Here is a 50,884-nt window from a genome sequence, read left to right as displayed (position 1 = left end):
AAATATTTAAATTACTACTTAATTAAATGCGACTTATGTGCTGAACTTGTGTGTCTCGCTTAGTTATGTAATTTATTCTGGGTCAGGGCTTCTGTGTTTCTGTGGGACCTTTGAGTTAAGCGACATTAAATTATAGATGAGTGAGAGCTGCATTCTTATATCCTCCAGAAATCATCTCCAGTCTGAACTGTGATGACTGTCTTTCCATTCAGCTGTGAAGTCTAAATAAGCTGCTGCAGGAACCCTTCAGTAAAGTCTCCACTAGTATATGGTCACACAGATACTGACAGAGCCTGCAATTTCCTCCAGGGGGTGCTACAGTAACAAAATTAAGGACACAGAGAGAAGATTTGGTTACCTGCGTATGTGGGAGGTTCAAACCATCAGTATCACGAAAACACAAACAGATGAAACTTCATCAAGGATTTTATCTTTGATTTTGTTGATGCAGAGTTACAATTTACCTGACCTCCCTGCTGGGTAGAAACAAATGTAATTAATGACAAATATGATTAAATGCTTTTTTTATATTAGCTTTAAAAACACACAATTACAAAATCCTTGTAGGATAAAATGTACATATTGCATACACATCCCAACCTTATGATGCATGACTGTAAAACAAGTAGAAGATGTAAAAGGTATGTATGTTAAATTTAACTAAAGCTCTTAACAGAAGAAAACTAACCACCCTGGCTTCATGTTGGAAACATTTATGTACTGTTTTTAAGTGATCTCAGCTGAAGTCAAAAATCAGGGCTGGGCTGTAATTTCATGTAATACAAATTTGTAACACAAGATGGCGAAACAAGTCAATCTAACATTTATTGCCCAGGTAAGTCACTGAGAATTCATTCATTCTTCCTAAAACAGCAGCAGCACACATCAGGAAACATTTCAACACACCAGTGTGGTAAAACAGCGCCCCCGTTGGTGACATGTTTAGAGTTATATTTGTGGAGGGCAGTTAAATTAAATACCTTTAAGAAAATGGCAGCTTATTAGAGAAACATTATTGATGAGTGTAGAAACAGAGATATTGATCTATCTATCCATATATATATATATATATATATATATATATATATATATATATATATATATATATATATATATATATATATATATATATATATATATATATATATATATATATATGGTTATGGCGTTCTATGTATGCCTTGCCTGCTAGCATCTTGCACCCTGCTGTTATGTGCTGGATTGTCTCTGGAGCATCTTTACACAGCACCTGGGGTCTTGCCTGGTGTGATAGACCCCAGCCTCTATGGATCTTGTGCTCAGAGCTTGTTCCTGTGCTGCCATGATTAGTGCTTCCGTGCTGTCTTTCAGTCCAGCTTTGTCCAGCCACTGGTAGGATTTCTGGATATCAGCCACCTTCTCTATCTGCCGGTGGTACATACCGTGCAGGGCCTGTCCTTCCATGATGGTTCCTCAACTTCCTCCTCTTTCTTGGGTTTCTTCTGCCTGAGGTGTTCACTGAGCACGCTGTCAGTTGGGGCCATCTTCGTGATGTATTTGTGGATGTTTTTTGTCTCATCCTGGGCTGTGGTGCTGACACTCACCAGTCCCCGGCCTCCTTCCTTCCGCTTAGCGTACAGCCTCAGGGTGCTGGACTTGGGGTGAAATCCTCCATGCATGGTAAGGAGCTTTCTTGTCTTGATGTCAGTGGCTTCTATCTCCTCCTTTGGCCAGCCTATTACCCCAGCAGGGTACCTGATCACGGGCAGGGCGTAGGTGTTGATGGCCCGGATCTTGTTCTTACCATTCAGCTGACTCCTCAGGACTTGCCTGACCCTCTGCAGGTACTTGGTGGTTGCAGCTTTCCTAGCGGCCTCTTCATGGTTCCCATTCGCCTGCAGGATCCCCAGGTACTTGTAACTGTCCTCTATGTCTGCAATGTTGATTGCTGGTAGTTCGATCCTCTCAGTTCTGACTACCTTCCCTCTCTGTCTTACCATCCGACTACATTTCTCCAGTCCGAACGACATTCCAATGTCATTGCTGTATAGCCTGGTAGTGTGGATCAGTGAATCGATGTCTCGTTCACTCTTGGCATACAGCTTGATGTCATCCATGTACAGGAGGTGGCTGACAACTGCTCCGTTCCGTAGTCGGTATCCGTAGCCATTCTTGTTAATGATCTCACTGAGGGGGTTAAGGCCAATGCAGAACAGCAGTGGGGACAGAGCATCTCCTTGGTAGATCCCGCACTTGATGGTGACTTTGCTATGGGCTTGAGGTTGGCCTCCAGTGTTGTCCGCCACATCCCCATTGAGTTCCTGATGAAGGCTCTCAGGGTCCTGTTGATCTTATATAGTTCTAGGCATTCCAGGATCCAGGTGTGGGGCATTGAGTCATAGGCCTTCTTGTAATCAATCCAGGCAGTGCACAGGTTGGTCAGTCTGGTCTTGCAGTCTCAGCTGACTGCTCGGTCTACCAGTAGCTGGTGTTCTGATATTCTTGCCCGTACCTTTCTGTGCCCTGCTCATGTATTGACCCATGTGCATGTTCATCTTAGCCGCTATGATGCCTGACAGGAGCTTTCACGTGGTGCTGAGGCAGGTTATTGGTCGGTAGTTGGAGGGGACCGGTCCCTTCTATAAGTTTTTCTGTAAGTTTTTCTTCGAGTGCCTGAATATTAATGTTTCTTAGCTAATAATAATTATAATGCATCAGGCTGTTTTTAGTGTCACTTTATTAGGCTCACTTATAAATGTGAACAGCCCAAAACTTTTGCATTATCCATTACATAAAACTCAGAACTAGGCATCAGTTATGTTACACATTTGTGCAGTTATATATGATCTTGGTTTTATATATATATATATATAAAAAAACACCCAGCACGCCCCTGCGGGCGGTTTATCCTTCAAGCTCAGGTCCTCTACCAGAGGCCTGGGAGCTTGAGGGTCCTGTGCATATATATATATATACTAGAGCTGGGCGATATAAGATTTTTTTGATATCACGATATGTTTTTTTCATTTCAGGCGATAACGATATATATCACGATATAAGCCAAATAACTATATTTGTAAGATTTAAATGTGCCGTTGCTCACAAGTAAAATGTGAAATAATCAGCAGCTTGTTTTGATTTAAATATTTATTTCCCATAATAAGTTCAACAGGGTAGATGTACTTAAGGAACATGAGACTTTTTCAGATAAATAAATACAAATATTGCAAACTACACAAAAGGCAGCCGCTAAAGCGTTTAAATTTCAAAATAGAACAAACGAAACAGACTAAATAGTCAATTCCACTTAGAAACAAAATATTAATTCTAAAAATAAATCTTTGTTTTACAGAAGAACAGACAAAACTGACTAACTTTTGTCAATATCAAATAAACTGAGAACTAAAAGGAAATTCTCAATCTCTCCTTGTTGTATAGCTGAGCTTTTCAAACAGTTTTAACAGTTACTTTAGTCTGACAAAAGCCGAATGACGAATTAGCGCTTTCAGTCAGGGATTGAGCATGCACTGGTTTATTGTATTTCCAGACTTGCTTTCGGCACAATTTACAGTGCGCGCTACTCTGTTTTTTGTCGGACTTGAAACAGCCGAAATACCTTCACACTACGGAGCTTCTATGGCTCTTCTGTTCGACAATCTCTCCGGCATTGGAACCATCATCGGTTTTCTCTTCGGTAACCTTCGGTCACGCTCTCGGTTGATTTTTCTGTAGTCGGCACACTCATTTCCTCCATTACCCGGGCGGCACGGCGGCTGGCTGCTTCCCAAACAAACACACGTGCGGCTTGGCACTTGTGCTGTACGTAACAAGTCACGTGACGTGACGCTGCGGTTGTGATTGGTTCGGCTCTGCGCTACTTCATTTGGATTGGCTGTTCTTCTTTTTTTTTTAAGAGGACAAGAGAGATGAGGCCTATCGCAATAGTTGAACTTTTCTATCGAGAAAAAGTTATTTCGCAATACATATCGTTATCGTTCTATCGCCCAGCTATATACACACACACACACACATATATATATATATATATATATATATATATATATATATATATATATACATATATACATATATACATATATATATATATATATACATATATATATATATATATAATAAAGGAAGTAAATGAAATATTTAAACCAAACCACTGACTCAAATGACCTGGGTCCACATTACAGCCTCATTTATGGATTGGATGATTGAGGTTTGAGCCTTTGTGGTTGTGTCGGTCACTCTGGCACCAGCACCATGCCCAAACTGTTCATTGGATTCAAATTCAGGGGAGAGTCTTTGATAAAAAACTTCTTTGTGTGGGTGGGCGTTGGAGGACAGAGAACAGAGAAACAGCAAATAGCATAGTGTTCTTCACTACTTCTCCTCACTTGGACCCTGAGGTCAACTCTCATAGGCAGAACCTGGACTTCTTGCTAAACATTCCTCGACATTTTCAGTGCACATGTTGCTGACACTATAAGTGCAAGTAGTCTGACTGTAAAGGGCAATCATGGCAGTCCTCCTGGCAGCTCTGTGAGACCGGAGATTGACTGTTGGTTTCCATATTGTTCAGGTAAGGAGCTATCAGTCATATAGTATAAAACTCGTGATCCAAAGTTATCGGTTAGAAAAAACATGAATGGTTTTTGGTCACTGCCACATTCTCTACACAGCACTTAATATAGAAGAGGACAGACTGAGTGAAGGTCTCTAGGTCCTGCTTTTTAAAGATGGACCAGTCCAAGTAAATTCAGGAACTAATGAGAAACAAATAAATTAAATCTCTCCCTCTCTGAAAAGGGTTATAAAGCCATTTCTAAAGCTGTGGGAGTCCAGTGAACCACAATGAGAGCCATTATCCACAAATGGCAAAAACAGAACAGAGCTTAAACTTACCAGGAGTGGCCGCCGAACCAAAATTACCTCAAGAGCATAGCGACGACTCATCTAAGAAGTCATTAAAAAAAAAAAAAAAAACAGAACAGCATCCGAAGAACTGCAGGCCTCACTTGCCTCAGTCAAGGTCATTGTTCATGACTCCACCATAAGAAAGAGATTGGGTCAAAATGGCAGGAGCAGGAGTTCAGCGAGCTGGAGGGGCTCGTGCTGCCCGAGCAGGAGCCCAGCGAGCCGGAGGAGCTCAGCGAGCTGCAGGAGCCCAGTGAGCTGGAGGGGCCCGTGCTGCCTGCAGAGGAGCTTGGCGAGCCGGAGGAGCTCAGCGAGCTGAAGGAGCCCATGCTGCCCGTGGAGGAGCCCGTGCTGCCTGTGGAGGAGCTCATTGAGTGGGAGGGCCTCAGCACACCAGAGGGGCCCGCGCTGCCCAAGCAGGGGGTCAGCACACTGGAGGAACAAAGTCCATGTCCAGCACAGCCTGCACGGCCACGTCTACGTTCTGCTTGGCTGGCACGTCATGGATTTGTTGCAGTGCTACGCCGGTAGCCGCCGGAGCTGCCACGACTGTGGCCGCCGGAGCTGCCACCCATGCCGGGTGACATGACACGGGAGTCTAGAGAGCTAACGGGATTTATTGTGTTCTTGTTATTACATTTTTCTAGTTACAGAAATTTTAGAGGGATATCCCTCAATACTGTAAATGCACAAGAGTGTCCTGCTAATTTCATTTTTGACATACACTAATTCTTATATTATTGTGCACAATTTGCAAAAAACAGCATGTGCATTAAAATACACTATGTCCTAGGAGCCATACAGAAAGGCAAACATGAATTTCAATAGCAGCAGTGAACCTTCGATAGGTTCTATAAGGAAAAAAATACGACATCATTTTTGGTTTCTGCAGGTAATGGCGGCCATATGACAGTTCCTGTTGACAACATGATGATGTTTATTCCAATGTAGAAAGTGCTATGAACACCTGATGTTTTTGTTGCTGCGTGCACAAAGGAAACCACAACCAGAGACATGTTGAATGCATATGTAATTACATTTTCATATGCAATAAAGTTATTCCTCTAGCTTATTTGGTTGCAATTCTATCCGGACTTAAAATTACTTACCCAAGGGCACCATTTTTGCTCACTGCGTTGAGTCCAACCCGCAGCCCTTTACTGCCCAACTTTCCAGTCAAACATACAAAAAAATAGGAAATCTGGGAGGGGGCAAACACTTTTTCACATCATTGTACACATCAAAAGCACTAGCATTGAAACCAAATAGAAACCAAAAACAAAAAGCAACACAAAACCCAGGACCAGAGAGTGGTGACGAGTGATAACAGCGCTGAGAGGATGCTTAAATAAAACCTGTTTGAAGGTTTTAAGGTTAGCCACTGGGAGACTTCTTTTTTCTGACTAGAAAATTAAAATGAGGTCTGATTTTTAGATTTAGTTTCACCATACACAGTTCAAAAATGTCAAAAAATTAAAAGTCCCATCAATAAGGACCCTTGAAGCAACAAGGATGCTAATAGACTGATAGAAAGTTAAGCATTTGTTATTCTTGGGAGCACACTTCACAACCCTCTGTTGGACCTTTGGTGCACCCCTGAAGGACCCCTGGGAGGCCCTCAGACCCCAGTTTTAGAGCCCTGAGGTGGTGAAACCTAAGGTGCCGTGGTCTGTCAGTGATGCATCTCGCCTCAGCTCGCCTTGCTGTCACAACTACGCTGCTGTCACTGAGCAGCTCGCAGGGCTCAGGATTTATTTTTGGATTATCATGGCGCCTGTTCCTTCCATTTGCAGAAGGGGGGTCGAGTTGGGCTCAACATGAACCTGCCGCTCTGACACTCCGGGCTGGGACAAGCAGGCAGCAGCCGGCCGGCCGCCCCCCAAGCAGCAGTCGCACAGGTAAACACACCATAATTACGCCTTTTGTTCTCCAAATAGAGCGTAGGGACACTGTTCGCAGGGTTAGTGAGGCAGAATCAACCCCCCCCAACTCGGCACCAAGGTGTCTGATGTGATTGGGGAGCTCAGGGTGCTTTTTCTTGTCCTCAGTGCAACATTAAAGCACCAGCAGGGATGAGCTAGGTGCTAATCACGCACTGTTTTGGCTTCAAAAACACACTCTGTCCTCTCGGTTATTTGTCCTCTTCTGCAATGAGGTCAATGAGATTGACTGTACTCTTATCTTCTTTTGTGTAGTTCTTGAGAATAAAGCTGCTCACTGTTTTACAATGAGCTTGAACCTGTGCTCTGTTCTGTTAAGGGGAACCTGCCTGGAGTGCTTTTGAACATCAGCAACAAGTTTTTACCTGGTAAGCTCTCCCATTTTTCATCAAAAACCACTGTTTGCTGTGATTGATCGTCATAACTTCAGGTTAATGACTTTTTGGGGTGGATTCATTTGCTTAAGCAGGGCATTGTGGAGCAGCTTGGCCTTTATTACACAGCTATTATTACTCTTTCCTCTTTTGAACTAGCATCCTGAAGGCACTCCAAATACCAAAACTACCAAAGCCTTAAAAGGAGCAGTGAGCATCTCATGTGTCAGGCAGGCAGCAGGTTCAGACAGGGAGATGTGTGCATGCAAGGGTGGGTGGGAGGTCTAAAACACAACCAGCACTGGCCTACATTTCACTGAGGTGACACACATAGTAAACTGAGGGTATCAAACACTCGTTTTTGCAGACTTCATGATGTCAGCGTTGCTTTATTTGTAACACGAACCTTCTTATTACTTCTTATCAAAAACATTTCTGCATCTTATTTTAAGCTGACCTCGACTCTGCTGTCTCATTTTCCATTAATTAAAAAAGAACTACAGAACAGTCCATTAGAAAATATATCTCCTAGTCTGAGGTTCATGATCCATTTCTGTTAAGTGGTGCTGTCATGTGATTGGACATTCTCAGTGACAACATATTTCCCAGGCCCTATCAGGCGTCTGGGAGCTGTGATGTCATAAGGTCAGATGCTTTGCATTCACTTTCACCCTTCAGCAGAACTGCACATACACGTCTATATGTGTGCTTTTATTTATGTGGGGTGAGACATGAGAGGATATGTGATGGAGCTGCCCTCCATTTCTGTCTGGTATTAAATATCAAACTATGATTTATGGCCTGACTGGGAAAGCAAATCTAACCTTTTTTTTTTTTCAAAATAATAACACCAACACAAGGTAAATATGTTGAATTCTTAAATTTAAAGAAAGAAAGAAAAGTCTACGTGCAAAGTAAATCATCTCACTAAATAATAGGGAGATACCCAAAAATCAGCCATTTATTGATTCTACTGGTTTTGACATTGGAGAATGTACAGGATTATTGTGACTCCATGACATGTTCTCTAGCATCACTATTACCAAGAAATATCTATGCATGAAGCTATATGACACAAGTCAATTAGTTAGACTACAATAAAATAAAGGCCTGGATGTAATAACTTTTTCTATATTCAGACAAAATTGTTCTTAAAAATCTAAAAAAAAAATCACAGAAACATGTTGTCTAAATACACTGGACGGTATTACCTTAGTCGCCGGCAACACTATGGAACCTGGGAGCAATTTTTGATCAGGATATCTCCTTGAGTGCACATATTCAGCTAATATGTAGATCTGCTTTCTTTCTTTCTTTGGAGTATCTATAAAATTAGAAACATCTTGTCTGAGTATTGCTGAAAAACAGGGGCTAAAAATTAGGGATCACATTTCTCCCACATTGGCTTCTCTTTGGTGGCTGAACAATTGGATTTAAAATTCTTTTAAAATTCTTTTTCTCAAATACAAAATTCTCAATAATCAGTCCCACCTGATCTTAAAGACCTTCTAGTACCATAGTATCCTAACAGAGCTCTTTGAGGTTTCTTGAGTTTCTGAGAGTAGAATGGGAGGAAAAGCCTTCAGCCATCGGGTCCCTTTCCTCTCCTGTGGAACCAGCTCCCAGTTTACCTTTCAGCTTTTGTTCAGACCGCTGCGATACATCATGTGAATCACTGTAAGCTTTTCTTTTGCACTCACCTCTTTTCAGTCCCCATGTTTATATCTCACTTAAGCATGTCAATCGTCTTCATCTCCCTTGGTCTGTGTTTTGTCCTTGTCACCTCATTATTTTGTTCATCCGCTTTCACTTCCACCCCCCAACTGGTCGTGGCAGATGGTTGCCCATCCCTGAGACTGGTTCTGCTGGAGTTTTTTTCCTATTAAAAGAGAGTTTTTCCTTCTCACTACGTGTTTGCTCATAGGGGGTTATTTGATTGTTGGGGTTTTCTCTGTAGCGTCTTAATACTGTAGCGTCTTTACCTTACAGTATTAAGCCCATTTATGTGGCTGTTGTTGTAATTTGGCACTACATAACTGAACGTGAGGTGAATTAAAACTAATACACATTATCCTCCATCTATGAAAATTATCATATTGCAACTCCCCACATTTTATAACCTTAAATCTTGAACATGTAGAATGAAAGCCATAATAAACTTGACATTATTAGCTCTGATATTGATGTATAGCAAACTGTAAATAATGTATTGTCTATTGGGAATCTACAGATTCAGTTATAAGATTTTAAGGTCACAAATTGACAGTTTCTTCCCGTTTCTTTGACTTTCTGTTGAACTCTGAAAATACTTATACTAAAGATACTAAATACTAAAAAATACTAAAGTGACAATTCTTTAAGACAAAGATATAATTTTGTGAAAAGATTTCTGTGTAAGTCAGTAAGTTTACTAAGAATAGACTACGCGGCTGCAGTCAATGGAGAAATATAGCTTGCATTTATATACATTCATCTTACTCACTTCTCCTGTTACACCAAGTTTGTATCTGATGGCTTTAAGGCAGCTGGTCCTGCAGAGACTCCATCTGAGAATCCGCATCACAGCTCTCTGATTTATTGTATTTAGGAAAGTGATGCGGCCTGTAAAAAACCAGGAGTCTTAAAAAAAGAAAGCAGGTGATTGGCCAGCGTCCGCTTTGCCTTCAAACTAAAATTAGGCTGTGAAACAGGCTTCCAGCATCAGCTGTGAAGGGGTATCATAGAGCAGGAGGAGTTCAGCTTGATTCTTTGGGTGGGTGTTTCAGCCTGAATTGCCAATATCCGTCTTCCATCAGGACATCAGTGTTTGAGGCACAGGAAAAACTTTTCGAGAGAAGTTGATGTATTTTAACTCTTGCCAGACTAACGCCTTGTTCATATGCTAAGAATGCACATCTTTTCCATCTGTCTCCAATGGAATACCTTTGTATTGCTAAAATTGGGAATAAAATATTTCTGAAACAGACTGAAACCTTAGTAGTCTATAGTAACCCAATATCATTTTACCATACTTTGTACACTATAGGTGCCTGGTTAGTGGCTAGTAAAAGCATGCTAGCTCTCTGGTTAAAGGGGTTATTTTTTGCTGTTCATTGCCTTTAATGAAAAATGTAAATAATAATAATATATTTGTGGTAATAAGTAATGGATCAGTATACTGCTGCCTGTCCAACTGGTTGCTCATCCCATGGATTCCATTTCTACCAAGACTGGAAACAGTCCCTCCCCTGCATTATAGCCGTGTTGAGTTTGGCACAAGTGGGACGTGAACCAATTATATGGTAGTGTTATTACCAATTATAGACTTTACTGAGCAACGTTGGAGAAGCTTCCAAGTCTGAACAATAAAGAACAATTAAAAACTGAATACTACATATTTGTTCAGAAGGCTAACGGAGGGTGACTGCTGTGGTTGCAAAAAGAGTCACATTTGCATTCTTACTAAACACTTTCCAGATGAATTCACGGTCTCAGGTGATAGTTCCAAATTTAACTGCAATAAACAGCAAACTAAGCTAAAGTGAAGACACAACTCAAGTAAAAAAAGAAAGAGATTTTAATTTAATCAAGAAAATGACTTAAAAACACATACAGGTAAACATTGCAGGACATTAAAGGTGAAAAATGTCATTTAGTTTGGATGTTATTAGTCTTCTGAATTGCAGTATCAGTCCCATACACACCAACTTTAACTGCCCCCCTTTATCTTCCTGCAAGCAGAACAAGCTGCTGCATTGTAATCAAAGTTAAACAGTGGAACAGATTATGTAGACATCTAGTGGTTTTGTGAAGAAGTGTATACTGAGGCAGTAAATGTGAAATTAAGATAGCAAATGTCAGCTGTGTTTCAAATCTCTCCCAAGTCCAGCTTCTTTTCAAGATTGTTCTTTAGCAAAGGTTTAAGTTCAGAACATGTAACACGTCAAAGGGTGAACCAACACTTCTATGCAATTTCTAAAATGTAGATGATTTCTATAGGACCCCTCCCCCATACATTTAATATTTCACAAAACATCACCATTCAGTGATCAACTAGACTTGAATTATGATTTACCAAAAACTGCAGAGGAGAAGAAAAACAAATAGCAAAGTTTACAGTCAGATATATACACAATACTAGAAATGCAATGCAAGAAAACATGGAAAGAAAGAGAAAATCGGTTAAATATAAACATTAAATGATCAAATGGTTTTGGGCTTGAGCTGATGCTTTCTTGTATAATTGTACAACCTCCACAATCTTGAGAAACCTCTATTTAACAGTTTCCCTGTAGGTATTAACAAAGTTTTTCTGGTTCTGGTTACTTGTGTTAGATGTCTGTATCACCAGCACATTGTTGTGAGATCAAGATGGAAACCACTTGAAGAGCAGCGCCATTTCAGTAATCACTGTGACATAAATCTGCAAAAAACAACAAGAAAATTGTTGCAAAACAGTCAAACTCCCATTTGTGCAATTTTCAGAAACATTTTCAGGACCAACTTACTAAATCCTTCATTAATTTAAGTTAAGTTAAGATAAAATGCTGTGAGTCTGGTTACATTTCTGAAAGAAAAAGCTCAATGACCAATGTTAAAGACAGAATTTGAATCAATGATTGACTTACAGTCAGAACTAAAGACGAGGAACCAACCATTATTATAATCTTATTTATTTATTGGCATCTGGACCAGTTTGGTATTGTACAGGTCCAGAGCTGTAATCTTTGTTAGTTTTTGACAGCTTGTGACTTTTTTCTCCTTAGGGTGCTGAAGCACTCATGGCTGTCGCTTATGGTAGTGTCACCCAGCCAGGCCTGCTTTCCCAGCAGTACCCCCCACCCCTGCTTCCCAAGCCTGGAAAGGACAACGTTCGGCTTCAGAAACTCCTCAAAAGGACTGCAAAGAAAAAAGCTTCTGCTCAAGCATCACAGTCTACCGCACTTTTCCGCTCCAGCCTCTCCCCTGTAAATGAAGCAAGCCCTGACCTCGAGCACAGTGACCACTCCACCCCACCTCGCACTCCAGACACACCACAGAGCATCTACAGCAACCAACAGCCACCAAGGTTCATCATCAGGCTTCCGTATCAGCATGTGGCATCGCCATACCCACAGCGTGCAGCTTATGGCAGAGGAGCTAGGATGTCACCTCCAACAGTGGCAATGCCTTCATACTCTTACTCTCAACATGTCACCACAGTTTCTTACCCAGTTTACCCTGAAGGAGTCTCAGCAGCCCTGGGACAAGTCACTCAGCCAGGGCCACCCAAAGTGCTGCTGTTGGCTTCTGAGGTGACAGTATCTGCTGCTGAATTGGACACAGCTGTAGCAACCGCACCTTCAAAACCTCGAAGTCCAGGTCCAACTCCATTTACAATAGCTGGGGGTCAGCCAGTGATTAGACCTCTCACTGTGTTGACCCCACTGGTCAAACCCAGAAGTCCACGTCCAACATTTAAAGCAACCGAACCCTCAAAATCACCCAAACCCATGTTTGATGTCCCTCAAATTAGGATGTACACTGCAAGCACATCCTTTTACGAGAATTCCAGGATGCCACCAGTGTATGACACAGCTGGATTAACTGCTATTGGTAGTACATTACCTCAAAGTAAGACACCAGTTGAGACAAAACAAGCTACTCAGAGAACAACACCAACTTCAGATATTAAGAGAGGCATTACACCAACAGCAGAGATTAATGCCACCATTGTTCCTGCTTTGGAGATCAACACAGCCACATCAATATCTGAAATCAAAAGAGTCACGCCAACTGCCGAAATCAAAAGAGTCACCCCATCTGCTGAAATCAAAAGAGCCCCACCAACAACAACTGAAATCAAGAAAGTCACCCCAACAGCTGAAATCAGAGTTAAAACACCAACTTATGAGTTCCAAACATCAAGAACTGCAGCAGGAAGGCCTAAAACACCAGCGCACCATGTAAACCGCGCTGCAACACCAGTATTTGAGATCTCAAGACCCAATCCTCTCTTATTTGCAGTGTCACCAGTCACAGTAGAGTCAGAGTGGTCGAGGGCACCTCAAACAGTGGTAAGCAGTTCATCTGCTTCCCAAAGTGTGAAGACTACAGTGCCTCTTGAACAAACATTAAATAGGGACATCCACTCAGACATGATGCCTTCAGCAAAACCAATACAACCAAGTATTAGAAAGTCAAAGTCGGAACCCATGCTGTCAAGCAGAAAGAGTTCAACTGGGTCTGAAGAGCCCAAAACTTCAATAACACCAGCAGTGACTGGGTATCAGAGGGCTAAGACTCCAACATATGAGGCATCCCGACTTATTACCACATCACCTGGCTATAAAAGACCAAAGACACCCACCTATGGGACATCACCTTTAAGTGGGTCACCTATAGGCTTTCAGAGACCTAAAACACCAACTCAAGTGTCTCAAAAGTCAAAGTCTGGTTATCGTGGACTCACACCGGCTGAATACGCTGCTTATGGAGGAATCAGAACTTACTCTCCAGCATTTGATATTTCAGTTTCAACTACGCTGACTAAAGAGGATGATAAAGCTAAAAGAGAGATCTCTGAAGAATCAAAAGCCCCCAGCCAAGAACCCTCTGAGCCATCTACAGTCAAAGAAACACCAAAAAATGTTGCTCACTACCACCAGAGAGATGAGAAGGTTGCTGCCACACCTCCAGTCCCTTTTATTGTTGTTACACAAGCATCTGACTCACCTGGAGCGATGTTAACACAAGAGAAGAGCACTGTATCTGGTCTGGTTGCAGCAAAAGGAGATACAACAATCATTCAAGAAATGCCAAAAACTATACTTTCAACAGCAGAGAATGAGAAAGTGGAAACACTTATTCAAGAAACTAAACCAAAGACTCCTGAAACCAAACATCCTTTGCCTAAAGGTGGAGACCAAGATCCCCTGAAGGCAGTAAAGAAGCTTCTAGGTAAAGAAAAAGTCCCGACTGCTGAGCAGAAATCTATACCTGAGAAAAATGCTGATGTCGCAGAAATAAAGGAACAAGGAAAACCTGTAAATGTCACTAATATCACACCTAAAGGCTCAAAGCCAAGTACTGCAGCATTTCCTCTGCTTAAGGTTTCTGCTGCTGTAGCAGACAAAGAACAGGACAGGAAAACAGAATCACCTTCAGGAGATCAATTGGCACCTGAGAAAAAGGACAGTGATGAGAGCCTACCAGCAGGCGAGTCTCTTCTTAAAGCCATATTAAAGCCGAAGGGATTGAAATCTAAAGCGAGCGGTTGGTCAAGGCTCAAGACACACATGGTGGTGGAGCAGGCGGAGCCCAAATTCCCAGATACAGGCTCTGAGAAGGTGGTCACGGGGCAGGACCAGAAGGAGACAAAAACAGTGGAGAAGGCTGGAGACGAGCCCAGCACCCAAAATGAAAACCAAACCAAAGACTCTCCCAAGGCGACACAAATGTGGGACGCTGTCCTCTTCCAAATGTTTTCTTCCAAGGAGAACATCATGCACCAGATTGAGTTAAATAAAAGTGAGGAGGAGAAGAAAGAAGAGGGAAAAGATGAGCTGAAAGAAATACCGTCATTCGCGTACAGGTTGCCTGTGCTGCTTTTCAGTCCAAAATTTGATGCTAAAAAGCTCAAAGAGGCAGCATCGAGGCCGGTCACAAAAATTTCCACTGTATTTGAAATGGGCCTGATTGGGCGAAAAGGTAAAGATGAGGAACCAAAAGACTTTAATAGAACAGCAAGGGGGTTCACCACTTCTTAAGCTACACCCAAGATGAAGTGCCAAGACAAAAGTGTAAAAAACAAAACAAAAAAACAAAACAGGATTCTATGTTTAATGTACAGATGCAGAAAATCTTAGCCACAGAAACAATGTAAAAGTCTGGAGTCTTAGTCCCTTGTTGCTGCAGTGCTGAAGAAAACTTCGGTCAGAACTTTATACTTGACAAATGCTTTGTGTGACTGGCTGTCAGGGTGTTAGCATACATGTCTGTATTTGTGGATTAGCTTGAAAGAGAGCTCTCTTTGTCTTAAAGTCATTGAGACATCACACCAAGTGTTGTAAGAGCTTCTCGTTTGTTCTTTTCTTCAAAGTGTTCACAATAAACAGACACTGTTAGATTATGAATTAGCGAGATTTTAAAAGTGCCCTGTGGAGTTTTCTATTAAGAAACATACATAGGGGAGACCGGGGATAGTTGTAACATTTTTGACATTTCTGTCTGTAAATTGGAGCTCTTTTAAGGTAGTGGATTCAAAATGTGATGCAAAGTATTTACATGTCTCGGCTATTAAATAGTGCAACTATTTTCTCTGCAGCACAATTACCCATTGCATGGTATGGTCTCAAACACAAAGAGTGAAATGTTACAATTAACCCCATAGTCTGGGTTAGTTGTAACATATCCTGGGGTAAAATGTAACACAATGAAATAAGGGTACTAACAAAACATTAACATGTAATCTTTGTTTATTCAACACATGAATGCACTTAGAGCCATTTATGTAGTTATGTGTGTGTGTGTGTGTGTGTGTGTGACAGAATGCAGAAATCTAGCTTTTGAACATATTCCAACCCCCCAAAAAAGACAAATTATGGAATTTTCTGCAACTGAATATTTCATTCATTTTGGTTTGTCTTCCTTGAGTTTGGCCTCATTGGCTCAGTGGGCATTATAACCTACAACTCTTGCACCAATTTTGAACATAACAATGAAGCTGAAAAAATGTAGTTGTTCACCAGCATCGCAATTCCATTACTTTTTATCATGGCTTACCTTGGTGTGGTTTGCAAAGTGCTTCAGAAAGATGAGGAAATCTGTTTCTTGCACCCATCCTGATTTATTTCCACTACCAGTACTTCCTACTGGTCCATCTCTGACACAGTGGTCTGCATAATGTATGTGTGGGAACACAAACAGTGGAGGAATTGTGTTGCCAATGGCATTAACCGCATATACAAATGCGACCAGTGAACCTCTCTCTGCTGATGTCGTTGCCCCAACTTGTTTAATATAAGTTAAAGTAATAGTGTGGTAAGTTGTAACATCTGCATTATTGTTACAACTGACCCAGACTGTTGCTGTTACAACTGACCCAGACTCCTATAGCCATGAACTAGCTAACATTACAGCCAACGGCTAAAACATTAGCACTAAAGACTTACACAGAATATATCCCCATAGACATACAAATAACATAATTTAAGTTTGATGAGTTTAACTGCAAAGCAGATAATGCTACTAGAAATTGAAATAAAGTAGAAAAACTTACTTTTTGGCATACAAATTACTTTTTTTCGTGTTAAATTGTTTGTGTTTGACAAAATGTGCTGATTTTTCACATGTGATAGCAGAACTGAGTTGGGCATGCACAGGATGAGTCACATCATTTGAAACTTAGCCCTGATTGGAGAAATTGGAAGTGTTACAACTGACCCACGTTACAACTATCCCCGGTCTCCCCTACTGTTAGGTGTTTAAAAGGTCAGGGTGTTGAGTGTAATTTTCATTTGCAAAGCATTTTGAAAATATGGTTCTTATATTTCTGGTTCTTAGCTTTCATCTTTTCTGCTTTGTTGGTGCATTGCTACAAATTTAGGCTTTGGCTTCACTCTACCAACTGTATTGAAAAGGACAAAACCTAAGAGAGATTAAAATTGAGATATTCTAACTGCATGAAACAGGTCTTATAGTGTATGTAAAAACCACAACATACTGCTAATAGTGATCAGAAAACTCCATAGGGTACTTTTATTACAGAAATGTGGATGCTTAGAAAAATAAATTAACTTTTAGTGAATAAAAATATGTTTTTATGGCTAATAAATAAAATGTAAGTGATTTTATGATACATAATTTGTTCAATTATTATTCAAATATGCAGTTTTATTCAAACTGGTGCTACTTACCTTAGGGTAAGACTTCTCGTTATGATTTTGTTTTTCAGGCTGTAGATGGTTGTGTTTTGCGAATAAACCCTCTTAAAACCACACTGCATGAACATTTTTGAGATAATTTAAAATCACTATGATCTAACAAAAAAAAAGGGCAAATTGGAGGGAGTTTATTTAAATCTGACTAATATTATAATTTTCATGTTTACAGGTTACATATTGAGCCGCAGTACATTTTTACACATGCTTACTGGTAGCTGTATACGGTGGTAAATGCTGCATAAATAAAGCACTGGGCTTTGCTATGAAAAATATAATTCCCATATAAAGTTCAAATTACTATAAAATAATTTTAGTGATTTTCAGCTCAACATGTTAAATTTTACTGTGACTTAAAGACGGTTGATGAGCTAAAAGCGTGTGAAAGTTGTTTGAAGAACAATGAAGAGCAGCCTCCACTGTGATGGAGGTCAGTGGGATAGTGATCTGTGAGGTCAAAGGTAAAGATGCACAGAAGGGATTTGACTGTAATGCATGGTAGGCACTCCAAACTTTATTTTAAAAGCTTTGTTTGTTTTTTGTCCAGCCCGAGTCAGGAGAAGTCTTTCACTAGTGATCTTTTTAACGTGTGTGTTGGAGCTACTGATTATTCTAGGTACAGCTCATAAAAGTCATCTTTAGTTGCTGACACTGTCAAAATAAATCTTAAGCAGAGTTACCCTCATGTTCAGTTTATTTACAGTAACACAGGAAATAAAAACTGCTCTGATTTTTTACTTTCCTACAGTTGGAAAATGTAAAAGAAATCTTTCTCTACCAAATTCAGTTCTTTTCATTTTCATATCTCTATCTAGGTTACTCTGTTTGAACATAGCTTAGCATTTCATAATAAAACCAAATTGTGACTTCTGTCTCTGTTGCTGTATTTTCGTTATCACTGCTGTTTTATTTAAAGTGAAGCACTTTGAACTGTTTTCTTTTTCTTACGTGAAGCTTGCTGTACTGCCGCCCTGCACAAAAGGTAATGAAAAATAAACAGTCTGACTTAAATGTTTCTCAACATGTACATTTTTCTTGCCCATAGGTTCAATTCAGCGTGGAACATCAGGGGCAGAGATAGCTCAGTAGGTAGAGTGGTGGCCCCATGAAGGTTGGGGGTTCGATTCCCCTGAGGTACCCCTGAGCAAGGTACCGTCCCTACACACTGCTCCCCGGGCACCCAGTGGCTGCCCACTGCTTCACTGAGTGAATGGGTTAAATGCAGAGAGGAATTTCCCCACGGGGATCAATAAAGTATACATTATTATTACATCAGTATATTTTTAAGTCATGCAATGAATTGAATGAAGAAAAGAGACAAGCTGAAACAGCTTCCTGCTGATCACAAGCTGAAAGACACTTCTGAACATCACAACAGATCAGCAGTTTACCCTTTACCCTGATTCACACGCTTACATGCATCAGCCAGCTCGTCAGATGGTTCAGGCATCATAGTGGAATCAATGCTTAGAGTTTAATGATGCTTTGATGTAGAATAAACTTTAAACTGCCAGGGCTGCACACTGCACATATATTAAATACAAAAATGCTACTAATTTTGTTCTGCCAGCAAATTCTCTAATGAAAGTCACTGAACCAAGCAATCCAATCTGAAAACAGGCTCCCTTTGTGCTCTGTAGTCAAGATGGTGACCACTGAGAGTAAGAACAGAGTGCTTACCATCTTGCTACTCAGAGGACTTTGTGTCATCATATCTGTAGGAACGGTGGTACACAGTTTAAGAGACAGCTAGCTCTTAGTCTTTTACTTCCTTGTCTGTGATCTTACCCGACTCTCCATTGGTGAACGTCCCTTCGTTCTCGTCGTCCACAGGAATCTTCTCATATTTGCCGTGTCCAGTGACGACAAATTTGTACTTTTTATTAGCCGCTGAGCTCTGAGGAGATAAGCAAGAGCTCATTTTGAATATTTTTTACAGATTAGAAATCTGAAGATGAAAATCCAGGTCAAGATTTTCATATCACCATCACTGATGACATTTTTAAAAAATGATTCCTCCACCAGGTGAGAGTGGTGGAGGCCTCTGAAGTGTTCTTCCCTTATAAAAAGCACACTAGATGAGGAATGATGTGCCAGTTTCTCTAAAATGAGAAAACTGACTAACTCAGGCATCAGATAACTGTACCGTGAAGTTGTGAAAGGGACTTTTTTAAATTAAATATCCTTTTCCAGTGTTATATAGACCAAACAATGAACACTTCTGATGTACACAATAACAAAAGAAGCGAGGTAAATGCAAAGAAATGATTCTTAATTGAGCTTTACTTTACATTTAAGACTCTTCTGTGCTTGTATTCTATGTTTATACCTTCATGTTTTGTCCGGGCCTCCCCGACGAGTCTCCGATGACCTCCCACATGTTCTTCTTCTGCATCACATCTCCGGGTCTCAGATCCTGTTTTGTTTTTTAAAAAACATGGCTCAGGAGTCTTCCATGAAATCTGGTGCATAGACTGAATAAATCTAGCTGTTCTTGATTTGCATTCCACTTACATAAAAAAGGAAAAGACATACTTTTATTGCTTTTTTTCTTAGTCGTTTCTAAATATTGAATTGTTTATGTAATTTCCTGATTTATTTTACATTTTTAGGATAAAGGAAATGGAGAAATCCTGTTATATAGAGTTATCTCTGACGTTGCCACTAGAGGGAAACCTCACATCGCAAACTGCACCTGAACGCATCACTGTGAGCTCAGCTATTACACAGGAGAGGCGAGTTTAGTGCAGCTGCTCTTTTCCTTAAAACCGCACACACACACAGATTTCCTTTGAATACATAAAAAACAGCTTAAAGGACAATCACGCAGCCTGTGAATGCCAAACAAAACTGCAGAAGCATCATTAACATCTGAAACCACTCTTGTTAGAGTGAATGTGACTTACAGCGGGTCTGCTGCTCAGCTGTCTGCTGCCGTCTGAGGGGCCTTTCACCCACTGATTGATCAGATTGGCCACGCCCACCTTCAGACCCTCAGTGTCCTGATTGATGAAGCACAAACAGGATGAAACGCTTCACTTTCATCTTCAGCTAAACTCAGATGTTTAGTTGAGTATTTAACTTTGTTTATTCAGTTGTTCCGCACTTTCATTAAAGCAAACTAGGTTCATTTAGCTGGATAACAGCATCCTGCTCTGTGGAGGCAAAACATGCCTCAAAGGGAGAGGCATAATAAACCTTCAATACAGCAATATATTTAAATAATAATGATGATGATAAGAAAATATGAAGAAAAGATAGATGAAAAATTAAGTAAAATACAAAAGTTTTAAATTATGGCCTGTTTACATTTTTTAAAGTATTATTTTTAATAGATTACATTTTTTATGTAATGTATCTTTAAAAATACATTAATTTTCTTTCATTTATGAAATTGTTAATGTATTAGACTTTTTAAATATAAAATTAAAGTAAAAAATATTTTTTTTTAATTTCCTTGGGTGGATAAAATTAAATGTGATTATTATACATATTAAAAATATAGTATAAAAAATTAAAAATGACAATTCAATTCACTTTAGCAGTAATTTTGCTTCTTTTTAAGATATAAAATGTTTAATTGGTGTAATTAAATTGCAGTCAGTGCTGGACCTGCAGAATAAATTCGATGAAAACTCCTTTGTAATATCCATAATATGTGTTTGATAAATAAATATATTTCCCTTAATTTGGTTCTTCGCTTTTCTCTTCATGACCTGCTGAGAAAAATCAAAGCTTGGACAAATTATTTTTAGCCCATAATAACCGCTCTCTGTTTCACTAACAAGCGCCTGTTTGACCGTTCACATCAAAGAATTCCCGTAAAACAGAACATATGAAACAGGTGAGGATGGATCTGTTTGCCAGACTTTAAATAAACACGTGAGGTTTTAGCCGTTAGGTCAGACAAACATGACGATCAAAGAGGCTTTAAATGGGTAAAAATTTCAATAATCCTCCACAAGCACATGCAGAAAAACAGCATGATCGGGTGAAGCAAAAGGGATTTGGTTCTAAAGTGCAGTGTTTTAATGTGATGCTAGCAACTTTATGGTCATCCTTAAACCCCCTAAAAAGCTTGTGATTACCTATTAAAATGACCAAGAGAAGTTCCTTTTAGGTCAAACTGGCTCTGCTTTAACTACATACCACAGATCATAGCTTTACATGCATTTACATGAATGTAAAACAAAGCAGAAATCTAAAGGTACCCCGTTAGATTGTTTCCTCTCACCTTGCAGGTGGCTCCCTTGCTGGGACTCTGGCTCCAGGCCTCTCCAGCCTCAAACAGGTTCTTCTTGGAAGCGACAACCTCAGGTGATTGGGGCAGGTCATTCAGTGATGCCTTCACTGCCCGAGCCTCCTGAGAGTTCTGCACAAAGACAAACCTCACAGTTAGCAACAAGTGGCAGCATCCAAGGCTGAAAGATGAACATCATCTTATTGACATCTTATCTTATTATCATGTCCTGATATTTAAAACCTTAGAATTTATTTCAGAGAGGGTGTATTTGTTAAAAACGTTTGCTAGAATAAGCTGGAATGCTATGTTTCTTTGCAATATACATCTAACCGCATTCAAATTGTGGTTTATATAAATGACATAGTTTAGGCAGATTTATGTGAATCACAGGTGTAATCTCAATCTAAAAGATTTATGGTGAGAATATTCTCTCTCCTGCAAACCTTTAATTTATGTTCTTTTGTTAAACCTGTTCTTGTGCTGCAGTCTATAAATCAGCATGGGAACCACCTGAGGTGAAAAGGAAAACGAGGAATGGAAAGATAAAAATAAAAAGCTGGGATCACCACGTTTTCCTGTCATGCATCCGTTTTACACGCACAATTGAAAATATGTGCGGGTGATGTAATCGCCCAGGTGCTGCCGAGGTTTGTGGCCGCTGCACAAAAAGGGTCAGAGCAGCTGCTGCTGCCCCCAGCTGAGTCCAAACAATGTGAGTGCAAAGTTTCAAACCTGCAGCAGAGCAACCATCATGCGCTTCTCGCTGCGGAAAACACCCGAGGGTTTGCAGAAAATTCAAATCAGAGGAAGGAAGCAACTAGTGCACAAACATTATCCTGACGAGTCAATGCTTTCCGCATATTGTACCGAAATTATCTCAATGACTTTTTATTTTTGTGCCATCCTCACGCTTAACCAACAGAAAGGATAATTGTCAGTCTGTTGTGAGGCCGTGCCTGTAATGAACACTGCAGCGAGGCAGATATGAATGAGACCAACAGGCTGTGATAGATATCTGTGGGCAGGAGGGGGGGTTGTGGTTCGGGGGCTGATGAAAACATTCATTAGCTTCATCAATGCTCCCTCTGTCTGCATGCGTCTTTGTACAAGTCATGACTGAATATGGTTACGTCATGTCTCCCAGAAACATGAGTGGAGGTTTCATGTGAACACGAGGAGAGTCTGTGGGGTCTTAACAAGCAAGTGAAAAAAGACGGTAAACCTTGAAAATCAATAAAATATTAATGCTAAGTGACCTGCCAGTGAATACTGGTATCATTAAGCTGTTTGAGGAGCGGCTGGTGACAGTGAGGGATGGACCTGGAGAGCTGAGAAATTATTTGAGGTTACAAGTAGAGTCACGGACGTGTGTGTGTGTGTGTGTGTGTGTGTGTGTGTGTGTGTGTGTGTGTGTGTGTGTGTGTGTGTGTGTGTGTGTGTGTGTGTGTGTGTGTGTGTGTGTGTGTTGACCTCCACAGCGTGGGCGTACTGCTCCAGCTTGTCGTCGATCTTGGATGTCAGGAGGAGAGGCTGCGTCTTCTTGAAGCTGTTACTGAGTCACACAAAGCAGCAGGAAATTAAAACCAGAGACACGGAGTCTGCGTCACATTAATTTTAATAGATTGCTCCCTTAAATTTAAAATAAACATTTTCTATGTTAGAGAGCATTACTACCGTAAACTAATTAAAATGTTTCAACTCTAAACTTTATTTTTATGATCCTGTCATTCATGTATCGTCTGCTGCTGATTATCCGGGTCACAGGGGGGCACAGTCTCCATGGCCAACTCTTCCAGCTCGTCTGGGCCACACCAAGATTTTCCCAAGCAATAGGAGAGATATAATCTGCAGGTTTAACTGGAGGTCTCCAGATCTCTCATTTGAACAGATCTTACCTAGGAGGAGTTTCCTCAATTGTGAACAAGTCCCTGAAAAACTTGAACTCTTTTATTTGATTAGGAAGGGCAGAAACTTCTTCCCATTCCGGAGTCGCCATGCCATTGTTTCCGGACTCGGACCACGTCCTAACACTTGGTGGTGCTAATTTTTTATGTATGTTTAGATCAAAGCGCTCCCGGGCATCAATATAATCAATATATTGAAAAATGGGATATTGGGGGTGTCAATAATGCAGTTAATATGATTTTTTTTAAAAAATAAATAAATAAATAAATAAAATAAAAAAACGTGACAACTCTTCCTGTAGGCTACTCTCTCAGCGCACACACTTGTACGTTGATTTGAATAAATTGGCCAAAAAAGACAACGCACACTTAAACCAAAGTTATGGTCTGTGAAAATCTATTATTGTGACAGCTCTAGTCCAGTCTGAGAATGTATGGCAGCAGGATTTCATTAAGCTGAAATATGACCTTTATATTTAAACCTTAAAATTTGATTGCTTTATATTGTCAGTTCAAAACGTGTGGCTCTCAGGTTTGGCCTCATGGTTCACCTGATGATTTTAGAACCTCCGAGGCATTTGCAAAATAAAGTTTGTGTCTGTCTGTGTCTACATTTTTACAACTTCCCAGTTTTCCATGTTCACACTATAATCAAGATCAAAAACGTTGGGTCAGACCAACTCACGTTGGCTCCAGAAACTGAGTCAAAGCTGGATTTGCGGTTGAATAAATTAAAGTCTGTCTTGTGGTCTTTGCAGATCCAGCAGATCCTCCTCCCTATTTTTTGGCTTTCCCCGGCTTCAGATAAGAGCTCTGACATTATTCTTTCATGGCAGGAGGGAAAAACTCATTTATCATCTGAATCTTTGACTTTGACATGTCTGAGGCGCCATCATGGGGCAACACCCGCTTTTAAAAGGAGGTTTGACCTGATGATGTCATGCAGCTGAGCAAACATCAGAGGCTGCTGCTGAGGTTGTCATAGCTGGAAGCCGTCACTTAGTTTTAACTTCTGCAATAAATTTTAAGGAGGGAAAGTTTCTACCTGTCAATAAGTCTAGATGTTAAATTCAAACTTTCAGCTATGTAGTAAACCACATGTCCGTAGCACTAAAACCACTACACAAACGTAGTAATAAATAAGTACAAATCCTTTACAGAGGTTTTTATGAACTTATGCACCTCTGGCCATGACACAAGATGTACCAGACTTAATTTATGAGGATGATCAAAAAAATGTATGGCTACCTCCAGGAATCCTCCCTCCTGACAATACTGCAGTCATCACACATGAGCAAAGCTCCTGCTTAGAAAAAGCCCCTCTGGCATTCATCCATCCAGACCAGACATGTTTCATTAAAGGCAGACACTTATCAGCACGGTTGGATATGAGCAGGGCTGCACATAAGTGGTCCGCATATGCGCATTCGCTGTCAAAATAAAAGACGCGCACCAGATAAGAAGTTGCAATGCGCGTTTGTGTCCATAAGATTTTCTGGAGGAGGACAGACATTTGTTTAGAACTCTTAAAGATGTTGAAGAAGCTCCTTTAAGCAATTACTTTGGTGTTCCTCCACCTCCAAAGAAATGTCAGAAGGAGTCCGAACCACAAAAGAAGCGCGTATTCTCACGTAAAATGGGTTAAATTCACAAAACTTCACTCTTCATAATTGGTGCCAGGCAAGGATGTCCTCTCTCTCCATTTCTCTATGCACTATTCATAAAACTGCTATGTGCAATCATAAAGATAGTAAACTTCTAATACCAAACATAATATTCTCCTTTATGCAGATGATGTGCTCTTATTTCATCGGGACTCCCATTCTTTGCTGCCACAACCGTTTAAGTCCAGCTGCTCTGTAAACTGGTCAAAATCCATCATTTTACTTCTTTGTATGAATGAGAGGGTGTGGAAGACCTTTCAACTCCTCCAATTGCTTTAATCGCAGACTAAATTCAAATGAGCACCCACACACTCACACTTACACCTCTCATTTTCTGTACCACCTCTGCCCAGCCTGTAAGTTTCTTGCTTCATGTAATTAACTATGTATTTTAACTTCAGCAATTTACAGTTCACGAGTACTCTGCAGGCATTAACACTGTGGGAGTCAAAGGTTGAGCTGCCTGATGCCATCACACCTCTTCTGAACACACAGTTGTCTGTAAATTAAAGCATCCTCATAGAAACGTTCCTCCTGCTCAGAGCTGATAATATCCTGCTGCAGACTGCCTGGAGCCACCATACCTCACTAACCACGAGAGAAAACACAGCCGCCTGCATCTGGACAGAGTTAAGAGGAGCCATAAATCACAGCTTAGGAAAGGCGATGCACTGAGAGAGGTGGAGAGGTCACCTCCAACCCTTTTCATCAGGGTTTACGTTCAGACGGTGGAGAGTTAACCAGCAGCCAGAAAACTGAAAAAAGAAGCGGGTCACTTACGTCAAAAGGATTAGCTACTTCTTCAAGTTTATCAGTGGAAATACTTGCTTAGCTTTAGCATAGCTAGTCAGAAAAAATAACTCCATTAAAATATGTAGACACGTATTTTATCTGATAACATCTGAATTTGACTCTCTGTGGATAAAGTTGAATATCACATGCTCCTCCACTATTCAGATGCTTGGATAAAAAATTCTGCATTTTTCTTTGATCTGGAAGATTCTGAACAACATTCAAACTGAAGCTACACTCAAGATTAGCTCATTTGTACATAAAGGCCACAGTTCTTTGACTTGTATCCTTCCATTAAGGTAGCATTCAGATAACACTCAGTTGACCTGATTGACTCAGTAGAAACTTTGAAATCAAGCTGCGCTCTTTGTCTACCTGTCAGACTGTGTCTCAGGCTTCTAGCAGGACATTGCTGACTATGCAGCACTGTGATAGCATGAAAATCAGAGTGTGTTGGGAATGCCAAAAACAACTAAGGTACAAAGGATTATATAAAGATGCAACCATTGCAGATGTAAACTTCCCTAAAGTGCAATCCCTTGGGTGAACAGGCTAAAATGTGTAGATTGGTGTAACTGTGGCATTTTTTGTTTCTACCCACAAAAAACAAACAAAAAGGAGCCAAAGAACTGACATTGCAGAGTCCAGAGTGTTATATCACACTCACTACTTCCATCCTTTATATACAGTTTTATAGGAGGCGGAAAAAAATAAATTAATAAAAAATAAATAAAAAAATTTAAAAAAAGGCTGCCTGCATGCTGTCAGGATAATGAGCCCAAACACCATTTATTAGGTTGAATTATTTAAGAGATTTTAATAGTTTTAATATTTCTATTTGGTGAAATAATGCATATGTAAATCTGATCAGGATACTGATAAAGATCCTCACCTTTTCTTCAGTGAGCGGTTCAGGGACTCTGTTCTCTCTGTGATCTGAAACAGAAGAAGAAGTATGACGCCTTTTGTTTTTCCTTTCGGATGAACACGTTTCTCTCTGTGTCACTGCTGCAGTTCATGAATGTGTTAATTAAAGCTCAGCTCTGGGTTTGGCCTTGGACCTCCCAGTCCCAGACAAACAGCGCTGAGGTGGCTGGCCTTCATCAAACCGCACGAGTCGTCAGAGAGTCAGAGGATGATGGAAAAATGTGGCTTTTTAGAACATAAATTTATAGAGTGTTACATTACCTTAAGGACATACACCTACAATAAAATTGACAGAGTCACTGGGTTAAAGATGAAGAGCAACAACTGAGAAAATGTATTATACTCTGAAGAAAACTTGAATTCAAGGGCAAAATCATCTTTCTGCATTACTCTGTATTGATTTTCAGTCCATGTTCTTTTTATTTATCCCCAAACTTTTCCATCAAAATGCCCACACAGAGTAAAAGATCTGCTGTGGGAGGTGACGATTTTCCTTTAGTGTACAGGCTCAAAGGGCCTGCATTATTCAGCATTCTTACTGGTAATGCTTGTTTCCCCAGTCTAAGTAAATGAAACTGGCCCTAGATGGACACCAGCACTGGTACCATCTGTCGACAGAGCTCATCCAGCTGACCTGGACAATTTTGCTGTTTTTTTAATCTGCACTCAGGGGTCCGATTTTTAGGACAGGAGCAGTGTATCTCTGACCTCAGAGGTCAAACATCAAAGTACACACACACACACACACCTTTTGTTACTGTTTTATATATAGTTATAGTGTTGTGTGTGTGAAAGCCTGTTGTTTGAAATTAAATTAAAAAATGACACTGCATAATTTCTTCTGGTAAAGAGCCATAAAATGTGCTTCCAACATGCAGCAAAATGCATCAAACACTGGACATAAATGACAATATTTAATGTAGAGGTGAAGCCTGCCTAATGTGAAGCATGGCTAGATTTGAGTTCTGTGGGGAAAAGTCACAATGTCAGATTTAACAACTTAAAATAACACACAGGATGTTAATCTTAGTGTTGTACTTACGTGGTGCCATTAACACAACTGAGAAAATAAACCTGAGGATTTCACTTAATCTCATAAGTTTTTACCCATTGTTGTAAATGTCTCTTTTGCTATTTGGATTCATTTTTTTTCTGTGTCCTTGGACATTTGGTTCGTTTGAATCTGTTCATGTTCACATAAATTCAGGAATAGAAGAAGCAAAAGACATGCCAACATGCACACAGTCATGCACGTGGACGAGCCACTCATCAAAAATTCAAATACAGAACCCCAAAGTCTCAAACATGGTTTGGTTTCTTAATCTTTATGAACCAGATTTTTTTTTAAATAAGAAAAGAAATGTCTTCCTGGACTGAGAGGGCTCCATAAACGACCGCAACGTGCTGAAAAAACACACATAGGCATTTACAGTTCACACAGATCATCAAGCTCAGACAGTGAAACATTTCGAGTGGCAGTGAGATCGAGGACAACACCGCATGCTTTTCCTGGTGCAGTCAGGCTGAAGTGGCTTTGCAATCACACACACACAGAGGTACACACACATGCAACTTACAAGCTGAGACTGAACCCATCTGCTGGGAAGATAACACACAGCGATTAGTCACTGAGTTACTTGTTTTTTTAACCCAACAGGTCAAACAGTAGGCTGCATTTTGTTAAATCAACATTACAGTAATGGGCTAGACGGAAGGACGGATCACCCGAGACAATTAAACTTTTCTTTTTCAAATTCCTCTTTATCTGCTCACATGATAGCTCTTGCTGACCTGAACAGGTAAGATTAAATTCTGACAGCATTCATGGCTGTGCCAGTGGGTTCTTAAGTGAACCTTTGATGCTTTTTCTCTCATATATCCATTTTATATCCACATATATAATGTGAATGTGAATTCACTGTGAACCACAAGCTCAGGTTCAGACTGATCTAAATGCTCAGTGCTGCAGCGCCTGTTTGAATATTGGATCTGACTGCTATTCATGATCATCTCAGGAACATAGCTCTGCCTGTGAGGACAGAAGTCCACCCACCTCAAAACTTTTGTTTGAACTTGACTTGTTTGCAAATATGATTTATTAACAAGTAAATACAACCAGCTTTCGATACATTAGGGTTTTATGACCAAGTTACTCAATCAGAAATGTTGTTTAGGCCTCCGTCACATCAGCCTAGAGACCAGGTGGTAACCCTCTGGCACACCTGATGACTAGGGGAAAAATACGCATATCCCAACCCACCGGTGGTTGCTGCATGTTCTTGCTGTCACTGAGGGTGCTGCACCAAGGCCCTCCTTGTGGTTTGCTAGCAGATTTCTACTGTTACCTGTAGTTTGCATGAAAGATGCTGACTTGTCTGCAAACACTTGGCATTTAGCGTGATGCCAAAAAGAGATAGAGAATGTTTGCATTGAAAGTAAAAGAGTAACACCTTTTTTGTCGCACTCTTCAGACTTAAAAATACTCTCTGAGCAGACATGTAAGTCTTTATCTTCTATGCAAACTGCAGGCAATATGTTAAAAACCAAAGCAAATCTAAGGAGGCCTTCAGTGCAGAACCGTGTGTCTCTTTGTGACCATTTTCAAACTAGCAATCACCAACCAGCTGGGGAATACACATTGTTCCATAGCGACCGGCTGTAGCCAGATAATAATAATAATAATGATAATGGATACTTTATTGATCCCCATGGGGAAATTACTTGTTTTTCTCTGCATTTGACCCATTCACTGGTCAGATGGTTGCTGACCAGTCTCTAAGTTAGAAAAGTGAAACAGTCAAACAAAAGAAGAAGCAGTTACCAACAGATAGATTTTATAACCAGCGTTAGAAGCCGGTACACGCTCTTTACCTTCTGTGTGGAAACTTTTGGGCTGAAGGGACTGAACATCTCGTCTTCATCGACACTGGACGTACTCAGGTTCTTCATCCTCTCTGCTGCCTCCATCCTCCTCCTCTCGATTTCTTCCTTCATGCGTCTTCTCTCCTCCTGGGAGTCGGATTAAAAACACTCTTCAGCCCCAAAGCCATATAGATCTAACAGCTGCTAATACTAGAGACTAAGTAGCCATTGTTTTACTCTTGAAGCTGAATTAGTTACTTTTAGGCAAGGCCGTGATACCTCCATAATAAGCTAAAGATGTCCCTACTGTATATCCCTGATATATTAAGAATTTAGTTATGAATTTTAGACATTTGGCATGCTGCATTCTTCTTCTTCTTTCACATTATACATCCTCACTGATATGATAAACATATGGATAAGACCACAAAGATGATCTTTGTAACTTTCTTAAAAAAATAAATCTGAGGTTCACAGGCTAGTAGATCTTTTATTACTAGCTCTTAAAATATGAAGAAAAAATATGAAGCTTGCACTACATTTAAACCCCAAATAAAAATGTTTTACTTGAATCTGAGCGTCATTTACCAAATTCCTAACCCCCCTCCTGCAGTTGTGTATATATCTCTGTGCATATAGCATTTCAGATACTGAGCTTTTATTGAGACATGGTCACCTCTTCTTTGGCCAGCCGCTGCAGCTCCTCCTCCTCCCTCCGACGTTCCTCTTCCTGTCGGACCTGCCGTCTATCCTCCCTCCTTCTCTTCAGCTCCTCCAGCTCTTGCTCAGCCTCAGCCTGTCGTTGTCTCAGTTGCTCCATCTCCTGGCTCTCCTTCTCTTGGAGGCTCCGCCGGATCTTCTCCAGACGTTGCTCTGTCTCCAGGATGGCCTCCGACTCCTCTGGTTCAGCAGCTCTGCTACACACAGCACTACTGTATAGGATATAAAATGCTTTGATTTACGCCCTGGCTGTGGAGCTGAAATAAGATCTAAATATTTTTGTCCAAAGTCTTTAAAGTACTTTTGGGATTCTGGAAAATGTAAACTTGATATTTGTAGGTTTTTTTGTGTTGTCTCAAGAAATGATTTACTTCTGCTTTGGCTTTTAAAGTCAGTGTAACAAAAGCTACATATTCAGGTGAGTGGAAAGGCACATAATAAGATAGCAAACAAAACTTGTTACACACATGGTGGATCTCTTTGTTTTGGTGATAAATGATGTCACTTCCTCATTGGCTGCGTTGCCGTTTGAGTTGCTGTGTTTTGGCTCTTGGTGAAGAAAAACCTTGGATGTGTAGGAGATTTTGACTTCTTTTCTTTTCTCCACCTGTTAATGAAAGATCGAACGAAATAGATTTTTAAATGCATGTAATAATATATACGCTGAAGTTTGCTCTTCTTTCAAAGTAGGTCTTCAAATCTTTTTGAACACATCAACTCTTTTCTTGAATCAGTTGAGACTCAGACTGTTCTAATATGATTTTAGACCTTATATGAACCGTCTTTACCATCTATCAATAACTTGATATTTGAATAAGTAAAATCCTTATCTAGACTAATGTTGAATATTTTTATTTATGACACTTCCACAGAAAACTCAGTTTTCCAGTACGGAAGTCCTACCTCTGGATGTGGCCTTTGACTCTCCTCGCTCCTCCTCGAGATCAGTTCATCCTTCTTTCTTAGTTCCTCCTCCCTCTCTTTCTCCCTCCTTGCTCTCTCAGCTCGAATCATTTCTTCTTCATGCTCCTTCCTCCTCTCCATCTCCACCCTGTCTCTGTCTTCCTGCTCCTGCCTCTGGAGTTGGAGAGAAGTGATGGAGGCCTTCGTGCTCTTTATGGGCACAGCTTTTTTTATCGTGTCTTCCTCTTCGTACTCGTCTTCATATCCTCCCTGGCTGAGCTCCTGCAGGCGCTGCTGCCTTCGCCTCTCTCTGCGTTGGGTCCAGTCACTGAAGCCTTCGTCCTCCTCCAGAGAATGAGAACTATTTGGCTTCAGGCTGCTGCCATACCTATGGAGAGAAGAGATGGAAAAAGAGTCAAGACAGGCAAGATCATGAGATCCCAAACGTGTTTAGCAAAATTCCAACCCTCGGACATATCCCATTTGCATCCTCAGGCAGTACTCAGGCTTTCAGTGTGATGTGTATTATAATAAAATACAACACAGCGTGAGACAAATTGAGCAATGCTTTGCTTAAACCGTGTTGTTATTATGGATAAAGTGCCCATTAAGTCAGTTAAATCTACCAGATTTGCTACTCTGTGGTCTCTGTTAAAGTCTCTGTTTTTCCATTACTCAGCAGCTAAGTCAACAAACTAGCTGATTAGTTCCCAGCCGGGAACTTGGCTGAAGTTCCTCAGGTTGCTCGATTCCACAATTTATGTCAAACCTCAAAACAGGGAATACAAATTTGATACTTCAATAGCTCAACCCCTGCTTTGTACACCTCTCTATTAAAATTGAAAGAAAATAACGACACAACAAGAATATCTTTAAATTAAATCTGGAGACAACTCCCCTTAAAAAAGAAGAAGAAAAATCAGGTGAAGGATGTCGCCATGGTGGGGAAAATAGTCCCTGTAGATTTCTAGTCTGGAAATAAATCACGTGCAGCCACGTTTCAGCCAAAATGTGACGCAGTCCACTCAAGACAATGCATGCAATTTCACCTCCATCTTAAATGGATACAAAAGTAAACCCTGGAAGAAGCCATGACTTCACCCAGTTTGAACAGTGAATGCATGGTGGAAAACGTCTGCTTTCACGTTCCAATACGTTCATTTTGAAAAACAACAGGTGTACAAATGCAGCATTAATCTTGAAAGTCCTGTTCCTGACGTAAGGAGCAGAGCTCAGTTTCAGTCAATCAAAAGGCATTAAGTGATTTTAGCAACAAGGTCTGTAGTGCTTTGTTGAACACAAGTTTCGACTTGCTACAGGATGGCATTAGTCTGGGAATCCTCTTGACTGGGAAAAAACCCACTGCACCGAATGCATGGAAATCATCCTAGCCCAAAAAATTGCAGGATACAAAGATAACAGTCACTCGTCAGAGGTAATCCATCACATTAAGTGTCCTTCAGTAAAATATTTTGGGAAGCAGTTGGCAGACCACCATATCATGAGAGGACAGATCACCACAAGCAAAAAAGACAACATTTCCTACAAGACCTAAAAATATAATAAGCTGAATGGCCGTAGAGCCACAAACAAATTGCATGCAGATGCCAACTTGACCCTGTTCAATCGCAAACTGATAGCAGGCCGATTTTGCCTTTTTGCCATTTTCTGTCGCTATGCAGACAGAAGCTGATTACGAGTGGTCACAGACGTGGTCACAGTTTTTTAGGCAACCACTTCAAAAACAACGTGCAAGTTCACTGCAAGTTGTTGCAATAACGTCAGCCGTGCAGCCGTCTTCAATCACTGTTTTCCCTGGTATGACATTAACATTAACCTTAGACCAAAGAACACTAGCTTACTGCAAACACATTGACACATGCGTTATTTTTTAGCTCGTTTTTAATTAAAAGGACAGGTTACTGCAATACCATCCTACAATATAATTCGGTCTGAATTATATTGTAGGATGCGTCATTGAAAAAAATTCCTGAATAATGCACGAATCCTTATCTTCTCAGGGACACCAACGTAAACAGGACATTTGAACACATTATGAAACACGGGGTTGAGATCATCTCATTCCATAAAAGTCAGATTTTAAAACACAAGTGTGTGCACTTTAATGCTGAAGCTATTCCACATTTCCAGTCTAGAATATTTGTCACATCTGCAGCTGCTCACACAAAGGTGCGAGGTCCTCGCTGCCTGCTTCCCTCTGCACACATCGAACAGCCACAGGAGGAAATCAGCATGTAACATGCTATATACGATCTCATATTCTACTATGAAATATTTGAACTTCAATTTAGGCGTTAATTATTATGGAGCGCCAGTTATGTTTTGTCTAAATGGACTTAGCCCTGAACACTTATTCAACAGTCAGAAGATCTCCCACTCGATCCTGCTGATTAAACTAATAAGTGTGCTTCGTGTCTTTGGGAGCTGGCAGAGAGGAATTCACTCAGCATTCCCCAGATGATTAAGACATTCTGGTCCGTGGGGCCCCAACTGTAGAGTGGGAGCCTCCGCCTGAGCTCTCAGAAACTAATCTGTCCAAACAAACAGCAAAGTTTCTACTTCAGAATAAAGACGTCCAACATGAAGTCATCGAGTCCTGATAGGCAGCACTCGGTCACGCTCGATGACCTCTCCTGATTTACTGCATTTTATGAAAAATGGTACCGTTCCCTCTGAATGAAGGTAAGTGCAGTTAACGGCTACTCGAGGCCGGCTCTAAAAGCGAGTCGTCACTCCTCCCGCCTAATCAGTTTTGGACAGCAATGAATTTGTAAGTGCTCAGAATATTTCTTCTCATCGATGTTAACAGAGTGGACAAAATATTATTAGATGATCGACAGAGCTGATGTTTAACTAATAAATATGAATTAAATTGTATTTAATGAATAACAGATTGTATATAAAAGATTGGACCTCCTCAGTGTGACCAAAGCAATTGATTGATGCCATTTATAGCCAAAACCCCCCATAGCTAATGGCTCTGGCCATTAGCTATTAGCTATGTGGCTACACCCCTACTTATCCAAAAGAATCAGAAAAGAAAGCAATTCCTCATACTGATATTAAGGAGGGAAATCATGTGCAGAGCAGGCAGTAAACAGGGCTAATCCTTCTGTAACTTTGGACACTTTAACATGGGAGTCTATGGGGACTGACTTACTCTTGGAGTCTAAAGTGGACGTTAGAGGAACTGCAGCTTCCACAGTGGCTTCATTTTTCTGCCCTGAAGGTTGGTGCCTTGTATCAGTGCACTAAAACATATAGCTAATGTACATCAGTCTGAAAATGTATCTGCAGACTTAGAATTTTCACATCTTTTTGAATAAAAGAATATATTTGAGTTGTTTCTGATCATTTTTCTTCAGTGGAAACCAATGGGCTTGATGCTTAGAGCCACAGAGAGAGGCTAGTGGAATCAGAAATGGAGTCACTGTAGATCCAGTAAATGATAAAAGGCAGCATTTGCTTCAACCAACATTCACAAGCTCAAAATCTGTCAGCGCTTCTGAGCTCACTGATCTCGGGGTGAAACCAGCATTACGTCACCTGCATCTCACAGAACACCTTTCAATTACAAACCACAGCAGTGGAGCTACCTCATACTGACTCACCGCAGCCTGAATCCAGCTGAGCCTGTGACGTGATGAAGGAAAAGGTGTTGAAGATGCAAGCTATAATTAAGAGCCTGAAATTAAAAGTCAGCTGAGAGACCACGAGCTCCGACATGGAGGCTTGGTAGTAAACATTCTTTGGCGGTTGTGTAATGAGAAGGCAGCTGCGTGTTGGTCTTCATGTCAATACGACAGGATGGAAGAGGTTGTTTGTGGCATTTCCCAGTGGAAACATTTGTTTTATGTAACCAGACGTCTGTGAACCCCTGTAAAGCAGCCAGGCAGGCCGGGGGGAGCGTAACCGCTGCAGAAACAGGCTGAACTTTGAGGTTCGTGACTGGGAAACGTGATGACAAAATCTTTTAACTGCATCATCAGGAAATTAAAGAAAAACAAAACATGCAGACACAGTTAGCAGCTTGTTCAGGAAGTCATTGGACATGAGATGAGTGAATGAATAATGTTTGCACTTAGTAGCTTCCTGGGTTCTCATGACTGCATGGAGAAGGAATTCCACCATATTTAGATTCCTCCTACTTCCATGATTTAGAGTGAGAACATAGCCAGATTAAGCAAATTCAGGCCTTGAAATGGAATTGGATATCTAGATATCCACTGAAATCTACGGACTCTCAAGCTTCAGACCTTTTTTTTTATTATTTGTTAAAATTAAATCCTGATACCAGGGTTCATCTACGAGTGACTATGGCTAGAACGCCAGTGGTTCCATAACTTTGAATAAAACCTAACAGAGCTTAGTGCAGGGCAGGTCGGAGATGTAATTATACCGTTTCTTGAGCAGGTCTTGAATAATTGTTGAAGCCCAGCACTATATGGGGAGAAGATCACTAACTCATCTGCATAATATTCAGTCAGTCATGTTGTTGAAAGGTTAAAAGCTCAGTTTGCAGCTCCGTGATGAAGACCCATGTGTGTCCTTCACATAACACAGTGAGAAAGTGCTTTAAACCTCCATTTTCTCTGAGGGCCAGCAGGAGGTGACTGCTGAGTGGCAAAACAAACCGCACAAAAGTTCTATGGGGAACAATGTCCCCTTAGCTTATTAAGCCTTTCCTGTGCAGTCTTAAATCATGAATTTTAAGTCTTACCAACGACAACATGATGTAAATTTTGAACTTTACGTCACCCACTAGAGTCAAAAAGGAAAAAATAAAGCAGGGTGTGATTTCGTGCGGGCCTTTGCAAGTATTGAAAGAGTGTGTCTCAGTATCACAGTCAAATCTATCTCATTGCGTCATTGCATCTGGTTTCAGTGATGACAACATTCAGCTCGAAGCTTCAGAACGAGACTTCACTAAATAGAAAAAAAAAGGGGGGGTGAACACAGACACTACGTCCCTTATATATGAGCCAGAGCTGCTTATAAGCAAGAAGTCACGTGTTGCAAACTGTTTAAAGAAAGAAAAAATTCTTTCTTTAAACAAATAAATATTCCAAAACAGCAACTAAAACCCACCAGCATGTTCCAGATGTCCTACTCGGAAAAAGGCTGCTTTTCGTACAAACACCATAACCAGAGATCACATTCTTTATATTTTAAAAGGAAGCGTTTGGGATGTAAAGGGCCTCTGCAATATTTTCTGTACTCACGTGTTCTCCTCTGGCGGCATCTCGCCGTCCAGTGATGACTCTCCGGGTGCTGAGCCGCTGTTACTCCGGCGTAAAGACTCTCGAGCTCTCCGACGACGCTCCCTCTCCACCTCCTCGGCATCCTCGATGCTCCTCTGGGCCGTCAGCCTGGAAAGAAAGGAGCACTCCATTTCACTAAGAGTGCAGGCAGGTTTGAACACGTTCCATTGCCAACCATGTCATGATCTTTGGGACTTTTGTAATATTTCCTATTATGTTATTCATCCCTAAACAGCACAGTTTGGTGCACATGAGCGGGGAGCAAAGACCGAAACAAAAAAAAACGAGTCTACCTTTTTTCCCTAACATACAGTCTGAAATGTTTACACCAGTTTTGTACTTCAGTAATCAAAAATACTGCCTGTATTTTTCAGTCTTATTAATGTGTCAGATCAAAAGACGTGAATTTTTCCTGCAGTAACTGAAGTAATTACTGCAGTAACTTTGAGACTTTTTGGGGGAATAATTAGTACTTTTCCATGTGGTATTGCTCCACATGGCGTACTTCTTTCAACAGAGGAGGTTGGGAAATGTCACAATCTTCATCATGTATCACACATGACCCAGATTCCTGACTCGCGGTCGTCTCTTGAGCCTCCTGGGTTTCTGAACAGTGAGTCTCTGAGGCCAGAAGAACATCTGCCGGGCCTCGGATGAGAAACACCGCCGTCTGTTTGCGCGTCAGATAAACACAATCGTGCTACGCTTCATGTCAACATGAGATCACAGTATTTATTACAAACACAGTTGATCTTTATTTATCAGAAGACAGCGAGCCAAACGCGAGCACTCTTTGCAACAACGCTTTGATTTACACCAATGTCGGGGGATTTAAAGACAGCACCTCCCCTCACACGGAAACGGCAACATAAGAAAAAAAAAGTGCAACGTTTTCTTTGTTTATTTGATGGCCAACAATGAAAAAAAAAAAAACACTAGATATGTTGGTTTCAATTAAAAGAAGCAATTTGCAAATCAGCTTTCAGAGAAAAATGAGCTCACTGGTTATACAGGATAACGAATAACAAAATGAAGCAAAGTAAACAAATTAAAACCTAAAGAAAAGTTAATGTAAAGTGAGTGACATGAATCAATGATTTGAAAAAAAACAAAAGGGACCAAGTGATAAACCATAGAGGTTGAAACACGAGCAGAACGGTGGTCACCTGTGACTTCTGCCCTCGCTACCTCTCCAGGCTCCTACCTGTAGTGTCTGATTAACCATCGTTTAACTATCTGCCTGATTAGTCATTGTTTTTGGCAACAAGTATGGCCATTTCCTCAGTGGCACTTATATTATATTCCATTGTTTTGACATCAGATTTGATAGAACTGTAGATTTTTCTAATTTAGACTGAAGGGCCTAAATAAAGTGTCTTTTTACTCTTGTCCAAGTTTCTAGATAAATAGCTGAAAGCATTTTTTAATTTTTTTGAATTATAAAGTATATTGCTGAGAGTCTTGTGTTTATCCAGCTTCTTTCCCAGAAGAGGCATGTGGAGGACTAACAGTTGCGCGAGCTCAGGTGTCGAGTTACTAAGCTCACATTTGGCTTCTGTGTCACTAATAGATTGCTAACGGCTCCAAGGCTCCATCTGCTCCTCCGCCCTCATCTTTTCTTCAAAACAATGGATTGATGCAGGAGAACCGGCTGCATGATCTCTGATATTTACAGATAAGACTTATTTTAGGCACAGTTTGGTCTAAGCTGCGTTGTCAACTCCTTTGACTCGTCCTTCTTCCTGAGATCTCAGAGATTTAGTCTATATCAACAAAGTGAAGCTGCTCTTTGTTTTCAGCTCCAGTTTACTGGGAATAAACGTCTGTTCAGAATGAAGATCAGCTTTGGGTTCGGTGTTTTCTTTATGTTAATATCCTGCTCCTGCCAACTGAGAAGCTTCAACACTTCAGATTTCCTCTACTCTGGCTTTACTAAAGTCTTTGCAACTGAAATGTGCAAAGTTAGTCATTTAATTTCTGTAGGTATTGAAGTAGGAGGATGTTGGTGCAAGCCTCGGGACTTAAATTAAATGCGGAACAGCTCATTGGGATGGGTGCAAACTGCAAAGAAACAACAAAATCTGCAGATCTCCTCACCCTCAACGAGGTCACTTGAATAATGTGTTTCCCACTCTCTAAAAAGCATGGTTGGAAACTGGCTGGTTGACCTTTTCACAGATCATTTCCTCAAGGGTGGGTGGACACCAAAAGCATTTAGTACAAGCACTTCAGATGAATGATCGTGTCTCTGACGTGGCATGTGGTCACACTGATGGCTCAGCTCATAGCTTTGAAGTGTTTTATACTCCACATTGATGTATATTAGTATACATCTTTGTATATTAATACGTCTGTCATCCTGACATCGAATAAACTGTCCTGACACAATGACCACTGCTACCTGCACATTGAAAGCAAACACTGCTTCCCCTCACTTTCTCCATTTCAACACACAGACTATTAGTTTCTGGGCCACCTCAGCAAAACACCCTGCTGACCCACATCCATCTATGCTCGGGCCTCTCCACCCCTTTCCATTCTTTCATTTCCTTTTGCTGCTCCCTGCCTACAGGAAGGATGAAAAACTGACTGAGGGAGGAAGACATATCAGAGCTGATAAGAGCAGAGTTCATCAGCACGCTGGTTCAGGAGATATGATTCAGCACACACATCTTAGGTACTTTTCAAAGATTCTATGTTTCCTGTGCAATAAAGGGCCAAGTATCACAGATTGGATAGTGGCCTTAAAAAGAGGAGGAGCTAAAACAGCTAATTTTAGATAGAGGACAAACTGACTGGCTGGACCAAGGCCCAGTACAATATGGGCAAGGATTATTTTGAACTGTGAATCATACAAAATGACTTTAGAATTTATTTATTTTTTTAAAGTGGCTGTAGTCATTATCATGGGAGGAAAGGAGGTTGGGGTGGATGGGTCATGAAAATAATCAAGACGGCAGAACTTAATAATATGACTTTCCAACTCCAACAGGTGGAATGTTTCTGAGTAAAACTATCAGTACAGTACCTGCGTGTAATATCTTGTGGCAAGTATAAACCAAAATGACCTACAAATGCCAAAGAACTATTCAATAATCCTATGTGAGCCCTAAAGTGGAGCACAGTTGGCACATAAAACCTGGCTCTGCTTGATTTGCTGCTGTCAGCAGTTTGGGTGTTGAAAACTGCCGAGCTTTGACCCAGCAGACTGTTTGAGTGAAACTCACCACGCTGTCCTCTCATTACGTTTCCTTTCTGCAGTCAGCACTGTGGGATTCTGTCATGCCTGGCAGCTGCTTAGACTGATTCGGGCTAAATGATTAATCTCCATCAGAGTGTTTCTAAAATACCGGGATTACAGTTAGCTTTACTTCCTCCTTCTCATGATTTGTGTCATCAAAATCAAATCATTTGCAATGTTTAATCATTGCTGCAGAACAGAGATGTCTGCGCTGGTCCTAAACCTGGCTCACAGCTTGGAGTTGCTCTGTACTCTGTCAGGGTAGTTTTGCTTCTCCAGACAATTAAAACAAGCACAGCGCACTTGTTCTACCTCAGCAGGAATCAAACAGGTTTTTCTCCAGTCTTGTGTTGCTCTTCTGTAAACTGACACCACAGGCATGACCGAGCACGCCGCTTCCCTGAACCGGTCCTCAGATAACGGCCGACAGAGCGCCCTCCAGCCCTTGAGGTCAGTGTGATTGACAGATTACACAAATAAACAAGAGGGAACATATGAAAGCAGGTTCAAGTGAGGAAAGTGGTTACAGTAAACAGAGCAGCAGATGTGCTTCATGAAGGTTTTTATTAAAACATTTATTTCTTCGCTCTTGTGGTGTGTGGCGTGCAATGATATTGGCATTTCCACTTTTTCCTTCCATAATAAATATCTGTGCATCCATTCTTCAGTTTTCTTAACCGCTTATCCAATCTAGGGTAGCGGGGAGGCTGGAGTTGTCCCAGCTTTCACCTTATGTGGTCAATCGATATTTTTGGAAGAAAAATGAAAAAGGAAAAGCAACGATGGCAAATCAGCCATCAGAAAAAAGGTCACAAGGTCAGCCAGAGGCAAGACCAAGCAGGCAGCTGTTGGCTACAGCTGCAAGAAATCTAAATGCATTAGTTACAGCCAGATTTATTTTTTGTATTTCTGCTGTAAAGTTTGGCATTTTAACAGGTAGTCTTTGAAAACGGACTCACTTTTGGAGAAAACCTCAAGTGGCCATTAGAGGAACTGCAGCTGTGTACACTTCACTTTCATTTGGATGAAATTAATCCAATGCAACTCTAACGGGAAGAAACTTAAAATCGTCGCATCCCAAAATGCTGTACTGCTTCTTTAAGAATAAACTGCTTTCTTGTGTTTTGGAGACACAGCCGGTTGCTAGCGGATCTAATAAGAGAAAAAGAAACCCTAAGCTTTGTAATCACCAGCATTTGTAGCAACCAGCAGAAAGAACCAGAAACACGACACACAAAGCCACAAACCAGATAAAAGCTTTGCCACCTGCCAACAGAGTCACTAAACTGCACACTGCCATGCTCTCCCTGTCTGCACTTGTCCAGGCTTTAACTTTATTGTCCAACCATGTTTCACCGGAACAAGAACAAAGGAGGGATTCATCTCAGGAGAAGTGAGGTTAATGTATTAAATCCTCCGCTGCTCTTTCGCAAGCACACACTTTGTCATCGCAGGGCTGACTGGCTTCAGTGGCATAATAACATGGTTTGCTCTCAGGCTGAAAGAGTGCCAGGCCTCGTGGGACAGGCACGGATGATGGGAAGACGTTTGCAAGATGAGGTCATGGCAGTGTTGAAACAAGTCAGGACAGCGGATCAATTACAACAGAAAAGATTTCCATTTTCCTATTTGAAAAAAAAAGTTATGGGAGTCACCAGACGAGCAGCGAAGAAGCAGCCGAGCATCACAGAACCACAGGGTCAAAGTTCACAGAATTTATGAAGAAATATCCCCCATCTGTCCAAACACGAGTTATTTATATTTGAGGCCCCAGATATTTAAATACAGTGGAAGCCCGACTTACGAATGCCCCATTTAACGAAAAATTCAAGTTACGAAGGTACTTAACGGCAATATTTCTGCCCGTGTTACGGCAAAATGCCCGTGTAAAGAAATCTGCTGGCTCTGATTGGCTGAGCCGACAATGCCCACAATGCCTTCCGAATCATGTGACAACCCCCTTGGCTTTCGTACTTGCGCTTCGCTGTTCCCCTTGAATGACGTATTGTTGTTGCAGTTAGCAATTAGCCGATAGCCTATCGTTCACTCAAAAGGCGCGACGGGTGCTTCGACTTACGAAAGACCCTCGGGAACGAATTAATTTCGTAAGTCGGGGTTCCACTGTATTATGATTTAACCCCTGAAATTATTGCCAAGTCTGCATTTATAGCTCAACCTCATACCTGTTCTTAAAAATGTTTCGGTACATTTATAAAAAAATAAAAAAAAAAACTGAGTGTTGTCCGAAATAATGATTGCATGTCACACAGAAAACCTCTCAGCACAGATTCTGCAGCTTAACCTGACCTTCAAATATTTGTTTCATCAGGGAAGTCCTAACGAGGTTAGCAAACTCCAGGACATCAGCATTACATACTCTGTGCATGCATACAGACAAGATGACACTAATAGACACACATGTCACACAAAAATTATGACATGCATGAAATTGTATCAATCAAGCAAATCGTTATTTCAAACATAAGTATCAAATATATTAGAAAAGTGGTGATAAAAGAGTTTAGAATTTATCTTTACAATAAATACATATCAGTGTTGTTTTCCCTTTGTTTCTATGCAAGAGACAGGGCACTAATGCTACAGTGTCACAGTCACTTAGTCAATGTGCTCGTGTCAGAACAAATTCTTTGGTAGGGCAATCAACGGTTTCATAGGAAAGAAAACAGATGATTTTACAGATGATCTATTCATTCAGAGGTCTGAGAAATGGACTACTAGTGAAAAACAAGCCCAAGTTTGCGCAAACCAAACATAACAGTGACATCTGGCTTAACTAATGTTTGCATCTACGTGACGTTTCCTCTAAGTAGACTCCAAATTCACTGACATCATGTTAAACATTTCTGTTTTATTAAAACGGATTGCTTAAAATTAATATTTTCAACACATTTAACATCAACACTGGAACACTCTGTTTATGCTACGGATTGTACCTGTAATGTGATTACTGCAGGAATTGCTTTGTGTTGATTTTTAACTTTGCTTTGTGCCTTCAAAGAAAGATATTCTGTATACTCATTAGGGAAAGTTGTGAGTGGAACCGTACCCACAGGTGTTTATTGTTAACTGGTAATTAGGTGACATTTCAGGTCATTTTAAAGAGAAACAAGAAAATAAGGTAACAAAGTACTTTCTTTGGTGTACTGCATTACTTTAAGTACTGATTAATGCGTAACACTTTTTGATTAACGACCCCAACACTGAAACTGATAGTGGTCCCAGCACAGAGCCTTGGGGCACAACAGTAATCCAGTTTCAGCTGCACCCATCAACTTTCACACAGTGAGTTCCTGCTTGATGGACAATTTGAAACAATATTGTGACTTTAACGAAACAAGTGTTTAATTAAAGCCTCAACAATATTACAGCCGGCCATCTGCCTTGTTGGAGTGCAAGAACTCCAACAATAATTTATTTTTTATTTTCTCCAAACAATAAAATTGATGTGATGATCCAAACTTTTTCCTGCAGTGGCATCAGCAGGTGAGAACTCCAACATATTGGCAAATGTCTTAATAAGTCTTCAGCGACTAGGAACTGAATTATATACATTAAAGGGCTCTCAGAGATGAACAACAGTTACCAGTATACATTCAACTTTGGATAAACTGGTGATCTCTGGTGATCCTCTTATTTTTTCCATCCAGCAACATCATTAAATTCTTAATTTTACCATTAAATCGGTGCTTAAATCAGGACCTAAATCCCGCAAACCATAAGCCACAGCTGCACTAAATTTATAGCATGCAAACACAGTAATCATTGCCCCTGTTCAACATCAGAATGTTACCTTGATGTTTTGCTTAGATCACTGCTATAGTAACTACAGGGGCAATAGCATGCCAGTAGACTCTGTAGTGTGTTATTTGTATTAATTCCCTTCCAAAACCTTGCATCATTACCTGGTACCCATAAAACGGGTTGTACTGAATTTATTTCTAGAACTGTGTCCAGGGAAAGAGAGGAAACCAAGGAAATAAACTTTATGCTTCTTTGTGCATTTAAATGGAGGATTGCAGCATCTGAAGCACATGTGCCTCTTGTTCCTCACCATGACAACGGCTCAAACATTTTTGACAAGGAAAATGTGCCTAAATATTTCTGTTCCAGCCTGGGGCTCTTGAATCAATAAACCTATGACACTCACTGTCCCTGGAGGAGAATATTAAACAGGCTAGAGCTGCCAGATCTCTTTCGAACTAGAAACAGAGCCGCCATGTCCTGATTCAAGTGATTCAAATGTCCTCAGCTCTATTCTGGTATCTTTTCATTCAGAAAAGGTTCAGTCAAAGACACCTGGACCTGCAGGTGTTTCTTTAGTTCAAAACAAATGATTATTTTAAATTTGAAGAAATCTACAGACAGACCGGCAGCTTCAAAAGCACTTCTGAATAACTGAGATTCTGCACAGTGTTTTGTAAGGTAAGTGCTTTCTCTCTTCTTTGTTTCAGGCATTTTAATTAGTTTCTTAGTTAGTGATGACAGAATAAATGCCAACTGAAAATAAAGCAAAGAGATAAGAGAAGATATATTTCTGCATTGCAGTAAAAAAGTGGAACAAATCATCCCGCAGTCAGACACAAATAGTCTCGATTAGAACTCCAGCAACATCGCCAGAGACAGTAATCACCATGTTATGGCTGGATCTCTGGGTGTCCAACCCCCCCATGCAGAGCACAAACAGACCACTTATCCCCGAAGTCTGGGAATCCTGCAGGTTTGCTTGCACACAGGCTTTAAAGGAGAGGGCGAGTGAGAAAGCTCCTGCCAGTAAAATGTAACCCAAAAAAGTAACTTCAAGCAAAAGTTTGTCATTCTATAAATGTTCTATAAACTATTCTATAAATGTGGATCAATGGAAAATTAAAAGAACACAGGGACGCAGCAAAAGTGGAAAACAGAATCTTGTGCGATCGCTCCATGAGAATCCAAACAAATCCGGAACCCAGCAAGACCATCTATCCCCAAACAAACAAACACAAACTGTGTATCTGATTGCATCCAAACCTTTATTTTACATTAAAGAGGCAGAAAACAAAAAAGCAACAGGCGGAGAGGTGAGTGGCCTGAGAACAGAGAAGCTGGGAAAGCTTTTTCCATGTGAAAATGTCAGGGTGGACTTTTAACAAAGTTCAAATTACTTGAGTGATTCATGTCTCAAAATTACAAGATTTATCCTGAGAAATTAAAAGGTTATTCTCTGTGTCTACCTTAAATGGAACTTTTCTAACATTTTCCATGGAATTTAACACATGAGATGTTTTTACTGCATACATGTGTGACCGTGAACTTATTTTACTGCTAACAGTAAAATAAAAATGAAGCCCATGGCTCCACGTGTAAAAGTTCACCATCCACTGGCATGTAGCACCAAATCACAACAACAGTTACTTCAAGGTGCTTTATACTGTAAGGTTAAGACCCTACAATAATATAAATAATACACATCATCCGGGGAAGAAGGATTTCTTATCTAGTGTTGAATGCTTTGTTATGTTTTAATGTTGAGTGTATTTTAGTGTTGCATGTTCTTATTGTATTTATTGGATCTTCTCCTGGAGAGACTCCGCCCCCTGCTTTCCCTAATTACCCTCGCGGGGTAAGTCCCGTTGTAAAAATGCATAAAGACACCCCTGGTACATTAGGATGGCTGACTGTTGCTGCTTCACTGTGTTTAGCGGAAGCGGAGCTTGCGAACTGCGGAATCGACCTTTATTGTGCTTAGTTTTCTTTGAATTATTCTTTCCCCTGATCAGGATACATTTTTTATGCTGTAAACAAAATATATATTTTATTATTTTAACCAGATCTTACCAGATCTTTTTATTTTTTTATTTTTTTGCACATGTCGAGGAGCGTGTCAGGCTACATTTCACTGTGTGTTATACTTGTATAACTATGCATGTGACAAATAAAGAACCTTGAACCTTGAACCTTGAACATGTCTTTCTGTTCCCTTCTAACTTACACCCTTGACACACATACTCTGATAACTCAACTTTTAGACCAACAGAAAATTGCTCAGTATGTAAACTTCAAGTCTGTAATAATCTAAAAACAGTACTTTCCACCTTTTTTACTTTTCCAACTAAATTTAGATGTAAAAGGAAGTTTTGGGGTGTTTTAAGGCTGTGACTGGATTAACACAGACAACTCTCTGCTACTTTCAGGTATAGTTCTCGTCAAAAGACCGCATTGATATATTGAACGTCCAAGGGAACTAAAACCTAGGTGATGCTACAAATGGCTCCTAACAAATTTAAATTTACAATAATGGGTGCAGTTTATAAGCTGAAAAAACAGATGTTGCCCTCACATGAGGGCAGATAGCAGGAACGTTTTTGGTTCCTGGGTTTTTAGGCTATCATTCGATGTTTACTGAAGTGAGAGCGATGAAAACCTGTCATCTGTTCTCAGAGATACGACCCCTGGAAACAGGAAGCCCCGCTGTGTTTACTTTCCCTCCATCCCTTTAATGAGGACAACCAGCAGAGGGAGGGAGAGTTCAGGGCCCCCATCACTCAGCAACTTACGCCACTCCAACTCCCTCCAAACATTCTTCGCTCTATCTCCCTGCACCATAAACACTCAGGAAACCCACCCAAGTGTGGGGGATTCGAAGGTCAGAGGTCGCAGCACTCAGGCTGTTTTGAGGCAGGTATGCCTCCTGGGTGACATCACTGCTGCGGGCTGAGCCAGGCCCCACCAAGCTGGCAGGAGGAGGGCAGTGTTTGTCTCCCACGCAGAGCTGATTAAAAACAGATCAACTGCCTGCCTCGACCCGATCCAATGATTTGAGCTCACACTGATGACATATTCTGTGTTTGTGTCCCTGTTGAGATCTATCGTGAAATAATATTTGTATCTAGTAAACAGTGTCAGCTTGTCAGATACACCAATCCTGCTCAGGTGGAGGAGAAAAGCTAAAATATTTCAGAGGTTTGCTCGCGTGGCATCGACAATGTTTTCCCCTCACGCCAATCGGTTGTTCCTTTAAGCTATGTTACGTGCTTATTACACAGGTATTTTTAAGATTAAACCTTTTCTTTGAGTTCTTCTGATCACACACATCTAGTGTTAGTGCCACTGAAAAGGGACATTATGGAGAAGTCTCTGCAGAGCTTGCATTTCTGATTGGTCTGGGTGATGTCACTGCCTGTAGTCCTGGCATGCTTTTGATTGAGTTTCAGTTTTGTTTCTATGCATACAAAGACTTTTTTTTTGTTTGTTTTAAACTTAAACGTTTTAAGCTTATCTTTATATAACAAACATGGAAAACACTATAAAGACTATTCATTGTTATGAGATAGCTCATGCCCAAGTAATCCTGAGTTGGACAGAAGGTTAAGAAAATGGATGGAGGGAGGTCTGGTTGCTTCATTCTTGGCAATGTAACATCAGTTTCCAAATTGTGCATGCCAGATTTTTGAATAAACTGTCCCAGAAGTTTCATGTTTTTAGATTCTTCTGTTTAAGAGAATTTTAAGAGGGCACAAAAGTAAAATGTTTGCATAAACAAGCGCTCCACCCCTGTGCTGACTGAAGGTGCACACACAGACTGTACAAAAGATGTTGCTATCAGATTTTAAAAGGGAAGAACTTTGATTTATCTTTAATGATCAGAGGGGGCGACTCTTCTGGTTGTACTGTCGTCAATAAATACTTCCAATTTAAGTTATTTGATAATAAATTTGTTATGAAATTTATGATCAGTCAAAAATATATTATCACGAGTAAGCTCACTGGCCAATGACCAGCCAATCAGTGTGGAATGCGTTCATTTTCTCAGTCGCACACTTTGCTCATCACGTCCATCCCATTTTTAATGTGACCATGATGCTCAAGTTAAAAATGACTCTTTTATATACAGTCTGTGAGTGTTACCTATCTACAAAACAAAAGATTGATTCAGATTGTTGCCAACGAATGTTAAGTTGATCTAAGCTAATCAGTTAATGTTTTCCATGAATAAATTGACTCACTTTAAGTCACTCGAATGTTAATAAATTCCTAAAACATATGTGGGAATCTCTGAAATGATTATAGATCAAATAACAGGAGAACACATTTGTATCTGGAAGAAGACACTGGTGTAAAAACTCAAGAAATGTCTAAACAGTCTGGATGAAACTGACCTGTTTGATAACAAAAGACACAAAAATGCCAAGTGAATCACTGCACCTTCAATTTTGAGCTGTGCAGTCTTTCTGGTATTACGTCATTGCTTCCGTCAGCTCCCCAGACTGAGGACATCTGCTAAGTGGACTGAATCAGAGTGACACACTGCCTCCTCCAGCTGTTATCTGTGCATAAACAAAGCCTGAATACCGTTCTCACTGTGACTCAGAGGTTTACTCTGAGCCCCCTGATTACGACACCTCTAGAGTCGCCGAGGCACCACGAACGCTCGTAAGTGAATACTCAGCAATGTCAGGACAGTCTATGACAAATACATGCATCAGTTCTCTGTGGAGAAACTTTGAGTCAATGGAAAGTCTCCAAATAGAGAGATGAGTTCAGACATTTGTCAAGCATATGATGCATTTCCTTACACGACTTCAACAAACACAACTGGGACTTTTACAACACAGAAACACCTACTCAAACTCCAGCGTTCACAGATGGAGCTCAAACACTAGAGACCTGAGGACAGTCATCAATACATGCAAGGATTGTAAACCCAATCCAGATCACAGTGGACCCAAACAGATGCAAAATGCATAATCTCCACTGGGAATTCATTAGTTGAGCAATACTGTTATCCCAGAGTGACACATTCTCAAAGTTAAGAGTCACACATGCTTACAGGTTACGCTGAAATGACCAAGATTAAAACAAATCCACCTAAATGTGAATATAAAACATGGCATGAAAGAGCTGGATCTCAAATTTGCTTGAGAGGATACCTCTATGGACTGAGCTAACACTCGTTAATATGGGTCATGACTGACTTTATCCTGAGTCGCTGCAGAGACCGTTTTGGATGATGTAAAGTTTTGTCTTTACTTTGGTTTCCCTCGCAGCTTCCGTGGTGCACCAACTGCTCTGAAGGATGTTACCTCCTATTTAATTCAAACCGTCTGTTTTAAAACTCATCTGTACAGATGTGGCAAAACTGAAAGCCAAGTCAGCCAATAATTTATGTCTATGAGGGATAAAAAAAGATAAAACATCCTCCCTCTACCGCGTGAGTACCTCAGCATGTGAGCGTGCGTTATCATCTCTGTTAAAAACCACAGTCGCACTGGAACCTCACACAGGATGAAAAACAAAATCTTTCCCAATAGACAGGACGTGCTGCCACCCGTACGAGCCCAGAAAACAAAAGACTGACTCAGGTGACCTTTCAACTCTGACACTGGTCACTGACACCACTTCCCTTCTTGGTGAAACAGAGAAGCCCTGGGCGTGGGGCTCGCCTCAAACCTCCACACTTTACAGTCTTACATTTCCTTTTAAGTGTGTTTTTAATAGAAAATAATAGAGTACAAAGTAGATTTTAATATGATTCCTTTGTTCTTTTTTAGGTACACTGAAAGGAGGTAAGGCGATTCAAAATCCCTAAATCCCCCCAAAACCCTGCATGACCCAAAACACTCCCAGTAATCCCACTGTTCCCATTATGTTTACAGTACAAACACACACACTCTTTATCTTGATGTGCTGATATGAAACCCTTCAGTCATGCTCCAGAGCTTTACGGGAAAACCTCACATGTCCTGTTTATTGACTGAAGCAGAAAAAGAATGAAGAACTGAGTGAGTGAAATGTGAGTGTGTTTGTGTGGTGTTTAAATATTAACCCGATTCTTTCTCTGCGAAACAAACAGGAACCAGCAACACGAACGGAAAAACGGATCGACCACATACCTCATCAGGTTTTGTAAACCCTGTTTGCTGGAGTTTCTCCTCACCAGAGCGTTGGACATGCTTTCGCTTCTTTGCTTCTTCTGCTGCTTGGAAATCTTCTTTTCTCCCTGTGGTAGAAATAAAACAGACCACACCGGCCGCTGAGATTAGCTTTCTCCTCTTGTTCCAAATCGACAGTGAAGGCAGCTGTCTGTCCTGCAGCCGTATCAAAGCCCAGAGCTCAGAATGAGTGAGAGAGAGAGCGTGTGTGATACACTGTTAAAGACTCTTCACACACACACACACTGTCTTATTGTTGTAAATCTCACCACAGTGCTCTCCCCTGCAGTGCTGGTTGGGAATGTCAGCAAGGCTCAGAGGGACTCCCTCCTCTATCTCTCTCTCTCTTTCTCAGAGGCTGGGTTTTTAGTCATTACACTCCCCCCCCCCCCTCCCACACACACACACACCTCACCCCCCTCCCTCTGTCCTACATGTGGTTTTCATTGAAGAGCTCAGAGCAGCAGGGCCCAACATCTCTCTCTTTCGTCTCTTTCTTCGCTGCCTTTCCCTGTTATTCTGGGTCATGTGGTCTCCCCCGAGGGGGTATGAAAGATGATACCCTCAACACCCCACCATCAGCCCCCCCAAAATATTCACTACTGAAACATCCTCAACTCCTCCCCAACATTTCAATCCCCCTCCAAATGCCCTAACAGCACTTTATCACAGAAGAAAACATGGAATATAATAAAAAGTGTACACAAAAGTACTGATATTGGAGACAAATACAGCTTCTATGGATGCAAGGAGTTTTGTTTGGTTTACATACTATACTTGAATGTTCTAGTGACTTTTGTCCACCAGCACTAAAGCAGGAAACTATTCTGCAGAAAGGTGATAAGGCTGGATGACGTGCCCAAAAGGTGATATTCTCTGGTATTACAAAAAGGTAACTTGCAGTGTTGCAATTTCATGAGCTGCCACTTGAGGCCAACTCCAAAAAAAAGAGTCAATTTCAATAAACTCGAGTTTTAAAATGTCCAACTTCACTGGAGAAATAAACTTCTTTACAATGTAGGGAAAAAAGAAAAAGTGTTTTGGCTTCAGACGATTCATCTTGGAACTGATGTGGATTCCCGCCCTGGAGTGGATCTGTTCTTCACAGTCACAGAACCTGTGGAGGGGTCATGGTAAAGTCTGCTGAGGAATGGGGAACATCCACCTTTTAAATACCACGGGTGGTTTATTGTCTGTTAATTTAAGTCTACACTGAAAGCTGTCAATCTGTTAACCATGACTGTTATGATCCTCTAAGTTGCAGCTCCCTGGTCTCACAGGTACAGAGTATTAGGGCCACTT

General features: G+C 40.7%; 2 protein-coding genes across 2 annotated transcripts; one reads left to right on the top strand and one right to left on the bottom strand.

Annotated features, from left to right (window-relative positions):
* The first annotated feature begins 6,576 nt into the window (after positions 1–6,576).
* prr33 (proline rich 33) lies at positions 6,577–15,490 on the top strand. The gene is made up of 3 exons (XM_026172520.2): positions 6,577–6,800; positions 7,162–7,210; positions 11,962–15,490. Exon 3 carries the CDS (start codon positions 11,977–11,979, stop codon positions 14,941–14,943), a length of 2,967 nt encoding a protein of 988 aa, XP_026028305.2. The 5' UTR covers positions 6,577–6,800; positions 7,162–7,210; positions 11,962–11,976; the 3' UTR covers positions 14,944–15,490.
* On the bottom strand, positions 10,755–49,952 carry lsp1a (lymphocyte specific protein 1 a). The gene is made up of 14 exons (XM_026172522.2): positions 49,852–49,952; positions 49,544–49,650; positions 36,374–36,520; positions 31,131–31,518; positions 30,695–30,834; positions 30,184–30,439; positions 29,517–29,654; positions 26,611–26,654; positions 22,829–22,910; positions 21,350–21,487; positions 20,022–20,117; positions 19,445–19,531; positions 18,904–19,012; positions 10,755–11,618 (listed from the first exon to the last, which is right to left on the bottom strand). Exons 2-14 carry the CDS (start codon positions 49,600–49,602, stop codon positions 11,596–11,598), a joined length of 1,707 nt encoding a protein of 568 aa, XP_026028307.1. The 5' UTR covers positions 49,603–49,650; positions 49,852–49,952; the 3' UTR covers positions 10,755–11,595.
* Positions 49,953–50,884: the final 932 nt, after the last annotated feature.

Source organism: Astatotilapia calliptera, chromosome 7 (genome assembly GCF_964374335.1).
Source record: "Astatotilapia calliptera chromosome 7, fAstCal68.1, whole genome shotgun sequence".
Taxonomy (NCBI): Eukaryota; Metazoa; Chordata; class Actinopteri; order Cichliformes; family Cichlidae; genus Astatotilapia; species Astatotilapia calliptera.
The sequence above is the reverse complement of the archived record's forward strand: the minus strand, read 5'-3'. Positions and strand labels throughout refer to the sequence as shown.

What these genes read in the sequence shown, in the direction of transcription:
- prr33 (XM_026172520.2), top strand. Translation starts at nt 11,977, where the DNA reads ATGGCTGTCGCTTATGGTAGTGTCACCCAGCCAGGCCTGCTTTCCCAG.
- lsp1a (XM_026172522.2), bottom strand. Translation starts at nt 49,602, where the DNA reads ATGTCCAACGCTCTGGTGAGGAGAAACTCCAGCAAACAGGGTTTACAA. An exon ending in ATGCCGCCAGAGGAGAACAC is followed by an intron (nt 31,519 to 36,373) that starts GTGAGTACAGAA and finishes TTCTCTCCATAG; the next exon opens with GTATGGCAGCAGCCTGAAGC. An exon ending in AGCTGAGCAGCAGACCCGCT is followed by an intron (nt 19,532 to 20,021) that starts GTAAGTCACATT and finishes AAAACAAAACAG; the next exon opens with GATCTGAGACCCGGAGATGT.